Source organism: Odontesthes bonariensis, chromosome 21, assembly GCF_027942865.1.
Source record: "Odontesthes bonariensis isolate fOdoBon6 chromosome 21, fOdoBon6.hap1, whole genome shotgun sequence".
Classification (NCBI taxonomy): Eukaryota; Metazoa; Chordata; class Actinopteri; order Atheriniformes; family Atherinopsidae; genus Odontesthes; species Odontesthes bonariensis.
In genome coordinates, this window is record NC_134526.1 from 13,765,784 (window position 1) to 13,826,731 (window position 60,948).

The following is a 60,948-nucleotide window of genomic DNA, read 5'->3' on the forward strand; positions in this document are numbered from 1 at the left end:
AGCTTGTTACATCTACAAGCCTACGGCAACTTTGTGACTCCTTGCACAGCCAGAGAGGTTGTCCCATTCTATCTCTGCCAGGTTGAATCACCTATGTACTCTTCACATAGATTGTTTTAATCTTTTCTAAGTGACAAGTTTGGTTCGTGGTAGGTTTTTGGGTCCTTTGAGGCTTCAAGAAAAGCCTGCAGTGCTGTACGTGTCCGAGAGACGCAGAAGATAATTGCAGGGGGGTTCTAATAGAGTTGTTTGTATTCCTTGTATCTATTACCTTGATTAGGTCTGGGATGTTACCACCACATATGATGGTTGCCAAGGTTGTCATGGAGAAAAAAGTGCAATAAATCTGTAAAACCATGGCTCACATAGAATGACCTGAAAGACGAGGTGACCTTAGAGGTGATGAAAGTGTATGAGAAAGAGAACCTCATTGTGTGTTATGTGTGACACTAAGGAATGAATGAGCTATGCTCACACAATTACTTAGCTTTTCACCTTTGTTAGTTCTCTGCACAGGAAAATCTTGCAGGCAATTCTCTGCTTGTTTGTGCCACAAAAACTTTCAACATAAAACTCTGAGTGTGTATACTTACAGATGGTTGGAAATGATGGTAATCATGTTAATGACATGGCTCCTCTGTTTTCCCGTTGTTTGATTTAGATCAGCCACTCTCTATCAAAACCTTAGAATATTGCCATGTACTTGAATAATTGAGGATGTACGTTTTGACAGCTGTAAACCTACAGGAGGTATGTTGGGAGCTGATGGTTGTCAACACAACACGGCTTACATTCTTTATCATATTGAGGAAGAAAAGAAACATTTCCATACTGCTGTCAATTCGAGACATTCGTCAAACCTGCGTGAGATCTCATACTCTAATGATGCCAAAATGTTAGTTTAATGTACTTAGTAAATAAACTTGAGAGTGGATGTATTCTTTTCCCTTTGATTTAATGTCAAAAGGCATCAAGTGAAGTGTTCACAGTTAATGAAGAGTTAACTGTGAACACGCATTCAACAATTCAACAATTCAACAATTCAACAATAATCGCATTCAACTGGATATTTGCTGTAAATAATACACAAGTTTTTCTAGGATTGAGAGCTAAAACATAAACCGAGTGAAAGAATTACACTGTTGTGATGTTAGAAATCTTTAATTTTGCCCCCATGTTGAGTCAACTCTTGCATTCTATTTGCCTTGTAGTTTGTGGTATTTTTTTTTGAAGTTGGATTCAACTGTAAACTGCTGCTTTGTTGGGATGGATTGAAAACTGAAATAACATCCTTGTGACACTGTCTTTGCATAAAATGAATTATTATTTGCCTTTACCCAGCTGTTCTGGAAGTGTGCTATCGTGTACACACCTTCTGCAACTGATTTTCTTCTTTTATTAAATACCTAACATACCTATTTTGGCCTGCATCCCTATTCCCCACTCTCCAGAGATGAGCCAGTAACCCAGTTCACTAGTGAGGTAGCCAACCAGGCTTTAATGCTTTAGCTTGTTTGGCTTAGTCTTAATACCCCTTGGCTCAATTTAGCCCTTATCCAGTGAGGGTTGCAGTTAACAGGCTACAGTGTGATCAACCAGAGGCAAGGGGTTAAGAAAGAACAAGCAGTTATGGGAATAGAAAGCTCTCAAGCATTTTATGCAATCCCCCAAAGGAACACAAAGATGCAAATATTCATATTTCACATAAAATTATCCAAAAATGTGAGGAAAAAGAATGACAGAAAGCATGCTGCCTATTCTTAGCTAAACTCTCATTTACAAAAGCTACTGAATGTGAGAAGTACTTCAATGTAATGATTGTGGGGGTTTTTGTAGAAGATTTAGGACTTAATTGATTAAATGAAGCAGTAAGATATGAGTGTCATCCTGTAGGTAGAACAAATTAAGAACCTTTGACTGATAGCACCGTTGCTCTACTTCTGTCACTTTAGGTACATTCACAGAATAATGCAGCTCATGATGTCTACTATTGTTCTCTCGATGATGTTTGAATAGCTCCTGCCTGGCAGTGTCTTTTAAACTGCAAAGAAGTGACTGTTAGTATTAATATCGTCTTTCCTAATTTGCACTTTTGCAAGAAGTCTTGCAAGTTTTGCTTTTGTGTACAGAGATTGTGCAGAAATTGTTATCTGAGCAATATGTCATCTGCAGTGAAAATTTAAATCCGAATGTTTTGTTCTTTACAGGGAATTAATGCCCAAGTCATCAGAGGGCCAGTTGACAATGGAAAAGACTCCCAGCTACTATGTCACAAGGGAGGTCCCAGCTCGGATCTACACCATGTCCAAAGACACCAGGCTGATTGTAGTCGTCCGGGATCCTGTCACACGAGCCATCTCAGACTACACTCAGACCCGCTCCAAGAAACCGGACATCCCCTCTTTTGAGAGCCTGACTTTCAAGAACATGTCAGCAGGTCTGATTGACACCACATGGAGTGCTGTTCAAATTGGCATGTATGCCAAGCACCTGGAGCGTTGGCTCCAGTTTTTCCCCATGGAGCAGCTGCTGTTTGTTAGTGGAGAGCGTCTCATTACTGACCCTGCAGGTGAGATGGCACATGTCCAGGACTTTCTTGGACTCAGGAGGATAGTCACTGATAAGTATTTCCACTTTAACCCAGCAAAAGGCTTCCCCTGCCTTAAGAGACCTGAGGGAAACAGCAAGCCACACTGCTTGGGTAAAACCAAAGGCAGGACCCATCCTAATATTGACCCGGAGGTGGTGCAGAGGCTAAGGGACTTTTATAAACCCTTTAATAGCAAGTTTTACAAGATGACTGGCCATGACTTTGGCTGGGATTAAGAGAAAAATGAGGACAGACTCAAGCTGATCTATTATCTGGATGATTTTTTTAAATTGTATCATTCAGAATATATTGTTATACAGTGTTTGTACAGTATTTGATGGTGTAAAAACTCAGAAGTCTATTTTATGATAATTTATTGTTATGATATTAACTCACTAAGCTGCTTGACCAGGTTGTTTCATGGTTTTGGTTCCCTCTAAAAGCACAGTCTGTTTTTTATGAGCATGGTCAGTGTCATTTGAATTTAAAATATATATATATATATACTGTATGTATATACATATATATATATATATATATATATATATATATATATATATATATATATATATATATATATATATATATATATATATTACCCTTTTGTTTCACATAAATCTGATTGAGATCCGGCTACACCACAAACTGGTAATATCTCCTTAACATTTGCCTGACCCTCAGAGGACTGTGCACCCACTCAATCAGGTCAATAGAGGCCTCAGCTGATCCTGTGTACTTGCCAGGTGGATCGATATAGTAATAGCTCCTCATCATGTCAGTTAGGTCTGAGTGATGGCATTGCTGTGATCTCTTCAGAATCTCAATAAAACATTGATCTGTCAATGGCAGTAAGTTCATGGTTGACCCATGAGCCAAATTCAAATGAATACGAGGACCTGAATTTCCCCTGCAATTTGCTTACTTAACCACTATTTATACTGTCGACCCAGGAGGGAGACCAGCCATCATGCCGTTGGGGATGTTATTATCAGTTTTCCACAGAGCTGCTGCGCAGGCTTCGTAATGCCAAAACAGTAAATGATTTTATCAAAGTCATATGAGTCACATTTATTGATCTGTACTGAAATAGCTTCCATTGATCACTCTGTACAGATCTTTTACTACAGTTGATACTCAATGTGTTAATTATGCCTGTTCCCAAGAAATATTTCTTTTCTACCATTGGTGACACCTGAGGAGAATTACAATCAGTTTACCTTCCCCAAATTTCTCCTTTAAGTTTCATTTTATGGTTGAGTTTTATTCAGCCTTGATAAACATGAATCGCTCAGCATTTTCAGCATCTCTCAGTAATGATTCACTCCAGCAAGATTGTTGTGGAAGCACTATTTTAGCTGCGTTCATTGATTTATAGTACCAATATTGAAACGAAGCAGGCTTTAAGTTAGATACAGATAAAATGTGGGGTCATGTGTTTTTTTTTTAAAGTAAGAAATAAATCTGTTTTACAAAAATAAAACGATGTACTCTCTTGTTTGCAATATCAGTTGAAAAATTGTGGAAAAAAAACAACAAACTTTTCATTTAGCGAAATGTGTCTTGCTTATGTTTCTAATTCACTACCCTCACATCACCTGCATCTCTGGATCCCTGCAGACAGAAGCAAAAGCTGTGTCTAATTTATTATCTTGCACATTATTGAGCTAATTAGCACAGCATTATTTAGAACTTTTAGCTGTCTCAGCCTCCCACTGCCAACACTAAAGGGGTGTTGTTGCCATGACCTCAATGAATACATATTCAGGTTCCTCATCTGGGGAGAAGTGACATAGTTTGAAATATCCTGACTCTCCTTTATGTCACTGGGTGAGCCCTAATGATCACAAAGCAGCTGACTCGGTCACAGGAGTACAGTTTGTTGCACGTATTTGTACAAATATCTAAAATGTTATGTAAATGTAATCTGTGTACGATCGACCATATTGAGTTGCTCTGTGTTGTATATGAACTTGCTGCAAGCAACCTGTCCCATCCATCATGTAGCACAGCCAAAGGTGTCGTTTTAAGAGAGATATGAATCACCTTGCACTATTAACAACAACCTTTTTTTTTTTTTTAACTCTCTGGCAAAACACTCTCATTTACCTGAGGCTGCCAGAGGTGATGAAACTAGTCTCCCTGGTGGCAGGCAGGCTGTCTGATCACCCAGGAAGCAGCTCCCTTTGCAATTAAAGGGATAGAGGAGGAGTGCTGTAATTGCTAGGCTCCCAGCTGGGGAATTGTTGTTAGCATTCATCCCTCCAGGCTGTTGTAAGGGAGGCTGCTGTTGTTTGAAGGTTGGGAAGACAAGGAAAATAGACACCTGACAGCCTCGCGAATTGAGAGACTTTAAACATCCACTTGACAGCTACCACTGGAGAATAGAATCTGAGCTGCTGAATGAAAGTGGAAGACAATAAAATGTCTCAGTGCAGCAGAGTGTTTGGTTGAGAGAACTGATGCACAGAAATTTGTTGTTTGGGTGGAGGCAGTAGAATGAACTGCAGCCTTCTTAAGATTTAAAAAAAAAAGGCTTTGTGTGCTAAGATGCCAGCCATGCAAGAAATGAGAAATGCGTTTGGCCTGTGCCTGCAGAAATAATGGAAATTCATTCATTCTTTCCACATTCGACTTGATTTTGGGTGGGCCTTTCGAATCAGTGATTTAGGATCAAGTTCTTCAAAATCCCCTTGCAAACTCCACATTTGAGCCTTTATTGGACGTTAGCATCAGAACGCAACAGCTGACAGATTGACAAGGCAGGGAAAGACAGGAACAAAGGTGCCAGACTGGCTCTGAGCCAAAGATAAATCAGCTCCGATGTGTATGCCACAGCTTGCACCAATTGCAGATTAACTGTACCTGCTTTATCTTTAAAAGGCCATGAGAGGACAGAGTTGATCCCAGCTGACATTCGCCAAGAGGTAAGATAGATCCTGTGCAGTACAAGTCACCAATCAGATAATTACTCACACTCACATTTACTCCTGTGAACAATTTAGACATTCCAATGAGCCTAACCTGCATAACCTCACCAACATGTCCCTACAATAGAGCATCATGGTTTTATACACCCCACACAAGCCCAAAATTTATAACAGGTCTCATACTGTTTTGTCTGCCACTACTTTTGGAAGTGATGATAATTACATAGTTTTGGAGTCCATTGCAGATGTTAAGTTCCTAATCCACAGTCAAATTGTCCAACTGTGCCAGCTCAGAAAGTTCAACAGCATGCACTAAATTTATTAATATATCTATTCATTTTCTATACACGCTTAATCCAACTCATGGCTTATTACAGGGCCAACACAGTGGCAAACCGCCATGCATGCTAATACTCACTCCTAGGGTCAATTTAGAATCGCCAGTTAACCTAACACGAATGCTTCTGGATGGGAGGAAGCCAGAATACCTGGAGAGAACCCCCACATGTCCAGGGAAGTTTATGTGTAATTCATTCCATTCAAAATGATTTCATAACCATTTAAAAAATAGAGCATCCAAATTATTTTAGAAAGTATCCCTGAAACATCAAAACCTAAAATTGACCTTCATGAGATAAAACACAGCATTGCATAAATTATGATATTAATAATATTAACAATAATAAAGGCAAAAACATAACATTTTAGAAAACTCAGTGACAAAATAAAAAAAACATAGTTTGTTACGACATCATTTCTATTGTGTGATTTAAAAACAAACACTAAACACATGATCTTTGGAACACAATAAAGATGCCTGAAATCAAAACCTGAGAGACAATAACAAAAAGATGATTATTCTCAGGTACATTTTGTTTTAGAGGTCTGACAATTTGAAAAATAAAACAATTGCCTTCCGCTCTGGCCCTTAATCTTTTATTCTCCATTGTCCAAACTTTAATCCTAATCCAAGAGGAAGGGCAAGCGTTAATCTGAGATAGTCGACTTGCAGTTGACATACATGTGCTGACAAAGCTAATCCAAATCTAATCCCTCTTCAAAAGGTACCTGTAAATTTTGTTTGGAACCAATTTGAATCATTTAAAAAAAAAAAAATAAATATATATATATATATATATATATACTTAAAGTTAAGACAGAGGTATTTCTAAACTACTGCTTTTCACAGAGCACATACACACACAAAAGCACCCTGGGCTTGTCAGGTCAGATCTAATTTCTGTATTAACTGCTGTCAGATTCTGACATGTTGCTACTGTACATCAGCACCTCAGCGGCAGGATATAGACTTGTGAATGCTCTGCTGCATCTGAATAGGCCTTTATAAGTGTTTGTCAAAACACACAGCATGACTAAATATTTCTTCACATGTTGTTCCCAAAAGAACTAGGCATATTTCAGACATTATTTGCTCAAATGCATAAAGGACAAACACAATCAAATTTGGTTGACAACATAAAAAACGTTTTCGGGTTAAGCTTGAAACTTTTTAACATTTGTTAAAAGGAACAGCGCACAGGGAACGACACTTAATGATGCCATAGAGTAGATGTTATCAGGTTTCTCGCATATTTCCATGTTGCTCATGTTAACACTGTCCTTCAACTGTGTCTAATTTTTTTAGCTCGCTAAGGGCTGAAACAGATGTCCTAAGACATCTTCTTAATCACATTTTCCCTTAAGTAATTGCTTTGACTCTTTCAAGCCCTTAAATACTAGTATAGTTATGCTTCGTGGGCTTCTTGATGTTTTGCACCATTGGTTTAATGCCACTTAACTATATTCTCATGGTGTCCATGGAGGAATTTTGTTCACTCAGGATGCTTGTGGTGCAAAAAGCTAAACCTTTTGTTCTTTCATTTGAATCTTGTGTGGATGATTTTGCTTGTTCTCTCAAAAAGTCTGGGTCTTCAGGCTTTGTGCAATGAGATTATGAGGCTTAACATATGGCACCCCACTTAAGCTAAGCTTTGAAGTTGCTCAGATTTTTTACCATAAACCAGTCACGCTGTTTTCTCATAGTCCTAATTTTGATCAGATATTGTTATGCGGATGTGAAAAGCTTGTCTGGTCATGTTTTTGAGATGAGAAACATACGCTGTGATGCTGTGAAGACTGGAAGTTGCATCACTACAGTGAGACCCGCTTGTTGTAACCAGAGAGTCCCTGGAGGAGAGGCATGAAGGGAGAAGTGCCCTCTAACCAATACAGCCTGTTCTGCCGTTAATGCTCATTCTGTGGTCTCCCAGTAATATTTATTGCAGTCGCCCGTCTGCCTGGTACCACTTTTGACTCTCCATTAGGCCAGACCTCTCCAAATCCCATTGGAATGTCACTGTAATGACTTTATCTCTTTACCTCAACATAGCCACTCCCTGATCACAAAACCATTTTTACTCCTGAAACACTGTGTACTGCTAAAGAACATTCAAAAGCCTATGTATAATTTATGACTCGTCCATTTCAGTGTCCTATAAGCATTACAAAAATGCTTTCTTCCTTTGAATTACATCTTGTGCATAAGAAAATCAGCATTGGTTGCCCATGTTCTACCACCAATGACACCACTAAGATCAGACATGCCATTGCTTTTTTGGTCTTATCTTGCTTTCTCTGCAATGAAGTGTGTATAACCCTTTACTCTCCATGAATGTCACCAATGTCACCCTCATAATCCAAGATCCAGACTCTGAGGTGTGATGGATGTGCAGGCCAACAGTGGGATTATTAACTGGGCTGTCTGTTGCATGGTCTGTCGTCTGTCTGTAACCACCAGATGAGCTGTAGGATCCTTTAACTGCAGCTAATCTGGAATAAAATTCACCATTCTGTCTGATCTGGTCCCAGAAACAGCCAGTCGTATTTTCTAGTATGTATTTACCAGATTAGCACATTCCTAAAACCATGCTATTGAAAACGGCAAAGCTCCTTCCTATAGCAGAATTGAGCCCATGAAACAGTTAATTTAAGGAAGTTAGGTTGTGGAACATAATGTGGACGATGATGAATATGGTAGGTAGTGTGAGTTTATGATTCAAGAACTTGTTGGTTTCTGAGAGAGATCTAGCAAAAAAAATTAAGGAAGGATGATGACGATGTACATTAAGCACCAGAGACTCGTTTCACACAGAGATAATTTCAAGGCATTCAGGGATTTAATCTGATTTTGCAATTAACTGGTTAGTTAAATGAGTGCTCCTGGGATTAAACGGAATTTAAAGCAATGCCGCAATGAAGCAGGAAATTTCCCAAGACGGTCTCTCCACTGTTCTCAGTTTATATTCAATTCATACAAATGCAATCACTTAACTGCCTGAGTATTCATGCTTATTTATGCTTATTTTCAACGAACCACATGTTTGTTTTTGGTTTGTCTCTGATGTAGACTAGGCACCCCAAATTAATAAATTTGTAAAACACCCTTTCCTTCCTTTGATGTAGCTTTTACACTTTCATGAACTGTAATTTAAAAAAAAAGAAGCTTCAGACTGATTCCCAATACGTTTGAAATGCACGCTCGGTATCACATTACATTCATTTTTTAAGCTTGTGAGCTGTCACCGATCTGAATGAGTTCTGTCCTAAATCTCCCTCCCCCTGCTGTCCTTAGTTGGAAAGCAGTGAACATCAAGGTCCTGATTCGTCACAGGCTCTTTTGAATAAAATTCTTTGTGTTGCCATGGTATCAGAGGAGTTCTGTCACTCAATCTGAGGGAATTGATAAACTCTTATTTTTTCTGTGGTTTAATTTGCTCTTTTGAAACATGTTCTACCTTTAAACAGACAAAAATGCCAAACACATCAGATCATATGAGAATGAGATACAGTTAAAGTTTATTTACAGCCAAATTCCCCCAATACAATGATTCGCCATACCACCAACAATCCACCCTGGAATCCTCCCACTCTTCTTCCTGTTTCCCTCCATCTGCAATCCTGCACTGCGTAACACCACACCTAAAAGCCTCAGCAATTATCCTGTAATTCATTCAAAACCTTACACTCTGATGGTTTTCCCTTTGATGACTTTCATTAAGTGACTAAGTGAACCAGCTTTCGGTACCCTAAAGTCAAGTTTTTTCCGTTCTGTGGGTGTGCACCATGCAGTCGAAGTTATGTGGAGGAACTATTACAGAACCTCTTCTGATCCCCTTTCTCTCCAGCCTTGCAGCACAATGAAGCTGCTCTGTGATAGCTTTACAGCCACTGAGATATTAACACAAAAACATTGTGTATAAAGTCGAACACTTGTGCTGCTGGCTGTTGCTCCCAGTATCATAAATGTGTAAGTTTGTTATTTATTGAGTTACGAGGTACACAATCAAGATGCTCCCATTCTCTGTGTCTGTATCAGCTTGTTCCTGTTGACTGAGAGAGGGAGACTGCAGAGGTATGGAATTAATTTTACCACAAGAGAGAACTTCATCTAGGTCATCCATCCCATCTGTACGGCAGAAACTGACTTTGTTCTTTTGTTTTCCCTCAAGTGTCACTTTCCATTTAACTTTCAGTTAGTGAGTGTTACATTTACATCAGCAGCAGTGTTAAGGGTGCTGAGTGCTGCTGTACAAGTTTGAGGAGGTGAGGCTTTAGACCCACCAAGGTTGGTTTCACTCAAATACCTCCAGTTAAGTATAACATCTTATATACACAAACTCTACAGTCTTTCTCACCTGACAAAGTGAGTTATAAACAGCTAAAGGGCAAGCAAATTGACAAGGAGGAGGATGTTGTGTTATTTATGGTGGCCCTGGAGCGCAAAACACAGTAAGAAAAGGGAAATACAACATTTTGTTTGAAAAAATGACAACATAGCATGAATTTAATGTCTACATAAAAAACATACAGACATTTTTGCTTGTGATTGGACAAAACCAAAAATTCATGGCAACAGGTTATGTTCTGTTTCTGGTGTGTACCCATGTTTTAAAACTAAGAAAACTTGCAGCTTTCCTTAATCTTTAGATAAATCTTCAGTTAAAGGAAAAAGCAGAAAAGGTCCATTTGCAATCTAGATTACTTTGGACCAGGTCCAGATGAAAAACTGGTCGAATCTGGACTACATTTTTCAACAGACAGTATGGAATCCTTTAAACTCAGTTTGTGATTTGCAAAATCTTTATTTCTTATGTAAAAGTTCAACAAAGGAACAATGCCACTGTTTTTTTTATATATAATATATATATATATAAACCTGGGACAGGTTTACTTGCATAAATGTTTGATAAGACACAGTTTAGAAGTAGAGTAGAAAAATATAGTAACATATAATAATCCTATTATTATTCCATCTGCTGGGAAATTTTGTGTTCTACCAAATGGTAAACCAAAGAACATTAAAGGGTTAAGGGAACTGTTGAGAGTGGTACCAGAAAGTATGGTATCAGAAATAATATCAACCTGTTGCAACAGCGAGAACTGTTGTTACAAATGAAATGTTGTGCTTTGTGAAATGTTGCATTCTCTCTTTTGTTGTTGGTTTTCACATTTCAAAGCCAGTGTGTTTCTGCCACTGACAACGACATTGAAACAGTTTTGTGATCCTGCTTCAAACGTTTGACTTTGCATTACAAGAAGCAACAAAACATTGATTACGTTTCACTGTCATCATTTGGTAGCCTAATTGCAATTGATACTATTCTTTAAATGTATTTCTACAAGAATATAATTAGTGAAACAGCTCACCAGCACAAATCAATGAAAATAAACTGTTTATTAATGTTACTAGTTTGTGAAATGCATGATTAAAGTGGATGCATTAAAGCCTTACAGAACATCACCTCCAGGGTGCAAAAACAACCAGAGAAATTAGATGCGATGGAGATATATCACATTTATTGTGAAGCTGTTTAGTACACAGCCAAGGACATTTCCTAACCTTGAGTACAGGTTGTTGTTTTTTCTATAGGCTTGCAGGCAAAACTCTGGCTTTCTTGGTGTTCCCACTGCTATAGCTTTCACAGCACACAGAGACAAAAGAGTGGAAGGGTTGGTGGGTGGATGGTTCAGTTTTGTAACCCATGTCCTCATTGCTTAAACACACACTCATGCACACACACTTTCTAGTTACTGTCATCCCACATTTACAGTACAGGGGCATTATCCTTGCTACACCCACTTATTAAGTTCACTCGGTTAAACAGTTTGGTTCCTCTCTGGTGAAGCGTTTTCATCAACTAGTGAACCGTAGCTCAGACAAGTTGGAGATGCTCTGTATTAGGAGAGACAAGGCTGACTAATTCAATTAGCCTAGCTTTGCTACGATGCAAGTGGCATTGTTTTTACAAATCACAGAAAATGCTCATGGCTATACTGACTACTGATTTATATATTTTAAATTATCTTGAAAATTTTTGAGACAATATTTCAGTTGCACATTAACTGTGGACTCCCTGTGTTCTGCCTTCCCTCCTCACCAATTAGACATCAACAGCGACCAACGAGCCAGCATTGTGGGTCAGACAGTGATAGGGAAGGGAGGTTTGAGCTACTTGCTTGGTTGCTCAGCTAGCTTTTAGTTATCACCTTTACTCTAACTAGGACAGTCAATTGTGAGTGGATGGACATTCTACAGTCAAGATTACAAAGGCTGTTATGCAAAAAGTTTCTTCCTTGACTAAGGAGAGGATTTATGTAAATATTCAGCAGGAATATCTTCTCAAAGGTGTTGACATTTCTATGGTATTTTGTTCCTGTAAGCCATATATCATATGAAACTGGAAGGTAATGTTCTAAAACCTGGAAAATTCTTTGTTGATTCTAGCCTGACTTGAAGTGTAGACTCTGCTGTAAATTTTCGGCAAAACTTTCTAGTAGTACGATAACAACTGACCTGTTATATAGAGAATTCTTTCCAGATGACTTTTAATCTGTGACATGAGCCTTTAGGGTGAAATTTTTCTTTCCTTGTTCCCCAAGCGAGTTTTTCCCTATGACACTTGGATGCAGCTTTTTGGATATGTGTGTGGGCGAGTCTCTCATTGAGTCTGTCAGCGCTCTGCTGAAGCAGAGCTGGGGCTGAGGAAGAGTGTATGGTTATGTGTGTTAAAGTGAGAGATGTATCCACATGAATGAAGGATCAAATTCCACATTAATCATAGACAAATCATGGCAAACCACTGGATCAAAGACCTGTCAGCTTTAAATATGGCTCTGTGCCCTGAAACCTTTGAAAAAACTTTTTTAGCTCATTGAGAATTGAGCTTCCAACCAGAGAGAGGATGACTATGATGCTGAAGTCATGGACCATCTTCTCCTTCCCACCCTCTCTGCTCTTTTCCTTTGCTCCCTCCTAAATAGCCTCTGGCAAATGATTATCAAACTGAAATAAAAGCTTGATTTCTGGCCTACAACAGTCTTATATAAAACCAGTTATCTTCCAAGGTTTCTTAATCTAGATTGAAGTATAACAGTATAAGAGGTCACATGGCTACACAGCCATCATACCAGTCATTGCAACAAACTTGTTACAAAAGCACTTAAAGAAATCCATGTCAAGGTTGACCAACAACAGTCTAGGGTTGACAAAATTGGATTTTGCATTGTTGATTTAAATAAATTCATTAAAGTCCCATGAAAACAAAGAATGACATCTCAAAGTCAGCATGTGCTATTCTAAAATCTTTAACTTTTTACATCATTCTTGTCGTCACAGAAATGTAAATGATCTCTGCCATGGTCACTGATACAATCCCACACCATCACAGAGCCTGGCCTGCTGCAGATAACACGGCATTTCCTTTTTGTCTTTGGTCTGGAGCATACAGTGTCATTTTTTTCCAAAGAAGATGCAGAATGCGTATTTGTCTCATAACGATACATGTTTCCACTGTGTCATTGTCCATCCCAGATGCATCCAAACTCAGAGAAGTTGATGCCGCATCTGGACAAGGATAACATAAGGCTTCTTTTTTTGCCAAGTTAAGTAACTCCTTATTGTAATGCTTTTCAAAAGTCATTAAAAGTAATCCCTTTACCATATGATTACATCACTAATGGATGAATGACTGATGTTGACGCAGTATCATCTGAGGAAATGGATTTCACAGCTTAGGCTTGCTCCCTTTACTCACTGATGTTGCTTTTATATAAATATCTTGAAGGATTCAATTATACTATGCATTTTAGAGGGAGAAATATGCAAACCCATTTCAATATTTCTATGAAAAACTAACTCTCTCAATTTTTTATTTTTTGACAAACTGGAGATTCTCCAGTACTCTCTTTGCTCCTCAAAGACTTTGGTGGATACTGCTTTTGAACCAAAATCTTGGTCATAATAACCTGTTGACATCACCTGCTACAACATTATTCATTGTCAGTGTATTCAATATTTCCTCAGTACGAGCTCTAAATTCCCCTTATTGCATTTTTTTCAAAGGTCTTTCATGTCTGATATGTAAAAAAATTGATGTAGATAATCAAATTAAATGAAGCTGACAAGACAACACAAAGTATCTGTCAGACACACAGTCGGTCATGAAACAGAAGTAAAAATTAACATAAAAAACTCCACACCATCCCACCTTTTTCTGATTTGGGGTTGTAGTGTTGGCAGTGTAATTCATCATTAACATTGACGGTACTCTGTGGGCCTTTATACATCAACTGACAAACCTTTTCCAGAATCCCAAAAGACAAACTCAAAAGACAACAAGCAACAATTTACCTTCCAGGTGTACCAACTGGAAAGTAACTTGTTAAACCATTTGCATTCACTGTGTGACCGTGTCATTTAGTGTTAACACTTATTTCAATAACTCACTTTGTTTACTACTACATGCCTTACAGTGTTTTTAGCAGCTGAACCTAGAACTAACAGAATACAGTGAGCAACAGCCGTCAGATCCACTCTCCTCTCATGTTTAACAATGGCTGGATAGGACCTGTGAACAGAGGATGCTGTAATCTGGCTGTCTGGCCAGGCAGCAGATGCAAATACTGGATGTGAAATTAAGCAAATGGGTTATAGTATTTCTGTTCATATAAGGATTTGTGTTTAGTTAATGTTTTTTATAGGGCTAGGCAACGATTAAAATTTTTAATCTAATTAATCACATGATTTCCCTGATTAATCACGATTAATCGCATTTGTGCGCAAAATCCAAAAATGAATCCAAAAGTAGTGTATAGTTTTTAGCATTTAGTTTCATTTTAAATGTACTGCCATATGAATGAAAGTGCCATAGCATTTGTTGTGCAAACACTATTTTAACATCAGCATTTTTATGTGGTTTTTAAGTAGAAGCCTCGCTCAACTGTCTGTTTCCTTGAATGACTTGCTGCTATCAGTTGTGTGTTTTGCCTTTCAGTGATATTTTAGACTGAAACTACTACGGTGATAAGACAATTCAACTTGGCAGTGTTTACAGATGACTTTGGTTCTGTCGACTCCGCCGTCTGGAAGAACTTTAAAATGAAAATGGCCGAGTAAAAGTTCCGTACTCTTCTCCATGTTTGGTGGATCCGCCGATTACTTTCTTTTCCGGCTCTGCAGCAGACAGAAACAGACTTTTACAAAATAAAAGCCTGTGAGCAACAGACTTTTACAATAATAAAATAAATAAAAAAATGAAATGTGTTAATGCACGATAAAATATTTATCGGCGTTAAATAATTAACGCGATAATAACGAGTTAACTCGCCCAGCCCTAATTTTTTATAATATGTCACTGGGACTACTTATAATCAGAAAAAAGACGAACAAGTCTGCAGAGGAAAGTAGTAGTTTTGACTGTTTACTTCAAAATGTTTGTCTTAAGGCTGGTCCAAGTTTTACGAGCCATCAGATTTACGATGCTTGTTGTCCTATGGGAAATAGGAACCAGAGGTATAAATGTGTCACACACGGTTCTGTCCTTGCACAGCACCCCATCACACATTGGGAATCAGTGGACCTTTCTGAGAAAGATTGGGAGGGAAAATGACTGCTCACATCAATATGTTTTAGTGCTTTGTGTTGCCATCAAAATGTAAAGTGTGTTATTCAAGATGTGTAGAATGTGACCAGTTTTCAAGTCACATTGTATTTTCAAATGTACTTTTTCTAATAAGTGTAGCTGGCACATTTTCAGCAAAGTGAACTGTTCGTAAGATCCATGATGACATGAATTACTTGAAATGCCTCACTGAGATGATGTACAGCTTTGAGGCCATATCAAGCTAGGACTTGACCACTGTGCTCCACCACAGGCTTTATAACAAGCAAATCTTCATCTTACTCTCTGCAAAGTCAGAACTTCCTCCCATGAATCTTGTTTTTTATGACCCTGAGGTTTAGTGTTGACGTTATTTCTGCCTCTGGACATATGAGAGGTGAATGGTGGTGGGGGTGAGGAATGAGCTTGACAAAATGAACATGGTGTGAACTTTGGAGCTGTCAGGCCTCTTGACATCTTGACGGCTACAGATAGTTTCCTTAGGGTGGTTGAGCACACTCAAGGTGCCAATGGAGCTGTTAAAAGACTTGTTACTTTTGTCAAAGATGTCAAAGACATGGTATAACTACTAATGCTGACAGACAGTATGTTAAACTTTTTTTCTCTTTGCTTCCGCATTATTCTTTGTTCAGCGATTGAAGAAAATCTTCAGTGGAAGATACAGACGCAGTAAACTGAGTCACACGCTGTGTCTGCACTCCACAAAGTGTATTTAATCATAGACTTACAGCACAGCTCCTGGATGAATGAATAAAAGATTTGCAATGTATTGTTTTGTACAAATGCAGGTAGCAAAAGGGTCAAGGCTCTGGCAGTAATTCATTTCTGCTGATTTGAGTTTAGCAATAGTCAAATCTGCATACATTTCTGGAGAAATATCAGGAAGTGTAGGGTAGTAATGAATGTAAGAGTGGGATTTCAAAAGGTTGAGGTCTGTCCAGGTTAAGCTGTAATACAGTCCAGTCTCTATATCATGCCACTCACTAATGGGGGATTTTGACAATTGCAGTTTTCCTTGGAGGTAACATGGAGTTTTATGCCGAGCACTATAAAGCTCTGTGAAACCACCTCCCCAGCTATGCCCTAAATTTAGACTCAGCAATGCCAAGAGAGGAACACATCCTCCACAGAGCTTTGTGTCCCCTGGCCAATCAGAAACCTTCTGTGTCCAGGTTGAAAGGTTGAGAGGTTAACAGGCTCATTAGTAGATGCTCTTTATGATTTGGCTAATGATTACCGTTGTTTGCAATGGATTGATGATTTGTAAGATACCCAAAGAATCCAAATTCCTTTTGAAATCCAGGATTTGAGATTAAATTTAAATCATATGTAGCATGATTTTCTTTGAAGGATCATTTGTAAGATTATATGCATTTTATCTTTATAATTTTAATAGTTCCCATATGGGCATTTTGATACATTTATCATAAAAAGGTCATTGTAGAAGCTGTAAGTTACATTGTAGATATATTTCAATCGACAGTGGTTCACAGGGGAGTTATGAGTTAAATGCCAGCTGCACAAAGGCTGAGACATCTTAAATGTTTTCTGGCTTAACCACAATTCTATCACCAGTTCTGACTTTTCCAAAACACTTTTAGAGGATTCACAGCCTTGTGAGGGCCTGGGGCACTTTTTTCTGCCCGACGCCGTCAGTGAGGAATTGAACAGGAGGCACTTATAGATGTTTGAACTAACCCGTCTTGTCTTCGTTAATGTGTACTTTTACACAATTTAAAAAAGCAGAAATGAACAACATAAAAAGACTTTTTATGAACAAATTATTTCTCAGAAGAACTTCGTTAAAGGGTGGATTATAAACTTAACCTTTAGTAACAGTAACATATTGATTTCTAGTATGAAAACATACACAATGAAAAATAATTAGCCAGACATAGAGAGTTTAAAGTCAAAGTTTGCAGATCTGATTTTAAAGAAACATCCACCTACCACAAAGCATCTTAAAGACATTTGGAATGAAGATTGAGGAGTGCCGATCTTGACAGATAAATCAAATAAATCTCTTAAGTGTTCCATCTTGCACTGTTACTTCAAGGCATCTGTGAATCCTGAATGAAGGGATTGATCAATAAAGTTATTACTTCATAAAATCATATTCTTTATTTGTCCTATATATGAAAGGTCCACATCTTTAGACTATCCAACAACACAAATATCGTGGCTTCCCATCAATAGTCTATGATATAAACTTTACTCCAGATTTAGAAAATCCAACTGCAGTGTCAGGATTGAAACTAAATCAACATATGTGTAATCTGTCAGATTGTAAAAACCAAGTACAAAATAGAGATAGCAGAGACAATACTTATATAATAAGTAGTGCTTAAATACTGGTTGACTAAACAAGTACTATACTAGGAAAAATTAGGTAAGATCAAGCTGATAAAGCTACCACTTTTTATTTTTCAGTACAAGAAATCCATTAAATTGGACTGTGTATAAAATTGGTTGGATGCACATTGGTCTCTGCATCTATCAGTCAGGTATTCTCAAAGAAAGAGCAGATTTGTTTTTTAAATATGCGGTATGAGGTGCTCTGTTCGTACTCTGTAACTGTGTGAGATATATTATTTAAACTGTTAAAAGCAATACCCAGCAACAGTTAATTAATTAATCAGACCTTTGCGAGTCTTAATGAACTAATTTGAATTGTTACACAGAATGTGAGACTGATTGAGAGACAATAGCATTTCGTATCTTTGTTTGGATTCCATGTTTCATATCAACTTCTTCTTTAAATGTTTCAAAGTTTGACCTGTAACCAAATTTTGTAGTGGTAAAAACTGAGATAACATAATTCCTATAATTAGTTAATGTTCTTCTCCAGATTTGATTTCAAGAGAAAAAATATGTATAGCAGACAAATTCACACATTCCTCATTAATATCAAATTGTTCACAAATGATTCTTCAGTAGTTAATAGGATTTGCATCCTTTTCCTCTGATTTTCCTTTCTTTTTTTATTTTCATGTAAAACTGCAAAGCAGACATGAGACAGGAAAACTTTCAAAACTCCTATTTCTGCCATCAACAGCCTGAAAAATCATTAAAAAATATGGGTGTCAGTGCATTCAAACTACTCTGGATTGTCTCAATGTCCAAGTAAGTAATCACAGAGCAGCTGTTTGAGCTCTTTTTCACTGCAAGCAACATGAGAGAGGAGAGATCCGACATGGACCAGGTCATTAGGCAAGAGGATGGAGTAACTGTCAATATTTGCACTAGGCAGACATGTAGGAGAGCCTATTAACCCCATCTGAACCAGGGGTCTCTGTGCAGAGATTTCTCTCTGGTGAACCTCTCTTTCTGTCTCTTTGTTAAGGTGTCTAAACAACCTCACTGACAGAAATAACTATGGGATAACAATATTTAGACTAACTTCTTACAACCAGTGTTTATAGGCTTATGCCAGCAGCTTTAACAGCATTTCCAGGCCTTCGTGATGCTTACATTTTCTAGTCTCTATCACAGCAACACTTTTTATCACCTAATTGGTGTTTCTTACTCATACATTTTCAGACCTGAATTTGCAGATGTGGATTAATCCATTCTGACTTTCTATCTTCTGACATGAAATATATCATATCAAATAAAATAGCCATAGAGCTACTGTCAGTCCTCTTGAAAATTCTTACTCTTGCAGAGAAGAGATTGACTCAGACAGTAACACAGGTTGTAATTCATAGGATGGAAGAGGTGGACCTGTCCATTAAAATGTTTTCAGCTGCTGCATAGCAACAATTCAATTCAATTCAATTCAATTCAATTAAGTTGAAATCTCTACTCATGCATGACAAAAGAGAAATTAAATTCTTACGGTATGATTAATAGATAATTAATGATAATCAGAACAAAACATTGAATGCCGACACTGGTGCAAAACACATACAATTTTGAGTTTCACAAAAAAATCTAAAGAATTGTACAATCACTAGATTTTCCTGACTCAATTCCTTACAGCGACATAGATTACATCAAACTACTGATCAAGTGTGAACTTGGGATGAAGCTGACCTTGTAACATGACAATATCAAAAGACTGCAAATCAAATGACACTTTCCAGACTTATAAAAAAACATGTAACATATTGCTGCAAAAGAGAAGCTTGCTCAAAAAGTGGTGTTTGCTCTGTCCATTCTCGTACACAGTCTCTGTGTTACACATCTTAATGCATCTGATGCATCATTCCGCATAAGTTTGAGTACTGGCAACCCCTGGGCCTACCTGTGTGTATATGTCAGTATCACACTTATAGCTGGTGTAAGCAACAACCCATCCACCTTTTTTGTGAACTTTGGGCTGTGGACTGTTTGCTAAAGGTGTAATTTGAGCTTTCCTTACTCCATACTTCAGCAGCCACCAGGACTCTAATTATCAGTCACTGGTGAGAAGGGCGTTCAGTCTGGGAAGACAAACAAAGACACCCACTCCAAACACCTCAAACTGGGTCTGATCAAATCCCCATCTACTCTGAAGTCCACTATGGAGAATGAGGCCGCTGGACAGGGTCACTGAGGTTGAAATAACACAGCTACTTCAGTTTGACCCACCCGATTAGGCCACGACCACCATCCTTCACTTGATCTGCCAGCAGATATCACGTCCGGAGGCTTATTTAGTCCATTGACTGATGAACTGATGCAATTGGATCCACGACTTCCAGTCACCATGTGTATTATTTCAGTGTTTTTCTGGTGCTCTCCCAAAAAGTGCAAAAAAGACTGCATAAATACTTTATATATCTAGATTTTGGACTAGGTTATATTCTAAACAGAATGTGAGAACTTATAGTTTATTTCAGGGCTGAACACCAGATGCTCTCAACTGTACTATGGCTTCAAATAACTTTTGTGCCACTTTGTGTCTAATCATCCTCATATGTGCGAGTTCTTACAAGCGCTCTAAAATTATCCGCATATATTCATCTCCAACTCAAATGTGGGAAGCCCATGTGAAGCACATAAATGGTTCAGCAGTGGTGTAACCGCTGCTTCATGTATTCCTACAGTGATGTATCTCAGCACTGTCACTGCTCTCTAATTTGGAGGAGCTTTGCTCGGGCTTGAGAGCTACAAGGATCCTTCCAAGTTGCTGTTGTATAATTAAATGAGAAATGTTTGCCTGAGTAGCCTCGTCACACCAATATAGATACTTGTTTGCTACCAGCGATAAATTAGAATGTCTTTGTTGCTAGCTAGCAGCCACACAGCTCTTCAGTTTTATGGATTACAGAAAGACAAAGCTGAAAAGATAAAGATGAATAATAGAAACAAAAACAGGAAGCTGATATTGATATCACTTTTTAGCATATTCACATGTTTTATTGTGAATAAGAATAATTTTTTTTCCATAAAACTATCTTAATTCTTCCTCAGCAACTGGTATATAATGGTAACAATGATATTATGACTGAAATCTCACTAAAATGTAAAGCACATATAAAATTTACTAAAGTTTTGCTTTCAATCCCTCTTGTTTTGCTGCCTTCAACTGCTTTTGCTATCTCCGACAGCTGACCGCTGCAGGAAAGGAGGCTGTAAAGAGAGCGAGTGATGAGTTATTGAGATGAAATGCATTTATGTTATGTAGAAGTGTGCTTGCGGGTAAGCTGTTTCCATTTGTGTGGGTGGGTGTATGAGTAGACCCGTGCAGCCATTTGTGGCAATAAGCTTTTATCTGTGTGGGAATCAGGAACCTCTTCATGTAAAGAGGTAAATCACATTTAAAATAAATTTTTCTGTCCTTGTCTGGTTTCTAAGGCAGAAAGTGGCGCTGGGGGATTCCTGTGCATGGTGAGGGTCTGTAGGCAGGATGTAACGGCAGGGGTCATGGGTCAAAGGTGCTCCCAGGTTCCACATCTGCAGCTTTGCCCAGACAGTGCGGGCTGCCGTCAAAGTGGGCAGCCAGCCGCACTCTAATGTGTATTAGCAAGACAAAGAGTGAGAAGAGGGGAGGGCATCAGATGGGCTTTGATTTCTCTAAGATTTATGGGCGTGATGAAATCAGCTTTGAATAAACTGGGTCTGCCCATTTGCTCTATCGTTTAGCTACATCTGAAGGCTCCAGGGTTTGTTCCGGGAGACAAACACCCCAAATAAAAAACGGCAACAAATCCAAAGAGAAAGAAAAAAGGAGGGGTGCAGCTACTTCTGAAGTCCTCCATGTCCCATTCAGGGACTCATCAGCTGGCTCAGCCCATTGTAAGTTCTGCTTCACGACCATTACTGCCCTTCCAGAAAAATTCCCAACCGTAGACTTATGGAAATGATTCTGGTGTGTTCCTGGGATACCAAGAAAACACTTGGCTGCCAGCACATAAATGTCCGTGACTGCTGTTTAACAATTTAACTCTAAGGGCAGCCAGGCATGTGGGTGAAATATGCTGGTCTTTATCAAGCAGCAACAGTGCTGATGTATGTATACAGCTACCACAGCACCCAGTGGATGGTGATAAGGGTAGCTTCCTCCCTATCCCCTCTTCTCTATCCTGCATGTCCTGCAGTAAATACTAAGTGCCCCTTTGTGACCCTCACAGTGATAAATAACCCTTAAGGTTAACTACATTTCAAATGGAGCAGTGAGGCCATTATGGGCCTCCAGAGTTTTCTTGACATCCTCAATATGTTATCTATATGCCCAGGGACTTTTAACAGACCGGCATTAACTGGCCTCTCTTTTGTGTTGGTACTGACAAAGTTATGAAGAACTCTTTGATCCATCATATCTTAGAAAAATATGTTAATCCCCCATCTGCATGTTCAGCAGCCATAACTACTTGTTTTTATAAACTGTACACTTGTTGCCTTGGCTGTGGAATGTGTGTGTGTGAAGAATTATATTTACTAGCATATCCTTAGACAGGTATACAGACAATTACATAGAAATGTTTGCACAGATTGCGGTGAGTTATAAGATCTATCAAAAACTTTCACTTTGGTGTCCACTGGTACGCAGCAAAATAAATAAATAAAATTAGAAAAGACATGGACAGACATTTCAGTCAGAAAGTGGCAAGAAGGGAGTTGTATAAAAAGTCGGTGCATTTCTCAAAAGGTTTGCATTCACTCGTCCGTAGCTTTCCTTGAATTCTTACAAAAATCTTTCCATTTTTGGTGTCACCAGCATGTTAATCAGTAATGATTAACAGGTCTCAGTACAAGGATGGTGCATCTTTAACCGTGTAGATTTTACAGTTTTGTTTCCCAGAGGCATTACATGTAAGAAAAAGTGTTTGCCACTATGTCAGTCGGATGTCAAAGCATAAATTAAGGGAGAAAGAGCTGTGTCTGTGGGCCACTGGCAGATACACTAAACCACTTCGACAACAGGGGGAGGATCCAAATTCTCCAAAACTATGAAGGCTTTGTCTTCTACTGAAATAAGCTTAGATATTTTCATTGGATGTCATATCATTAACTGTAAAATAAACATGTTAAAAATTTTGGATCAAGGGCCAGTTCAATACAGCTGTAAGCCTCCATCTTGAAATGTATTTTCCTAGACCTGTTGTTGTATTGACATATTTGGTAACACCTTAGCACGCATAAAATCAAATAATGAATAATGTTTTTTTGGATCTAACCTAATGATCAGATTGAAAAGGTAAACTTTATCAGATTTTGTCTAAAACTGCAATCTCACTATGATCAGGACAACAGAAATGAGAAGAAAGCTAGTTGACAAGAGGAAATAAATTGTGTAACAGATGGATCAGACACAGGTGAAACGGTAAAAAGAAAGAAAAAATATAGGAAAAAAACAGAATAAATATTGTTTGTAAAATTTTGAAAGCAATCCTTGTCACATACCAGGAGCAGTAATTCTAAAACATTAGTAGGTAAATTCAAAGTGCACCACTCATGAGAATTCAGTTTTAACCTTCCTAACATGTTCACAAGATATTTTTACGTCATATGTGAATTTGCAGAGCAACCCCTACAGTTTCGGAAGGGTAGACCGCCAGAATTTTTTACATAAAAGACCAAAGGAGCCATTCTTGACTAATTGTGGGTTGGAAGCTTTACAGCTGATTTGCGTGTGCTTTGAGGAAACAGAGAGAAGATAGCGTAAGCTATGTGAAGACACTTGAAGACCTGCTCAGAAATAGATACAGTTTATTTGGTGACATCACACCTCAAAAATACCAGAGAGAATCTCAAGCCATTATTTAAGAGCATGAGAGGTTTCTTTCCCAACAAAAAGTTGGAAAATGTCAATTTTGAAGGACACGGATGGACAAAGATGTCAAGTCGACATTTCTTTTAGTGTTTTACTCATGTTGTTAAAAATGATAAAGATGAATGCTTTATTAAATGCTGTAACAGCAAGCTAGTGGAAATGACTTGCAAAGCTCAGAAAATGACTGAACTAACCTATGAAAATCCAATGATTTCTGTGCTGATCCAAGCCCTGAATGTTTCACGATCTTAACAATGGCGCTAGTGTTGTTTATGAACCAACAGTGCATTTTCAAGTGACCATCAAGGTACAAAAGAACTGCTGAAGGGTCGATGTACCTTGGGCCTTGACTAATTATTACTGAAAATGTGGGACCTCCTGAAACACCTCTCATTTGAAATAATATGTTCTAAACTCTTTTTCCAGATGATTTCAATCTGAGTTACAGACCTCCTGAAAGCAATCTTTGATCTCTGCAGGCTTTGCTTTTCGTGTCTGCTATTGATCAAATAACCACACGATAACAATCTACCATATTGGATCAGAACAAGATGAATATCTGAAAGCTCAGGAATTATTTTACAGTTGATTAGGCTTTGAACATTTTGGCAGAGTATGATGTTAAGTGTAAGAGTTCTAAACTTCTTTAGAACCGAGCCAGTAACCCATTTCAGTGCACTTGTGAGAAATCTTGAGATAAGATTAGTGTCATGTTACACCAGTATTTAATATGTTTTAAACAGCCATCTTCCCCATAATTCGAGGAACAGAAATATATGATACACCAAACTGCAACGATAAGGTTTGTTTGTGTTTTTAGAAACTCCTCAAAGAGTAGCCAAAACAGCAGCAAAAGTGTGCTGCAGTCACCACCTAGTGGAAATACAGGCAATCCACTAAATATCTCCCTCCCCCATAACCATTAATCTGTTGACAGCTTAACTGCTTCATGCTGTAAAAGATGTGGTGTAGACTTGAAGGAGACCATGCAGCATGTTGACAAGGTCCTTCTTGAGATGTGTACAATCAAGCAAATACAACAATTCATGAATGGATTCCTGAATGAATGAAATAAACATTCAATAGAATTCTACTCATTGGTACATCAACATCAGTGATGCAGAATCACGCTTGGATTGACACATCATAATTGGGAACCTGGAACTTAAAGCATGCGATAAATATGATTTGGTAAGAAGAATCTGCTGGAGAAGATTAAGCAGCAAACTACAAAATCTGTGTTTCACGAGAAGCAGCGAATAGAGATGCTGTTGAGAATATTTTTTTTTCACCCACATTTAACTGTATTATTCTGTCTATGCTGAAATACTGTCTGAAGATAAGGTGCCAAGTTTCCAGCTGTTGATATGCTTGTCCTCAAAATGTTGCCAGGTGGTGCTGTTTGGTTTTTAAAAGTTGTTCAAAATGCTGCAGAGTCCATAAAGAACAAAGGTACAAGATGCTTATTTATTGGCAGCAATGCGGAAAAGTAATCTAAATAGAGGTTAATGTGTTCATGAGCATGATTTTAACTAGATATTTTTAATCATGCTATTATTTAGCATGATTACATAATAAAGATCCAAATCTGAAGCTTGAGTTTAAAAACTTAATCACATTTTAACTACTGATTTTATCTATTGTTCTTATTTCTTTCTTTTTTGTTTAAAATTTAAATCATGCTTTTTATTTCCACTGTTTTAATGTCTCTGTAAAGCACTTTGAATCGCCTTGTAGTTGAATTGTGCTATACAAATAAACTTGCCTTGCATTGCCTATAGTTTTCAGAATTGATACAGTATGTAATCAAATACTGATATGTATATCAATACAAACACATACATATTTATATATAAGAACAAGTTTTCTAGTGGTGGTTTATCACTATGACACTGAATCTTTACTTTTTGTCAAAGCTCCACCAAGTGGTGAAAACGTATACAACAACAAACATTGTGGCGTTCTCTGTTTTCTATGATCTAAATAGGGCAAGTCGAGAGCAAGACAACAAAGCAAGAAAAAAGGAATCAGTATATCAGCTGCAACAAAAAAAATGGGCGTTCAGTATAAGACTTTGTCAGTGAAAGTGGTGTGGAAGAATATAAGTATAAGTGTAATATAAGTGAGCAGACTTATTTTCAAAAAGTTTATTCATAATACTGACAAAAAAGTTGAGTTTGTACAAAGCAAATTAATTACAGGACATGACACACTTGCAACACACAGGGTACACATTTCAAGAATAGCAGGTTTTAGGGGGGAAAAAAAGCACCATTTTTAATATTACAAAATGCAAAACATTTTTATTTGGATTATCAAATACAGTGATAATTCAGAAAACTTCATTGGTTTATCAACACCATTTTTTTTCTGAGACCTTATCACTTCCTTCAATACAAACACACATAAGTAAGGCACATCATTTATAAGCATTTTGACACAGAAAAAAGGAATAGAAAAATGAAAAAAGGTTGATACTACGGAAATTGAAGCGACATCTCTTTGGTACAGCTGCATGATTTGTGAGAGACACACTCTATCACGTGAATGAGCATGACAATGTTAACTTGACAACACTATGTACACAATGTATGTAAAAAATGTTATAAATATGTCTAAAAACCACAGACACTATGTACATCTTTGTACTGAGTAGAGGCAGGAATGCTATCTTATCAAACACAATGGATTTGTTTGATGTTGGGAAGTAAATCTGTTACCGAAATGTTTCTAAATACATTGAAAAACACTCTGGCACCACTGGAAAGAGGTGTAGTGAAAATTAGCCATTGCTAAATTTCACGGAATAAAAAGTTGTGATTGTTTCAGGATGTGGTGGGAAGTTATTGGATACTGAAGTACAGTATTGTTGGGATGTCAGTCTATGGTCTGTGGGCAGTAGGCACAGTGCGATGTTGTGGTTAGGGGTCTCCTAACTACCCCCCCTCTTCTCCCGCTCTCATTCTTTCTTCCTCAAGACGATATAAATGAGCCCGCTGATGAGACAGAGAGGGAAAGCCACCCAGGCCAGCACGTAGGCGTAGCCAAATTGTGTGTCGGGACCATTATCCGGGCTCATCACAGTGTAGATGATTGCACCACACATCACAAACACACCTAAGAAACACAAGAAGACAGATGGAGATGACGCTACAGCTTAGCCTGCTTCCTATCAGGGTGTGACCCTTCAGTGATGAAGTCAATCATACTCACTGGCCAAGATCTGGAAAATGGCGGTGAAGAAGAAGCGTCCGCCCTTCACCAGTTTGAATAGCTGATACACAAACGCAATGAGGGAGCAGAAGCAAAAGAGCAGGGACAGGATCATGAGGGCTTGCACTGCTTGGATCCAGTCTAGAAGATAGGCCCGAAGAATGGAATTTAAACTCCATCATTTCCCACACAAAAGGAAAGCACATATATTTTGTTTTTCTTGAATGCAGACTAACCTTCATTGCTGGCTGGCTTGCAGTGGTACCCTCCATTAGTTGTCAAGCAACTGTACCACAGATCTGTACTCTTACCTCCACCCACAGACCAGGTCTGAAAAACACAACAACACACACAGCCATTGAAATACACAAAGTTCATGTTTGAACATGAGCACTATAGAAAACCAAAACAAATGACACAATAAAGTAAATGCAGTCTGTGCCAACTTATCCACACCACACCCCACTCTACATTCTGAATTTTTCTGTGTTTTGAAATTGAACTGAAAGAAAAAAGTTACTTACACTGGCTGCTGTTGACACAATGAGAAGAATGAGAATGATAAGGTGCAAGACTAGCACTCCAAGCAGGATGAGCAGCATTTTCAAGTAGATCTAGACGGGTACATAATGGAAGAATAAAGTCAATATACAGGGATTTACCATCACGACCATCCTCATATGATAGTGCAGCACGGAATCGGATCATCTCGACACCAGATGGCGCTATTTTCTAACTTCTGCACCAACCGCAATGTTTACTTCAATTGGAAAGTGTCCTCTTACATTCAAACATGCAAAAAAAAAAAAAAAAAAAAGAGAAAAGAAAAGAAAAAAAGAAAAAGGAACTATCATTTGTTCCTGGTGGTGCACGAATGCTCAATGTTGAGTTTCAAGTCAGGCTGCAATAATGCACCTATGTGCATTTTCAAGTTAAAGCACGACACTGAACCTTTGAGATATTCTAATATCCAAACTATCTAAATACTCGTTAATATATAGGCGCTGTTTGCAAGGTAGCCTAAGTTAGACAAATCTTTCAAAGCTTCGCAGTGAAAATTGTCGACGTAAAAAAACACATATGTTTTTGATTCACGACCGCCCAATACACGCTGCCGGAAAACAAACTCAACCCATCTGCGTGGAAAAACATTCCAGCAAAGTGCCGCCATGCGTAATTCTCAACCGTCATGTCTCAACCGTTTTGTTTTCTCAAGTAGAAGGATACAAAAGTGGGATACACAAACGGAACAAATAGGAAATCAGTTTTCTGATACATAATCTAACTTTTGCGTCATCAGAGTAAATCCAAAGTTGACTTTAAGTCCAGGAAAGAAGTCCTGTTGTTCGTGTGAAAAAAAAAGTGAATAAAATCAATTCGCCGACTAAAACAAAATAAGAATTATAAAAAATCCACTTAAGTCCAACTTACAGAAAGGCAAAGCCAAGGGTTTCTGTGAAAAAGGGCGTGCTGAAGTAAAAGTGAAACGTTGGGAAAGAACCTTGGTGCCTCTATTCCTCTCTACTCCTTCTCTGTAGCTGCTTCTCTGTAGCTACTATTCCAGATGTGGCTTACACACCCAGTCAGTCTCTTTCTCCGCCTGTGAACACCGCCCTGCAGGCCTTGCACGTCACCAGAAGCCTGCTCCCCCCCCCCCCCCTCCCTTTCTGGTTGCCTCTGGTCTGGATTGTACTTGAAATTGTCCCATGAAATTATTGTGTAAAAAAGAAAATCCTTATAAATGTAAGATGCATCGCCCATTTCCGCGTTTTGAGTACTGCAACACACATTTAACATCTATCAAAAAACAAACAAACAACGAAAAAACATTATGACATTGTAAATACAGGAAAAATAGATGCTGCATCTTGATAGTCTGCACAGAGATTTTAGGATTTTAGTGCATTTTATGCCTTTGTATTGCCTGTAGAAAAGGTCAGATCCTGCATCCCATAGTGTTCGCCATTGAGATATTATCACACATCTTATTATGCAGTCTTCTTCACACCTGTAATTCTGTTTTTTTTTTAAAGAAGAAAGAACAGTACTTCAAGAACATTCAGGGTGACTCTTTCCATTCCTGCACATGACTAAAGAAGGCTCCACAGACCTACTGACCCCAAAAAGCTGGCTGAACTCCAGTGTAGTGAATCTGTATGTGTGTGTGTGCCTGTGAACGGGCCAGCCCTCTAGAGGCCTTGCGGTATGCCCAGAATGCCTGTATGTGTGAGGCAGGCCCCCTGTATACTCCTGTGTCTGTCGAGAGAAGGGAGAGCTTGTCCAGCACCAAAGGGAGTTAACACGGTGCAATGTTTTGGTCATGCTAAATCGATGGAACGGCTTGGATCTCCACGCAAACAAGATTTAAGGATGAGTGACAAAGATTGCCAGCCGCAGCCAGCCACAGCTCTGCATCCCTCATTACAATGTGGTCTCAGGCCATTTACTCGCAAGTGACAAAGCTATAAACCAAACCAGAACGAAAATGACGACAGTGACAAAAAGGACAAGCACACATTGCTTTGTTTTGAAACCAAGCCAGTCCAAACGTGATTGGGATCAGCTGCTGCAGACAGAGAAGCCAGTGCCTTTCCCTCCTCTCCCTCGCTGTTTTTTGGCTCATCAGGTAGATTCCTGTGGTCCGTGTTTGTAAACACACAAAGGATTAGAGTGTGGGCTGTTGCCCAGGCTCACTGTGGGCTGCCAGGTGAGGCGGTGCTTTGTGACCCAGCAGAGCCGGAGGGGGCAAAGAGGAAAAGCTCTCTGACAAGCAGTCGACCCCTCAGCTGGATGTGCTGCTGTTTATGAAGATGTAATTGGTGCAGGAAGGAAGCAGTGCAGGCAGCAGCCAGGTGAGAGGATGAACCTGGCTGCTTAACTGGAGCAGGTTGGGTGCCAACACAGTAAATGTCAAAGTGGTCAAACACTCCTTTGGGGTGAAAAATAATTTACGCACTTCTGCGTACAAAGAGGGAACATGTGCAGCAGAAGAGCAAAAGGGGAGGTTTGTTTACCTCTGTCAACGTATACAAAAGATTTACAACTCACTATGAATTATGTTACACCATTGCTGGTGATGTTGTAAACTCTGTGATACATTCTTAATCAAATGAAGCTCCATTTCAGTGAGCTACAGTGCCCCACCCTCTCTTTATTACTTTATGTCATTTAATAATCTGTGTGACTGCAGTAAACACATCAATGTGCAATGCTTGGATTTGAAAGAACATCTACAGAAAAAAGCACATATTGTCTTTATAATGAATGATTATGAGGATGATCTCAATGAGATACTGCCATTCTTTTGGACTGATTACCGCATTCTCTCAGTGTAGCCTGAACACTGGACGTTATCCAGAACGCACGGCTCTTCTTTTCAAAATGAAAGATTACAAAAGCAAACAGGGAAGCAGTTAAATACTAGTATATACAGTCTGAGCTCCTGTGGCGAAGCTGCAGCTGAAATTTAACTCCGGCACACCCTCCTTTATTAGAGATTCGCCAAGCCGGATGTTGGCTGTTTTATTCATGTTTTTTGTTTGTAAGTGTTGCTATTTCCACTTTAAACGATCAAATTTGCATAGCTTCTTCTTTGTTTACCAAAATTTGCCAAAGAGTTACAGTGTTGTTTAAGTAGTACTGCTAGCAAAACAGCTGACCTAAAACCAAACCAAATAGGCGTCATAGTGATACTGTTATGTGCTTGTGACTCACGTTAGAATTTTTTTTAATTAGAAATCAAAGCAAGTCCAATACTGCTGTGTGACTCGTGTGACAGTATTTTTAGATCTTAATCTTTTAATGTACTTACAGTTATATTGTAATATGTTGTTTTTAGCTTAATTTGCACCAAAAACTGTAAATTCATCTGAATTCCTGGGGTCGAGCTGAGTGCCAAGTTTCTGTTTCCAATTTTGACCTCAAATTATGTAAAGTTTGTGTTTGTGGCTCATACCAAAAGTCAAGTTTAGACTCGGGATGAGGATTGTGACAGAATGAGTCAGCCTCAGTTCAAGCTCAGTGGTGTATGCTGCACTGGGCTCCACCTGCAGGAGTGACCTAATGACACTTTTGGACTACTTCATCTCCAGCAATAAGCATAGGAGTAACTTTTGAGTGAGAAAATTAGGGATTAGGTTTTGGTTTTGGACGCAGCCCTGGCTTGGCTGCCTGGGTGATATCTTAGCAGGACAGCATGACAGGCTCTTTTACATGTGGGAATATAAAGGAATGAAGGTACACCCCTTAACCTATAGAAGTTCTATATCAAAACAAGATGAAAAAGTAAAGCTCTGACATCTTGCTGGCCAGATGTTATGAGGAGTAGCAAACCCAAAAAAAAAAAGACATCTTTGGGCCACAGATGAAAAAATGTCTGTGAATACTATGTAGCCCAGTAGCCCACAGAATCTCAACCTTTTGTCATAGAGCTGGTTAATTCAGTCTGTTTACACTGTGGCCTGGTTTATTCAGGATTCAGCGTCAGATGCATGATGCAGTGAGTGTAACAGTGAAACCATAGACAGGGGCATTCCTCTTGCAAATGCATTCTCTTATTTCCACTGTGTGTGACGCTCTCCTTGTGCTGCTCCATCCTCAGGGATGAGCTGGCCCCATGGTGCTGGACTGGTGTTTGTGTTTCGCCACTTTGTGACTATCAGATAACATCGCTTAGACCATGCAGGAGGAGCATGAGAGGAGCCCTCAAGACCCAGAGCTATGGTGAAAGACTGCACACACTGCAAGACCAAGCTAAACTGTGTGCACATGGGGACACTGGTTGAAACATCCCATAAGTATGCACAAAGAAGATTCATTGACTGGACTCACATGTTTCAAATATCAGACCCAAAATATGCAATGCTGTATCTTTTATTTGAGAGGGTTTATGACTAAAATGTTTTGTAGTCGTGCAAGTGTAAAGCAGGATCGCATTAGATCATCCCTGCCATACATGCCCCGTCTCCCCTCTCCCATTTTAAACTATGAAACTCTGGAATGAACCGTGGCAAGGCTGAAGAGCTTCATTGGCTGGGAGCAAAATCTGATAAATTGGGCCAAGATGTTGAAGAAGGGTGAAGGCTTTGTTTCTTTCCATGTAGAAACGGGTCTGTCCCTCTCTGTGAAAAAACAACAAGCAAATAAATCAGAGACATACGGCGTGACGCACTACAGATTGTGGCACCCCAGTGATCCTAAACATGTGCTAATCATTAGTCTCTGGCATCCTGTTAGAGCCGATGTCATCAGCACACATATCCCAACAGGCAAGATCAGTATACAAACTATTGCTTGGAATCAGTGTGAAAATGGCTTAAAGTGAAGCAATAAAAACTAAGAAAGGTTCAAATGAAATTGTTCATTTCTCATTTCTACACAGGTCTCACATCTTTGATATCTAAATATCTAAGATGCATCAGACACACGCTGTGCAAGTAGATTGAATTTCAAAGACTGATGGTCATGAGATTCAGTTCCTTTGAAATCCGCAGCTAAGATTCTCTTCAATTCCCTGAAAAGAAATCATTCCTATCTACTCTTTTTTTCCTTTTTTTTTTTAAATCAGTAGTGTTCTCATCCCTGCTGCGCTGCTATCTTTTCCAGGGAGTGTGTATGTGATTCTTTTGACAGCTTACATTGCAGCACTTCCTTTACAGGCTCCCTGTTCAGATTTTAAAGGTGTGTACCAGCAAATTTTTTCTCTCTTAAAATGTTAGCAGCCTTACGTAATGTAAGGAGGTGACTCTAACCGGCTCCCAGCACTCTATCTCAGGCATGTATTTGTTGTAAGAAGAGCAGCTTTTGATTTCAAATGTCACGATGAGCCAATATAACACCTATTATTGAGCTCATTTACTTTCTGTTTTAAGACCATGGTTAGTGGTTCAGCACATCTTTGATAACTAGAAGGTGCCACAGAGAGTTTTACATTGATAGATGGTTACACTAACACTGAATTCTAGTAGCTCTTTGTGAAAAACAGCTGTGCTGATTAAACGCCTCAAGATGGCTTGCAAAGTGTTGGCTAAAGCGAAAGCAAAAAAGAAATTACAGTCGTGCTCTTCCTTCAGTATGCTGTCAAACAAGCTTTAATTTTATCTCTGTCCAGATCAGATTCAAGTTATGCGTCACCTGACTGTTGGTATCTGAAAACGAATCTTGATAATGAAATCCATAGTACCTCTGGTGTTTTGGTTTCCTTACAGTTTTTCAAGAAGGGTGTCTCTGATCATATGCTGGGAAATGTGGTGATACGCATACATATGTAATGACTGGCCCAGTGACTGTACAGTGGCCCAGCCAAAAGAAACTGTGGCCTTCCTGTAAAGCCTGGTTTGGAGTGGAGATGTTTCACATGTTCATCAGTCGGCATCAGTCTCGGGACTGCAGCCCAGAGCAGCCACTGACACAAGATCTGCACCAAACCCACCGACAGCTCCTCTCAGTGGTGGAGTGAAGAAGGAAGTGAGGACAGACTGAAACTCTGGCAGAGACAGCAAAGCGCCACCAGTGCCACATATCCACTTAAAAGCATCCACAGATTCGAGGTCAAATGACTGTTTTTGTCTTTGACAACCCTGCGCTCATAACAAGAGTAACCCTAATGCTTAGCTTTGAACTCAAAGAAATTATTTGTGAGAAAATGATTATGTTGGTATTTTTAGTGGCCATGAAGCTAGAAACTGCTTCATTTTTGCATGCTAGTGCGTCATCTAAGACCAGCACAGTCTAACAGAAGAACACGTAATGGATGGGATGGTCCACATGTCCAAAAATGTTGCAGTGCCACAATAAAGAAGTATAATTTGTGATATTCTAATGTTCTGCTTTGGCTGTCATTTTATAGGCAGCATTTATGTGACATAATGCCAACTTGTAACCATGTATGTATAAATCTTTGAGCCAAACCATGCGTTTTAAATGTTTCTTCTCCCAAATTCCCAATCACATCTTTAATAGTATGTAACCATGACTGTGTTCTTTTATGTCCAACCTTAACCAACAACAGCTGACAATAAAGTTGTTAAAAAATTAAAAGTCCTTGGATAATAGGTTGAATGGGGCTCTTTCTAAATTCTGTGGCTCGATTCTGCAGTACAACACCACAGTCCACTGCCTTCTACTTATTTACAAGCATTTTTTTTTAACTTGTTATGATTGTGCAATATCACATTTGTGACTGTTGATGCATTGTAAGCAATTTGCAAAATAAAACACGGGCATGAAATGCTTTTGGAACCTTAGAAATGTCGTTTTTTATCCGTGTGAGACGGTTTCATGTCATGCGAAAAAAAGGTGTTGCTATGATTCCAAAAGGCAGGCGTAGGCATGCAAAGACTTTCCCAGGAAACGGTAGTACTCCAAAGATTCATGTGAACATTGTGAGCATGTAGAAATATTGACATAAAATTTCAGCTCAAAGTACTGCTTTGCCTGACCATTACTGCAAAAAGCTGTTACTTGCTGCTTTTCTGCCATTTGTGTTGTTCAGGCAACTTCACCCTAGGCAAGGAGTAAACAATAATATTTTTTTTAAACAAAACTGAGGAATGTATAAATGTAGGCAAACTGCGTAGCATGAAAACTTTACTTTGATGAGATAGAATAGTTTGTTGATGGTGATGAAATCATTCCCAAAGCTCACAAAGTGTTAAACAAAATGTTGTTTTATTTTTGTCCACTTCTGTCAGACTCACTACCGAAGTTATGAGTCAAATCTATATGTATATGTATAGTTAAAGCCTTTGGTAATAAAAGCAGTGAACATAAATTATGTGGAACTGACTTTTGATCTATCACTTGCCAGGTATAGATGTCAACTACCCGGTCGCAGATAGGACTTTTTTCATCTTTATTTTGTATTTTCTAAAGCAGAGAGCAATTGCAGTCACCTGTCACCAAGGTGGATTATACCTCACAAACTTTGCCTGACTTGAAGAAGCTCTGAACATCATAGTTATAAAACAAAACTGCCGGTTAAATCACATTGCATGGATTTCTGCTCCTGCATGTGACAACTGATAATGAACAGTGATATTAAATAAGAGATACAGAGCTGAGTGTGAAGATCTATCTAAGAGCAACATTTTCTTTGCACAGAAAGCACTGATGTTGAAAGCACAACTGGACTGAAAATGATGGATACTTAACCCAAGAAGCACAGCTCAAAACTCAAACAGAAAAGGCGTTTTTTTCCTTCAGAAACTGCAACCTCCCCAAAGAAAAATCTGGGGAATGTCTAACAGCACCATCCACGCTGTTTGATTCTGGGATAATATATGTGAAATATAGAGCATACACAAACCAGCAGCCTCCTTTTATCATTAAAGATTTGTCTAGTATACCCATTAAACATAGACCTTGTAGATAAACAAGATAACCTAACCAAACAAAAGGCCTCATTGCTGCTTATTTTTCACATATATGAAGACAGGCACAGAAAGAACATCTTGATCTATATCGCCCCCAGCATTTTCTTTTATAGCTCTGGCACAATCCCACCCACTCCCATCCCAGCTGAACATCGCTCTTCATCCAGAGTGATGAGAAGCGTTGGGATGTGTTGTTATGCTTTACGCATTCCAGATGAGACTGTAGTCAGTTCCCCCACCCATATGAGAGTTTCAAAAACATGTGTTCTGTTAATCTTTTATGTAATGGATTTCATCCTTTCATGACAAGAAAGTAGGGTGTGGTCAAGAACAACAACCAAAAGCTGCAAAGAGGAAAAAAAACAAAAACATAAACTCACTGTATCAATCTCAACATTTTCTTCCATCTTTCACTTTTTAATCAAAATTAGATTCTAGAGTCTAAACATGGCCACGCCATTTCCCAAGTTTAACAACAGAGGTTTAGAAAGCACAGTCAGAAAAGTTACATTAAATCCCATAGTTGGCCATATGGCACAGGCAAGAAAATATAGCATAGGAGCTTGGACTGAACTCTTCACTTTTTTTAGAGTTTGGGGGGATGGGACGGAAAAACCTAATTGAAAACAGGGGTTGTTTTTATATTTTTTTCCATTATTAAGTTGTCCTTTCAAAACAATTGCCTGGACTCTTGTTACACCGAGTGTACAGTTTAGCTTTCGGGGTGTCTCTTTATAAAAGCTAAACTACTGCACAACATAATGTCACTCTTTCTGATGACAAACTAATGTATTTTGTAAATATGTCAAGTATGTTATGGCAACTCAACAGCCGAGAGATGCAGGTTTATGGAAATGTTTCAAACAAAGTTGCTTTCTCTCTCACTTTTCCTCTTTCTTACACACACACATACATATGGAAAACTACACATACAATCACAATGCAGCTGACAAGTTAAAATCCCACCTTGGGGATGTGGGTGTTTTCCAAGGAGAATATTTAATTCTCTGAGGTCACGGTTGGGTTTTTAGGGCTTCAGTCTGTAAAAACCACGCACATGGCTGTGGGAGGAGGGAGTGGGCTGTGAGAAGTCCTAAGAATCACCAGACTCCAGTGTTTTGTTGCGCAGTGGATGACTGGAAACTTCATGGAAAACTGGAAACTGTGGTGACGGTAATTCTGACTTGCCTATGTATTAAAAATATTGCTTTGATTAGAAATGCCTCTCAGTTTCTCCACTTTTGAATGTGTGAAAGGATTAGGAACAGACTGAAAGATGACCAATGCCCTGATTCAGAGCAAAACTACTCATGACCAGGAAATTCCATTTTCTATCTGCATGCGTTTCCATTACAGTCTTTCCTCTGCTTGTATGTGTGTGTGTGTGTGTGTGTGTGTGTCTGTGTGTGTGTGTCTTTGTGCGTGCGTGCGTGCGTGTTCTACTGAGAGTTTTGTGTCTGCTTGTGTCACTGTCTGGCTGGCTCTTCTCATTTAGCGAGAAGTGATGGGTGCAGACGACAAGCAGCTGGAGCAGCCCAAAAACACACACACACACACACACACACACACACACACTGCAAGCCACCCTGGTCACACCCAAGGCATCCCAAGCATGCAGGGCCAGGCACTCACAGTGGTCTCTAAATATGACTATGGCTCTGTTGGTGACTCACTTACACTATGTCTGTGTGTGCATGGGTACATACATGAAATAGAGGGTCTGTGTTTGATCATGTTTAAAATGGCAGCACTGTGTGGTGTGCTGGAAGGCTTTGCATACGCCACATGTTGCCAATGAAGAGCTCAGTTAACAGTAAGATTAAGAATGAATAGATAGAGCTGTAACAGTGAGCCAAGTGTCTCCTCTCTCTTCTCAGCTATCCTCCCATCCCAGGGGCCAACAGCACTGTGACCTCACCCTGCCTCCACCCCATACACTCCTCCTCCAACACTTCCTGGCCAAAAAGCTGCAGCACAGCTGGAGCATGCAGCAGGAGAATAGTGAAAAACAGGCATTGGAATGGTTACTTAGCCAGTCATTCTCTTTATCTTCCGCTTTGCACTGATTTTTTGCACATTTTATCCAGCTTCGCTATTGCTCACCAACTAGGTCAAACATCCATGTAAACACTCTTGCATTCCTAAATTCATGCTCACACACACAAACTCCACTCCCATGAAGTTTGAGGTTTTTGCTGTCAGCACGACTGTGGTGTGAATAAGCCAATGCTTCGCTTGAAATGAAATTCGAATAACTTTCTTTGAAAATTGCAGTGAGCTGTCCATCAAAGTAAACAGCTACAGATGGAGAGGGTGGAGAGGGGTTTACCATGCCATTACCATACTGTGCCAGAAGGCAGTTGCCTTAGACAGGAAATCCAGGAGATGGCCTCATGCTCAGCTGGATCTTCTGAGCTGAGAAGCCAGACACGCCTTTACATCACATGTAACTCATCACATTAAATGTTTTTCAAAGTATACTCTGCAAAGTTCATTTGAAAGCCCAAATCCATCCAATATTTGAGCCTCTTTTACCAACAAAAACCTATCTTGTCATAAAATCAACTCTAACTGATTTTGTTGATGGAGACGATGTAAATCTAGCTCAATTCAATCATCAAAGTACCAGAGAAAATGAAATAAACACAATACAAGTCAACCTAACAAAACAGAGCACAAACAAACACAAAGTACATCTATCTATGGTCGGTCAGCTCTGATTGTCTGCGTAAACTCAGATGGGGAGTGTGAAACCGTACCAGTAGGATGATGAAGGACTTTCCCCCTCTACTCTCCAGCTCAGCCCAGAGGGAGCCATGGCCAGAGGGAGTGGAGCATAAACTGGATGACGGAGTTGTTTAATGGAGGACCAACACCCAGTGCAGAGTGTTTTAAAGTCATCTCTCCACATAGAGCTCTGGGATTCTTCACACTAGTGTTGTTTTCTGTCTCTAAACACGCCCTGATTTATGATGCTATGGAGATTTGGAGAAAGTGCCAGAGCCTTTAAGCTGTTGTAGTGTCTCCTCCAGTAAATAGAGCTTGTGTATAAAGTCGCAGGCGATAGACTGTAATGGAGAGTCTGTCTGGCTGACTGTGCCAGGGCTGATATTAACTGAAATCACTGAGGTTAACCCATGCAAACAGTGGTCACTGTTTTATAAATGCAGAAACCTGAACATGGTATCATCTTACCCCACAAAGTGACAGTTAAGATACCTTTCAAAATAGCTGCTAAGTATTTTGTGGTGATATCATAGTTGACACAAATATCCAAAATCTGCTCATGCAGACTGATTTGTAAGTACAGATGGTAATGTGAAGAAGGGAATTCAGTTTGGAGAAACAAGAGATATTCAGAATTTTTAGTCAAAAGAAGGTGTTGAATTGAATAAAAGTGTTGTACAAATGCAGCAGGATTAGTCTCAGGCATCAGTCGTGGACACAGTCCCTCCCTTCTTTCTGCTCCTGCAGCGAATGAGAGGCACTGGTGTCACTCATTATGTCAGAAGAGAGGGTAGATTAAAATGAAGAAAGACTAGAAGGTCAAAGTTGAAAGGTGGTCTATGGGAAGTGACCCCTTGTGATCTCCCGCTTTCAGCTTCAGAGTATTTTTGCCCCACTGTGGGCATGCAGTGTCTGCCAAACAAGAAGCACATTGTATGGACATACAGCCTCTGTAAGGGTGGCGCCAAGTCTATGTTGGCAAGGATGTAGTTTCACTGAGTGATCAACATATGAAGGCTATTTTATCAATCAAGGGATCACTGAGAAATGGAGTGTTCCCACCAGTGAGCAAAATAAAGGAATTGATTTCTTGTTTTTTTCAGATGTAAGCAACAATGTTGCAAATGTACATCATTCTATCAACAATTGCTCAAACGTTTATACGTGGATGTCTACCTATGTGTGGGAGTATGATGCGTATAGAGCTCTCCCTCCTTCAGTGTCAGCCAGCTGTGGACGGGCCTTTTAAAGGGAAGCAGCATCTGGCAGGGATGAGGGGGTAGAGAGCAGCAGAGCCCCCAGCCCCATCCATTGTGGTCATGGCTGAGTGCAGGCCGTGCTGGACCTCCTGGGGACCCGCATGGCTGTAGGACCTTCAGCAGAGTAAGACAGTACCACACAGGCAGAAGGACAAAATGGAAAATGAGGGGATTAATCACCGTTTCAATTCTTGAGACAAAAATGCGTTTTTAATGTTCAGATGTTCATTTAAAGTTAATTTAAAACATTATGGTTAAGGTCTAAATTTTTACGTTATTACAGAGTGAGAAAATAACTCCAAAACCAATATACTTTGGTTCGGCTTATTTTAATTAACAGCAGAAAGAGCAATGCAGCTTTTTTTTCTTAATATATCCTTCAGTCTGCTGAGTTAAAAATGAATTTAGCGATTGCTGCTCACTAGATGGAAAAACACATTTTTACTGTGCAGATTTGACGGCAGTCCAATGAGGCTATGACACAATCTGCACATTTATGAAGGAAACTTCAACGACTGAGGGAGAACAAACTGGATGGAAGCCGTTTCCTTTGGAATAACTTTTCCATCTGAAAAAGCCATAACCACATTCTGACATACCTGCAAAAATCCCTGAGCGGGAAGACTGCAGTGATGTTTGGAGGCTGGTCTAATTTTTCATTGCCCTCATCTCAGGCATCTGAAGGTCTTTAGAGCAAAGACATCGGAGAGGTTTCGCATCCTCCCAGCTCCTCCCCCTAGCATGCGTGTATGTGTGTGTGGTCTCCTGCTGCTTGCTCTGCAGATCCAGGTTTTAGAGGTCAAGAGGTCAATGTTGGGTGCTGGAATGTTTATGTTCACTAGCTCCTGTTAACACCACTATCCATACTGCTATTTCTTTCTGTGGAATAAGTCAGCCTAAAAAAAGTGAAAGTTTTCTAAAGTTAACAGTTGTTAGTTTTACAGTCTTTCTCTTTGCATGGTTATGTGAAACTTGGCAGATTGGACCGACGGCAGATGTGGAGCATTTAAAAAGGGAAAGATGGACTACTCTGATAATATATTTGAGATTTAATCAATAAAAGACATCCAAAGAAAATGTTTTTACTGAATGACTAACACAGGATGATCATAATTGATGACAGCGTATTGAAATACAGTCAACCTCCACTTACGATGAAAAGATGTAAAAGGAAGAACTGTCACTAATAAATGAGGACAGATCATCCTCTGCTGTAGGATTTGTTTTTAATCATTTGAAAACCTTATCTTGGTGATGATTCTAAATGCCACGGCACCTTCCTTCCAGTTGTATGCCAGCAAACATCTTCACATACATACACCACTACACAACAACCACATATTGGCCCACCCTTCCCCCTCTTTGCACAGCGACATAAGAGAAACGGCTGTTTGTTTATGAACAATAAAAAAGGAGTTGCAAAACACAGCCGCTAAAATAAAAGAAAATGCTGTCATTGCTTGGTGAGTGCATATGTATATGGGATGGCTGTTTTTGGGGTGTGTGCGCTCATGCACCAATTTTTGCGTGGGAGGGGAAAGGGAGCAAAGGCAGTCAAAGGGCAGTTTATAGACAATTTTGTATTCTGCTCCTTTCCTCCCCCATCCCCCAATTTTTACTTCCCCTTTCTTTCTGCTCTAACCCCCCACCTTCTCTTCCATAGTCCCCTCCACCAGCAGGTTGTTTAATACTTTCCAGATTTCAGCATACTTTCAGCCTCCTGGAAGAGCTGCGAGTCTGCTGATGGAATTTGGCGGAAAAGGTTATGGGTCCAGACAGGGGCCCCCGATATTGTAAACCTACAGACACTCAGCGCCTCCCATCGGTGGCTTAAGCAAGGAAATAGTGTTTTCAAAGAAAATTGGAAACCAATAGGGAAATTACATTAGACAGCCTTAGAAGTAGATGAGAAACTACGTTGGCTGAAGGGTGCGGGAGAAACAGCTGCAAGGCAAGACTCAAATTACAATAGTTTTGTGTTGGGGGAGGGAAGTAGGCAGATCCCCCTGAACTAATCAGGAGTCTCCGGTTTCTGGTTGAAACATGCGAGACAACTCGAACAGTTGTGTTCACATCCTTCCTTTTACTACAAATCATCCAAATGATCTTCTTTGACAGTCCTGAAAGATGACTAAGACTTTCATTTTTTATTACCATTTCTATTAAAAGGAAATGTTTGTAACACTGACACATAAAAAAAAAAAAAAAAAAGTAATCAATCAATATTATGTGTTTTTTTTTTTTTTTGGAGGGCGGGTAGGATGGTATAGGTGTATTTAAAAAAAAAAAAAAAAAAAAAAAAATCCATGCATGCTTCAAGTTCAACTCAGCTTACATTTGGTGATGACATACCCATTAGATGCAAGCTTCACACAACCACTAGATGGCAGTAAGTGACAAGCTTTATATTAAAGGATGGGTTTCTGGAGGGGCACAGGGTTGGGTTATGCTACTCAACCTCACACTAGAATGATATATAATTCAATAAAAAGGAGTGATTAAAAAGAGGCTTTTCGGAATCAAATGCAAAAGCGGTGCCTAGTCAAGATTTAGTCTCTTTCTCTAAGAAAAAGTCCAACAATCTATCAAAAGAATAATGACCTCATACACAGAGAGAGAGAGAAAGTAGGATCAATGTCATCGCTGGTTTGTATTGACCGTAACAATCAATATAAATCGCCTGTTTTACCACAAGTGTAAGAATAATGACTTTTTCCAAGCCCTCTGGCAGATTGGACACTGAAATAATGTGACTATGACAAAGAGAAAGTGGGGAGAGATTAAAGATCCCCTAAAGTGGAGATGAAAGGCTCAATCCAAAGACAAACGGAGCAGTATTCTCAGCATGCAGCTTTAATGTGGAGCGATGCAGGGTGAGACCTTGAACTGTCTTCAGTAAGTGTTAACAAAATATAGTGCATTGAACTTTGCCCAAGCTGTAAGGGGCTCACTAGGGCGTGAAGAGCCGAATGATGGCCTAGATAATCGAAAGTGACGGAATAGTTTTGAGCCCATGATGATGAGTAGGATCATGATCTTAGAGAACTGTTAAACTCATCCATCTCCCAATCAGCAGGGTGACAATTACTACTTGTCATCAATGTTTTATCAATGTAGCTTTCCTCATCCATCCAATTCCCCTCTCACAATCTGTATTGATGAGAAAACATGGCTCTAAAATAAGACTTTAGGCATATATTTAGACAGTTCTAGTCCCTCACACACATTTACTTGTGAGTCATCACATCCAATTCAGCTTGTACACTTAAGAGACATATTCCACTAAGGCTACTAAGGCCTCAATTGCTTGCTTCCTTCCTTCCTCTTCAGGGAGAGCCAATGAATAGTGACAGGAAGCAGAGGCGGCACTCAAGGAATTTCTTTGTAAAGGATGTTGACAGGATTGTACTTCATGCATATATTGCATCATCTACCGATGTACTCAGACAAAAGAAACTATACAAGAGAGGACACTCATGGTTCTCTTTTAATGAAAAATATAGGTTACTTTCAATGATACAGAAAAGAAGCTGTAAATATACAGTAAAGAAGACAACAGTAAGGCATATTGTATTATTCAGAATACACAGCTTCTCATTCACACAATATGAATCTTTGAAATTACCAGAATACAGAGTGTAGTGTGAGTGTGACAAATATCCAGTTTTGCAAACTCATTCTTTATCTTTTTTTCTCCTGCAGGATATTACACCTTAGGATAACATTTACGCTTATTCTTTAAACCTGCTAGCCAAATTCTCAACTTGTATTCAACGGTGATTTTCTATACAGAGAAACAAGTGACAAACATATTCAACAAGTTCTCCCAAAAGCGAGTTTTACAACGGAATTTCTTTGCTAGAAAATTATAATTTGGCACATCTGTCAGTCTAAGTTAAGGCAGAGAAATCAATCAGCGCAAATAAGCCCCAGCCTTGTGGCTTTAATGATGCAAGAGGCAGAGACAAGCTGCAATGACTGTGCAACTTGCTGAAAAACAGGAATCTTTCCTAATGCTCCTGCATCTGCTGCTGACTTCTTTTTCATCCACGTTTCAAACAGACACAACACAAGACACGAAGATCTTTTTTTTTCAAGATTTAAAAAAAAGAAAAGATGCATGAAACAACAAATACAAGTAGTGTGTGGTTTACCTTTGCCTGCCAGTACACATTTTCTACCATACATACCTTAAAGCCCTATTCAAGTGTAGTGGTGGAAACTGTTTAAACATAAAGGCCGCCTCATTGGCAACTGAGAATAATCGTTTAATGGTTCAGTTACGCCACAAAAAAAAAAAAAAAAAAAAAAAAAAAAAAAAAAAAAAAAAAGGAAGGAAGTGGTTATCAAACTTTTTTCAGTTTCAACTTGAAATGACAGATAGGTTGCAGGCTGTTCGTGTTGATAGAAATCATAAAAAACTAATCTGTTCAATGATAAAGAGATAAAAAGACAACTAACAATGTGCCACACATTACCTTTTACACCTGTTTTCTTGATAGCCCGTCTTTATAGATAGCCTGATACATCTCGATTAGCGTTACAGGTTTTCTTTAATTCACAGAGTCTAAGCCTGTGTGGCAGCCAGAGAAATAATAACAGGAGAATTTAGGGTTGGGCTTTGTGGTCCCGTTGTAAACTGGGTGATGGCAGCATCAAAGGGACCCTGAGTTAAATATGTGAGAATAAAGGAGAAAAGTTTGATAGATCTGTGGTGCTGCGATAATATTTTCTGATGAAAGAGGCTCGAAGCTGGGCCTCACATTCAGTAACAAAAACAGCTCCCTTTATTGTGTCAAAATACCCACCACTGATGTGACAGAGGCCCTCTGTTCAGGCCAGGCTGAGTGATGTTCCACAGCCTGATAGAAAGCAAAGCTGGGAGGAGGTGAACCAAATGAAAAGAAGCACATGTGACATATCGAGTGAAAGGGAATAGAGAGTGAAAGTCTGGACTGGGTTTTAGCTGTAGAAACTGTTTTTCTGACTAGAGTTCCATTTCAACCAGGACTCCTTGCTTGTTTCAGGATTTTTTCCATATTCAGAGCAAATTCCCCATTCACAACAGCCACTGCAATGTTCAAAAGAGAGAAAAGAATCGACAGGCTGAGTGAAAGTGGAGGGCAAGAAGCTCAAGTGGATGGAGTTAGTATATCCTAAAGAGTAGTGGCACTTTCTTTGTAGCCGTGCCAAGTAAAAGTCCTTCATCTTCTCCACAATACCACTCATACTGTACCTGGCAACAGTGCATTCATCCCATTCAAGTGAAAATCCACTCTTTAAAAGGGACTTGCTAGATTCACAAATCACTTCCGGAGCTTGGTCATTTTTTTTCCTCCAAGATGACGCTGGATGCTCATAAGCGTATCTCATCATCTTCATCCTCCAAGAACGAAGAGAAGTTGCTCTCCTCTTCTGGTGGTGCACTGAAAGTGGCGCTATCTGTATCTCCTGCATATGCATAATTCAGGCTGCTCGCCTTATCATCCAGAGCAGCAGAGCCAGAACTCGACATGGAGCAGCTGTCAAGGTGCTGCAAGTGTTTGGGTCGTATCTCAGGAGTGTACTCTGGGGTGTACGGCCCTCCATCTTTCGGTCTCAGATCGATAGAGCTGGTCGGATAAATTGAGGCCTGCTGATGCAGCTCTGCTGCCTCTTCATCTGCATCCATCTGCTCGATCCTGTCCTCATCTTTTTCCCTTTCTCCGCCATCCTCTTCCTCACCGTGGTTGCTGACGGGTGGTGAGGCACGGCCCTCGCTGCTCTTGCCCTCCTCATAGCCAAGATCATCATCCTCCTTTTCCATCACATCCAGGATGTCATCCAGCATGGAGGGTCCCAGGTCAACGTGGAATGACATCACCGACTCTGCATGCTTCATTCCACCTCCGTAATGAACAGAGCTCTCTGGCAGCTCAGTCAGTTCACCAAAGTTTCGCTCTTCCAGCTCGAGGAAGTGTGTGGCTGCAGCTGCACCTCTCCCATCCAGCTCCTCATGCTGCTTAAATGGACTTGAAGACAAACTCTTTGCCACCATGCTGTCTTCTCTGTCTTCATCGTTGAGAAAAGGAAGAGACATGGCGTTTTTAACAAAGGCGGTAGAGCCTCCAGTGAGCAGCAGGCTGTCTTTCTGTTGGTCTACTCTGGTCACTGACTGGGAGCGCTTGCTGCTCCTAAAAGTGCGTGATAGAAGGCCAGGCCGAGGGGAGCGGGGGAAGGATGTGGTTTCGGGGGAAGGCTCCCCTGAGCGTGTACTGAGGAAGGACGTGTCTCCAAAAGCATCGCCACTGCGACCTACATGCATCGTATGGCGAAAGTCACCTAAAGGGGCACTGATCATCTCCGTCGTCAAATCCATATGAGAGCGACGTTTTGACTGGGAAGAGGATGACACTAGTTGTTTTAAGATAGGCATAGTGGCTGATGAGGTGTGTTGTTTGGCACGTAGATGTGGTCAGGCCACAAAAAGAGCACCAGACTCCTCAGAATATTTGTTAACCTTGGGGAGAAGATTGATCCTCAACTCCAGTCAGCCGTGGAACCTGAAAAATTGAAACAAAACACAATAAATTTCAGATCCTATATAGAGAGGAAAATAGCACTAACCAATTGCAATACAAACCTAACTCTTGCATAGCTCATACATTAGGATGCTAACAGTTTTCATATTTTGCTGTTAAATCTCAGAACATAAACCTAAAAAAAAAAAAAATAATAATAATTCTTAGAATTGTAAATGTTCCACAAAGCCAGATGAAGCCATCAATTAAACAATTAAACAGCAAGCAGTGCTCACCAATTATCTCTGTGAGATGACCTATTCAATGCTATATAAAAGATGGGATAACACTGCAGGATTTTACTTCAAAACCTCATTATATCCAAGAGCAAAAACACCAACCACAGACCAACACAAATGAATGGTATGATGCTCAACTTTAAGGGCACATCTGACACAAAATTGGCCAAAACCTTCATCCTCTAGTGATGAGAAGTCACTTTCTGTCCCAGACAGAAGTTCACATGCTCATCATGGATATTATACAACATACAGTATTTCTTTATTGAGCTTTTTTTAAAGAAAAAAAAAAAATATATATATATATATATTTGTGTACAAATTTAAAATGAGGTAATTAGATTCAGTAATTAAATCAAGATTCAAAATGTAATTCTATCGAATTATAGCTTATTGGTGTTAAAAGTCCCAAGATGCCATAATTCACCAAGGACAGCACTCAATACCCCGATCTATACAATACAAAAAGAAAAGTCAAAGACCTTAGTTCAGATCTTAGAAAGACTATGTAGATTTAGAAAAGAAATATTTTTTGGTGTAATTTCTAAATGACAGCAGATTCCCAGATCATCAAGCCAAGCATTGTCAAGCAGAAGTAATCCGTTTCCCCATTACGCCAAGGTCAAGAGGACTCAGGATATCAGTGTTACTGTCTGCAGTCAATCAAGATTTAAATCAGTGACTAAGGGGCCGGATGAACTCGGTGGTATTTGCCCCCCTGCAGAAACACATGTTGTCCTAATATGCCACCCGTTGTAGTCTGTGAGATGTGCTTTGTACATGTGCATTACATTTAGTTTACACACATACACCGTTTTTTCAGTCTTCAGGAGATATATTCTGTGCATGTACACAGGCATGTGATTTCCAGGCAAGAACGAGAAGACTCTTTTTAAATATTGTAAGACACAAATCTTCTCCCAACCTTGAATTTCGTGTTTCTGCATGGATGGTATTTTTATGCAGGTGTGTGTTGAAAATACGAAGTTCTTAAAAATAATTTAAAAAAGAGAAGTTAAAACACTGACAGCCCAATTTTGCCTCGACATGGATATTCATATAGAGTATATGTAATCCTGTGGCAGGAACTTCATACAAGTATTAAAAAACAAACAAACACACACAACAACACCTCAGTCAACTTTCTAGATGAATTATTATGTCAAAGAATGTGGAATTGTGATCAGAAAAATGTCAGACAATATTCCCCAAGTATCCTCTTGTTAAACCAAAGTGTTTAAAAAAAATTATGGTTTGATTGATGGCTTGTCGAAAAAATGCTTGTACATTATTCAAAGCCCTGATAGTCGGGAACCTCGCCACAAGCTGCCAGCCAGACACTGCTGCTTCCTCCTCCGGAGGTGGTACAATGGAGGACGGGGCGTCTCATTAACCGTCAACCCCACAAAATGTACACCAAAAAAAAAAAAAAAAAAAAAAAAAAAAAGAATGCTGCCATGGTGGTCTGAGCGATGAAATGCAGACGCATCAAAAACATGCGCATGCCTGACTTAAGCATGGAAACTCTTTATGGTAACATGTAAGCAAGCCAGAGGAAATGCTTACCTTGTCGTCTTTATCGTGCACCTCTCCTGCTTGCACATTGCCTCGGTCTTTTCAATCACTCGCGATTACACAAATAGGTAGTTAAAACACTCAGACACCGACTTTGGACTTCTTACAGGCAAGTTTTCAAAAGATATTCAAATCAAGAGTTGTTTTTGGTAGAGGCACCACTGAGAGATTTCGATGTTTAATGTGGCAGGCTTTTTAGTGCATTGACCTCATTTTTCTGTTTCCACCCCCTATCTTTACCAGCTGAGCCTCTATTCCGCTTCCTGTTAATGCTTACACCTGCTTTGGTTTCTATAGAAACAAACTCATGCAAGCAAGCAACAGTGTTTCCTGTAAGAGTCTGCAGAAAACTTCAAGCCTTACAGAAGCATGCAAAACAGTCATTTAGTTAACTCTCGCAGAGGAAGATTGTTGTCTCGATTAAGTTAGCAATCTGCCTCTACTTAGACGGAAGCCATCCTTTTGCAACTGTCCCCCGGACTTTCAGACAAACAGACCACAGACTATTAAAATCCAGCCATCTCAAAAGGTCCTTACATGGGCCAACAACATGGCCAGTATTACACAGGAAGTCTACCAAGGCCCTTATTTTCATAGAAGGCTGAGTTGTGGTGGCCTCAGCATCCCAGTCCTGACAACATTCTTACTTCCTGTAAGACAGCTGCAGAAGGTACAGGAAGGTACTGCAGAGGGTAAAAAAAAATAAATTACAGTAGTTTCATTTGGACCATTTACATAAACGATGCAAAAGCAGGGCGTCATGCATTAAAAAAAAAAAAAAAGAGCCCACCCACCTTGCACATTTTTTTTTTCCTCCTCCCCTCAAGCATGAGGCTGCAAAGCATCAAAGCCAGAACTTCAAGGCTCAAAGCCAGCTTCTTCCCCGAGGCTGTGGGACTCATCAGCTCACTACCTCATCGACTGACACAAACTGCCACATCTTTTTTCATTGTACCGCTTGGATTTAATCAGCCGTTTTTATTCAAACGTGTTATTTACCGATAGCCTTTTGGTAAATCTTAGTATTAACTTATAGTCCCAAATTGTCTTCTATTCACTTCAACTTTTTAAGAATGGCAATAGCATGAACCTTAAACCTTGTCTCATGTTTTCACTTATTCAGACCATCTATCTTGTTATTTTTTGATATGCCAGAATGAAAATGAATAAAAAAAAAAAAACTGAAAAGTCCCAACACCTTAGACAACACAAGGATGAAACATGTGAAAGATTGCAGCATTTTTTACTTAGCCTGGATCATGATATGAAAACATTCCCTGAACCTCAAATGGCTTCACCAAGACAAACAAACATGTTCATTTATTTAGCAAAAAACATGATTATTATTGAAGCAGCCCGTTTGGAATTGTTATGGAGAAATAGCCATGGAAAATGTTCACACCCAGCTCCACTCCCCCCCTTAAACAAAAGGCAAACGGAAAAGAAAAACTTTTCTTTCTTTTTGGGTGGCATAAAAGAGGGGAAAACAACCAGTGGTTCAAAACAGTGGGGATGGTAAAAGCTCACATCCCACTCCTCCATCTCACCCCGAAGCCAGGATCAAGTTGAAAAACTTGTTGGTGCACACTTCAGTGACATGCGTGCAGAAATTTGTTACAGACCACCAGACAGGCTGTTTCTTCGTCAGTTTAGTCTAAACCAGATCCAGAAGGTATGCCCAATCAGACCTGACTGACATGCCTATTACTAAGCTGTTAGAACTGGCAATCTCTGAAGAAGTGCGAGCATGCAGAAGTAAGTGGGTGTATTTGAATGAAAAAAAAAAAAAAAAAAAAAAAAAAAATGTAAAAGGGCCTGAGAAGACAGAGGCAAGCGTGGGAACCATTGGTCACAGCATTGGGAGTTGGGGAGGTGGGGGGTTGACTTTGTAAACAAACTCATGATCCCACTGCAGCAGAGCCCACTGGAGACACAGAAAGGGAGACAGGAACGTAGAGGAAGAGCAAATGAGGCACATCTGCATCCTTTCATTTTGACAGTAATGCTTCACAGAAACTATCACATTCTGCACTAACCTCCAGACCTCGAGCGCTTAAAATGATGTGTATGGATTACAGGGTTGACTGAACTGCATTGATGTGGATGTGGTATTTCTGAACTGCTAAGAGAAAAAGCAGCCACGCATTCATGCATGCATGAACACTGTGATAAACATGAACACACAATGAATGGTTCATAACTGCTGCTTCATTTCCCTTTCCAAATCTGCAATCTGAAAAAAATAATATTTTTGTCGATTTCCTAAGATTTATTTATGTTATGAGAATGCAACGTTAGCTCTGTTCAAGTTTCACACATCCCATTTACACCCAGGTTGGGTCTACATTTATTTGATTTGATTTTTTTTAGAGAACTTGGTCAACAAATGACTAATTTACAGATATTCTGTGATGAAATATTACCAAATAACCTCATTTCATCCGAGTAAAAAGTAAAGATTTTTTTCAACTAAAAGGGGTGAAAAGGGGATACTCAGGTTAAATAGTAACCTCAGCATTGCTGCAGTGATTCGTTAACACTGCAGCATGGGAGGAAGTGAACAAACAGCGTCAGTAAGTTATAGGCATGGGTCAAAAAATATATGCATGAATAAATAAAAACATCACCCCTATAAATAACAAGCATCCATTTAGTTTTTATAACTTAGCTAGCACAAAAATCCTCAGAAGATGTGGAATCTATGTACATGACAAAAACTTCCCAGAGAATTATTGACTGCCTGGATAATTTGTGTTTAGGGCGCTCATAACTTTTCACATCTCGTCAATATGGTCAAACTAGGCCGCTCAATACCAATACACAAAAGATCACTCCCAGACTCACTAACTCTCAAATGTGAGTTATGGTCCATTTCCAAAACGAGGTATTGATGCACTTTCTTTGTGCTCAGATTTGTCCTGCGTGTATTCCAGTGTCTGGGAGAGGGGGTTGCTGCTGTGGTGTCTGATTCTCTCTGTCGACATCGTTAGAAGTCATTGACCTGGATGGACAACCACATGACCTGGGAGATGGAGGAGGGGGGGTGGGGGGGGGCACATGTACTCAAAATCTGAGAGAGAAAAACAAGAACAAATCAGCTCTGTTCTCAATTTTTCAAACATCAAATTTGATAGTAAAACGTAATAGACTTCAGTGTGTTTAAGTACAAGAAAGATCTATACCCTTGCTCAGTAACAGACTAACATCAGACTGCCATACACATACCCCAGTAATTAAGCAAAAAAAATGGCCTCTAGTAGATGGTATCTATGCAACTCAGTTAGCAGACCTGAATGTCTCAATTAGGAAGGAGCAGCCACAGGACAAACAGTGGAAATCACATTATCTCCCAATCACACAAAAGCAGAGCAGATGACGCCCTTTGAGATAAATAAAGCAGTGAGAAAACATGCTGCTTTGATGACAATTTCCAAATGAAGCTCTCCTTCGTACACGAAAGCCAAATTTAGCCGTTACTTAAATGGTCCTTTTGGGGTGCTGGAAGAAGTGTGCTTGCGGATTCAGAGTAAGTTGTTGATCTACATATCCCTCCAGCACTAACTACTATGCAGAGCCACTCCAGCATGAAAGTGGAGAGCTTATCTTATTCGTCCTCACACCCCCTTCACCCCTTTAGCCACTAGCCCCTTTCACACTGCCGAATAACCCGCGTTTAATTCGCGAATTTAGCGTGTCCGCTGTTGCGTTCACACTGCCGACCCGGGCTGCCGCGTCAACTCGACTTTCGACCCGCGTCGGACCCTAGTCTTTTTGCCGAGCCGAGTTTGATGTGAACACAATCGACGCGGGTCGGACGTGGGCGTGACGTGAGGAGTTTAAAAGACAGAATGGACAGCTGATTCAGAACAACAGCGACAGGTGAGGACAAGTTTTACTCTGTTTTAGCCTACATCAAGTTCGAGACATTTTTTAATATGGCCAACTGGGGAGACAAGGAGGTCCGCGAGCTCCTCAGCCCCCGAACAGAGGACGTTATTTTCCGCCACATTTCGGGGACGGTGAAAGATGGACCTCTGCTGGAAGGGCTGGCGAGAAAGATGGGAGAGCGCGGTTTCCCACGCAGCAAGACGCACCGTAAAGTAACATCTCCATGAACTGCATTGCAAAAATGAGTTCTCAAGGTGTCCCGCCATCGTTTGTTTGAAAAATTTGATGCAGACAGGTGTATTTAACCCTACCTCCGACGCATGGCTTGTGCCTACGTCATTGTACACGCCCAGCATTTTCTGTGTTTCGTGTGACGCTCTGCCACTAGGCAACTCCCCCTGAACTCGGCTTCAGGCGACACGGGTCACCAACACGCCAAGCGTTCACATTGCTCGACGCGGGTCGAAGGTGCAATTTGGACCCGCTAAGGTAGCGGGTCGCAGTGTGAAAGGGGCTAATGAAACATTTCCTAGAGATTTTAGAGAGGGGATGCAGGTAAGACGGCATCATATGGACCAGTTGACTAATTCTGGAAAACCTCTGAGGAACCCAAAGTGAGAATACAGCAGGTAATTATCTGGAGAGTTTATACCAAGGAAGGGAGTGTGCATGCTGATTACAAGTGCATCTTAATATTCTTTTCTGCATGCCTGTGGGTATGTTTCTTTCCACTGGTAAGTCATTGTTGTAAAAGTACGTCAATATAAATAAAATTAACAGAAAAACATCTTTTCATTATTGATGTGCGATACCACTAATTTTATTCTGTTCCGATTCCAAGTAAAACCAAAGGTGATTTTGTTGATACTTTTTACTAAAGCTTAATGTGTCAAAAGAAGGGGATTTTAAAAATTCAGTGTTTCAAACGCTAGCCACCCAGTGACACCAAAACTCATATCATCTTTCTTATTTTTTTATTGATAGAAAAAATCTTGTCCTTTATGCCCACATAATCATTTCTACTTCTCTGTAACTGCTCAAGTTGAAAATATTGTACCTATGCATGAGACAAATAGCTGCACCACGGCCTGCTCTGAGAAAGGAATATCCCACAGCCTTTGGCGTTATCAGCACAACTGTCTGTTCCCAGAAGAGAATATTCCATGGCCTCGGCGTTATCGGCACCACTGTCTGCTCTCAGAAGGGCAGAAGGGAATGTCTCATGACTCGCATCAGCAAAAATGCAAGCCTCAGTCCACTCGACCCTATAAAGGTGTCCTGAAAACTCTGTATCTTTGAACATTTGCATCACAGCCTCTGTGTGTAAACTGCTCACTTGCTGCAAGATAATTAAATGTCCCATGCTTTTGAATTTCAGGCAGAATTCCTAAGTATTCTCATTCATTTCCCTAACATTTATTTATAGTGCATTTTTTAGAAATGATGATAGGATAAATTAAAACAAAATGATCTCCTGAGAAAATGCATTCATTTTAAATTATGGCAAAAGATCTGTGGAACGAGCAAGTCACTAAACCGCATGTAGCGTCGTTTTGATTTTCAGATGTAAAAAGTTCCACACATGACTACGCTCGCTTAGCTGTTCTCATCCCATTGAACGAATCCGCCGTTCGTCTGTGTGTCTGTAGAAGTGATACAGCCGTAATTCACTTCACAGGCAGAAGATGTAAGTTACTCCCTGCCAAGCAGTGGAGAATAAGACCTGTAAATAGTGAAATAACTATGTACAGCATTGAAAAAGGAGCCGTTAACACGAAATTTGTGTAGATTTGTGAAAATATCGATACTTTTAATAAAGTGTCAATCCTAAAATGAACACATTTGGGATTGCAAATATCGACACTTAAGGATCGATCCGCACAACACTACAAACGTACTGCCAGCCTCTGTGCAGTTAAAACTAAAGGTAGCATTTTCTGCAGTACAACAAAAGCCTGTCTCCTGTGTGCTCTACCCATATGCCATGCCAGAATACTTCCTGTAATAAAAATTTACCTTAAGCTAAGAACCTCCTGCAAAGTTCATGCATAAACATGTTCAAGTGATTAGATTTAAAAATGGCCTTTAAGTGTGCCTCTGGTCTAAATGAAACAATGTGAATATGTCAGATTTAAAATGGCTTAATGTAATTTTGATAGACTATTGTGAGGTGTTGGACTGTTGGAAAATGAATCATGGAAATGAAAATGCCATTTTTCCACTAAAGATACATTTAAATAACTCATTAATCACATCATTAATACTAGTTCTGTCATTATTCTCCACTTTGTCCTGCAACGCCTGTAGGGGCCTGGAGCCTCTCCCAGCTGACACTGGGGCAAAGGTAGGATGCAACCTGGAAAGGTTTCCAGTCCATCACATTGCAAATGGAGGGAGACAGACAACCATGTATGCTCTCAGTGACACCTACAGCCAACTTAGAACCACTGATTTAGCCAGGATGCCTGATGCCTGAAGAAAAACCCATGCAGGCACAGGGAGAACATGCAAGTTCGACACAGACAGAATGTACTTAAACAATACAGTTCTCCCAGAAACAGTGCCTAGTACAGCCGGTGAAGGCAAGATTTGTTTGGATTTCTCAGACGGAGACAAAAAAACAACACATTCACATGTGCCAGCATCTGTCTTTTTCTGTGCCCACAAGTACCTGACAAGCTGGTAAGAAGTGGTGTGTTATGATAATGTCACACCTCACCCTGTTCTGGCAGGGCACTCTGCTCTGTAAAGCTCAAAGAGCAACACATTTTGAGCTTTACTGCTAACAATGTTGCCAGTGAGTTTTGGAATAGGTGTCCATGCTGGTGAAATCTCATTCTGAATCTAACCCAAGGTCAGTGCGTAGCAAACAACTCCTGCAGCAACTCCAACTGGGGAAACACTTTCACAGAGAGCTCAGCAGTGTTTTGAAAATGGCTCTATACCAGTAAATCATAATGCAACTCAGCAGACTCATAGTTGCATTCAAGAAACAATCGTAGAAACTTAAAGGTGGGGTCTGTGATGTTTTCTGGAGCATTTTTTATCATACTGTCTGAAAACCTCCTCACGACCCAATTGCACCCACCAAAATAGAATGTTTGGAAAAAAATATATATATTTTAGTCCATTGTAGAGGGTGTAGCAAGAGGAAATGTCTGACCAATAGAAGTAATGATGAGAGTTACTTCTATTGGATTCTGACATGCCAATCAACCGTCAGCCCCCCTCACCCCTCCCCCCTGCGTGTTCACAGACTCGTGACTCGTTCATGTGTTTTTAAGGCGTGGTGGGCGAGGGGTGGGCTGAAGGGAGAGGCAAGGTTGTGTATTTTCAAAAATATAGCTTGCAGGAACCGTTTTTCCAAGATCTCATACCCCACCTTTAAGCGTTACCATGATCAATAGCAGACAATTAAAGTACCTGTTATATTACACGAGCAGATCAGACCAGCTGGATAGAAGAGGGAACAGGGCAGCACATTTTCAAAAGAGCTCCCACAGCAAATGAAAGCAGAGAACAGGCCTGAAGCCAGTCAGTTGGACATGTACCAGTTGACCTCTGATACCTGAGGAGAGAGGACTCGTCTCTGTTACATTTACAGCCAACACAGCCCTCAGACATGACACTCAATCGTTTTTTGTTCACACTCATTTGCTGTGATGAAAATGACAGCTTTCATACACAGACACAAACAGCAGATGGCAGACAAGAATTCTGTATTCCCATTCAACGTATTCATGAGCAAAAAGTATTCTGTACAAAAAAAATCCCCCAAAAAACAACTGGTAAACATCACTTTCAGTGCTCTACAGTGCACTTGTATACACAATCAATGCTATACATTCCAACTGTGCTATTATCTCTGTTTAGAATGCAAGTTACAGTCACGCTACTGTAATTGTGGCTTGCATGGATCAACATGTGTGTCACTTGTTGGCACCACTCAGGCATTTGGAGTGTCTCAATATAATGAGAGGGAATGAGCAGAAAACAGGTTCACAATGGTGATAATCAACAAGAGAACATGCCAGAAAGAACCACTTAAGATTCTTTCTGATGCTGTTAGTAATGAGAAACAGTTGAGATCCTTCCAGGCCTGAATGGTCAATGACTACATCATTTATAATTACTTCTCTGCACCAAATTGTCTTAGACCCTTAATAGGCTACTGCAGAGGCATCTGTAGAGTATCAAGAATATGACTAATTACAACTGGGATACAAATGCCAATGACCTCAAACTGTAAAGAGAACAACTTCCTAACAGCAGTTTGCACAAACATAAATGCCCAAGTTTCAACGGACAAATATGTTAGTTAGGCGGTACATCTACAGGAAGGGCAGGGACAAAATGAGGCTGCAAACCCTCGCATCTCTCCGGAAATCTTCTCAGCCTGCCCTTCCTGACCACTCATTGTAAACAAGGCTTTGCTCAATCATACAGTATTACAGAAGGGCTGTCCAAACAAACATAGCCCATATCTCCATCAGCGCTCAATTTTAATAAGCAACAGGGATGTGAACCGGTGCTGACATTGTGTTCAACAACTGCTTTTACTGCACAGTGGATCAATGCACAGAGCACCTCGTGTTTGGTTGACTGTTTTAGAAGATGAACACATCCGGAGGTTGTCCACAACAGGTGCTGACAGCCTCGACCTTAGGCCCAGGTGTTTAACAGTCGGCATCTGTGATGCACTGCTGAAGAAGAGCGAGGTTATATTCTGAAACACCCAGGAGGAAACATGTGCTCCTTGATGGAAAGAATTTAGGGTAATGATGGGAGTCGGAGAATCCTGCTTTTTAAGTGAGAGAGTCTTATAATTATATAGTCAGAGAGGCATGGACAGATGGGAAGCTAAAGAAGTAGCTTCAAAGAACAGAGAGATAAATAAAAAATAAAATAAATAAATAAAAACAATCTCTTTTTTTAAGATAAGAGAAATGTGAAATAATTGAAAAGGGATGTTTTTAATTGTGTGTGCAGTGCTTAGAAGTGCTGCACTTTTATTTTTTGCCAGCATAAAAAGACAACAAAAGGAAAAAGATCTAGTCTATATCCTTACTACTTCAAACAAAAATACAGCTTTCAGTTTCATACAGATGGCGTAAATTTGCTTCTTTTTTTTTGTTTTTATTTTTTTAATAAAACATAAAATAAAGCCCCCTTGATGGGCAATGACTGGAAAAGGGTAAGGTCCCTTTACACTCCATGTCTTTGTTTCTGATACTCCAACAGGTTTGCCTTGATGCTACTTTGTTCCAAACTTCATACACCAACTTGATCCATTCCACATTCCACATTGTATAACAAGACAATTTCCATGTCACTAAGATAAAATAACTGCTTTACTTCAGGCATTTGTTCATCTTCAGTAGCCATTATTCAAGCATGTTGTTGTTGGCAAAGCCTGCACATGCAAGTGATTTGCACTGAGAGGGCCAGGTTACTGGCCAACTCGAGAGTACTGCTGGTACTTAAAGGAGTGATACATGATCTTTGGAAACAATTGTGAGAAGCATCCGTTCAGACCAAAACACACACACTCAGTGGGGTTACATGGCACTGTAAAAATCGGATTAAGCGCTAAATTACAATAACACTGAGTTATTAAGTTCATGTATACACCTTGATCTGACGAAAAATTGGATCGGATTCCTCGCGATTGGATTAAGACCCCGGGATAACTCGGTTGAAAGTCACACTAAACGTGCTTGTAGACGGGTGAAGCACGTGGTGGATTGGACTTTGCATTCTGCGCATGCTCGAGATTTTTTCCCGGGGTCGTGACCCGGAAGTCAAAGGAGACGATATTACCATTGTTGTCGCCGCTGTCAGAAAGAAACAAACAACGCGATGGAGAATGCGCCGTTGTGCATCGCATTTGTGCAATAAGCATGTTCATCACAAACTAAATGTAGAGGGACGTAGCTTCATCTTGCTCTTTGTTCACCATTTTCTCAAATGCCTGAGTTTGTTGTTGTTGTTGGTGGTGGTGAAGCGGTCAACCGGAAGTGGCTCTATTAGCAATAGTTGAAACGGTTACGGCGCCATCCATCGTACCAGGGTATGACATGCTTTGCGTCAATGATTCGATTCATTCACCGCCATATATCCAAGGATAATTACCCTTGCTCAAATAAGGAGCATAACCTAACTATAGCTATAATCCAATTAATCTCACCATGTAGACCCACTGACAGCCAAAAAAAAAAAAAGCAAAACCTAAGATGCTGTCTTTCAGACGGCTCATAAATCTCTCCATCTCTGATAAAACCAGCCAAATTGGACTCTTTATTGGAGTCTATTTATTCAAAGGTGTATTAAAGAGCTTACGAACTTAGTTTATTTTTTTTAAATTTATTTTTATTATTTTTTATAGATTTTCACAAATCAAGTTGCTGTTTGCGGTTGTATTAAAATTTGAATCATTTCATACTACATCACCAAGCCCTACTGTTACAATATCTATCAGTTACTTCAGAACCAGAATTCAACTACGGAAAAAGAAGGGGAAAATCTGGGCTTTTCTAAGGGAAAAAATGTTTTCATTCAAATCTAAAGTAGCCTCAGCTGCAATTTTGCAATCACAAGCCAAGTATGTTTATTTCCAACCATCTGCCCTTTTCCAAACACTTTTCAAAAAATACTTTTCCACTGTTCCAAGGCATTTTGGGGAAATATGCTAGCAATCTGAAGTGCAGCTCATAAGGGAATAATAAGTCAACAATGTGTTTGTTCAGAATTTTTAAAAAACTTTTCAAACTAAAACTGTAACAAGGAAACGGTACAGCATAATAATCGGTGGGACCAGAAAACAAAGCAGACCAACAAAAGACACAGGAACAAACACAAGATTCAAACACAAAGCACACAAGACGCCCTCCGAAGCATTAGGACAACAATGACGTAAGTCACAAGTCAAAACACCAAACTATAATCCCTGCAACAGGGAACACCAAGAGAATTAAAGTTGAATAACTAGTATATCTCACCAATGTTTGTATCATAAGCAAGCCCCTGGTAGAAACTAAAGCACTGACATAAAGACGAGTCAAAAGCAAAGCGTAGTCTCTCTAATAACCTAGAAATTCTTAATCACCATCCTTAGACATTCCGGAAGAAACAAAAAAAAAAAAAAAAAAAGTTTATATTGGTATTTCCTGGAATGTGAAGGGGCTGGACAGGACACACACATTGCCTCAAATGAGCCCACAAACTGCAGACATGTTCAAACATGGGCGCATGACCATATACTTGTGGTTACAAATAACACTGTTTCACTGCACAACTACCGCAGTGGTATTCTGAAATGCTGTTATCTCCAAAATAAAAGTCAAGAGCACAAATTTGCTCACTTCTGTAAACACAATTATGCAGAAGTTGCGTTTCTTTCAAAATAAGCAGTACTGTGCTTTGCCCACAAACTGAGTGGCTGGCACAACGTCCGACACCACCAGAAGGAAAGAGAACTTTCACCTTTGAACGATAAACATGTCTCCTGCAGGCATTTAGAAGCTTTGAAATTTAAGAAACAGAGCAGTGGAGTGAACTGAACCTGAACAGGCTGGTTAAAAATGTGTCATTTATACCCAAAGGTATTACAGGGGCACTTCTGGGAAAAGGTAAACTGGTAAAGTCAATGAAACATTAATCTCAGTGATGACGTTTGCTTGTTTGCTGTGTCATCAACCTAAATCCATCACACTGCCCAAGCAAGCAGCACAATGTGGCGTCTCACAAAGACCTTGCGTGTTTTGGTTAAGACGGGTCAAATGTCACATTTTGAATTGCAAACGCAAAGAAAACCACCTGGTTTCTTACAAAGAGAAACAACAGATAACAACTATCACAATAACAATTGTCAATGACCGAGTGATGGTCTACAAACCTGAGCGTCATTTCTTTAGAAAAGTGCCCAATGAGCTCATCATATGCCACCTCAGCCAAGTCAACAGACTCGGGGTAAGAGGCCTCATGAATTGGGCAAACAGCACACATGCGTGCAGAGCATGAGAATGCAGAAATGTGTGGCTTTGTTCGTCTGATAATGTAACAAAAAAAAAAAAAAAAAAAAAAAAAAAAAAAACACCTCTCACATCAAGCAAATATTTGCCAATTCAAGTTTCCCAATTACCTAAAGTTTGCATAAGTGTTTTCAAAATATCACTACTAAAAGAACAAGGATATTGCCCTGAATAGAAATATGTCCCCAAACACGTTTTTGGCCTTGTTGTTTCCCCAAAGAGGACAAATGGGAGAGTCCGTTTAAAAAAAAAAAAAAGAACAAAAAAAAAAAAAATTATCAGAATCACATCAATGAAACAGTACACCTCACTTTTAGACATTCCCATAAAAGCAGTTTGAATGAACAAATGTGTTTCTGAGATGCTGAACATTAAAACAGCTCTTTTCTAACGACACAAACTTCCTCGACAAAATGGATTATTCAAAGGGAAAGAAAATAATAATATGATAAATCGTTTCTGCCCATCTAACAGCACTCAACTCATTCCCGTGTGAACCACTGAGTGGTTCGATCATATTACAATAAAGCGCTAATTCTGGGTGGGTCAGTGGCTGGAGGACAATAATAAAGGACCAGAGGGACGAGCCATGCGTATTGTGCACTCAGCTTAACCACTGAGCAAAGCTAGGTTAAATAAAAACCCACACAAAGAAAGAAAATACTCCTCTTTTATTGTGCTGGGATTTTAGTGCAAGTATAAAAACAAAAAACAAAAGCATACACTCTTACCGAGCATCCCATGCATAAAGCCGGCTGTCGCTCCACTTCTAGGCCCCCAGCAGGTAGCTCATGGAGGTGCGTTCAACAAAAGAAAGATGAGAGGCGCTGATGTCTGCTCTTTGTACTCCAAGCAACGTTTTTAGAAGGAGCAATTCTGACTTATTGTTAGATAAATACTACATTAGTTGTTACTGCATCCTCACAAACGGTGCTTCTGATTTGAGGCGCAGGAACTCACTACAATGCCTCCTGCAGTAGTGAGAGTGGACACGCCCTCTTTGACATGGCTCCTTAAAGACACAGGATGCCAGCGTGGGGCCACACCGACTGCCCGGAAACACTTTAATTTCGAGTGAAAAGACGCAATCTGCGTCACGTACGCCAATTACGCTTACAAAAATTGAAGAACGATAATATCTCATGATATTTACGTTGGACGCATCACGTGGGGATGTTTCAGAGGAAGCACAAAGCAACATACAATATATACATTTAAAAAAAAAAAACATTCTGTAGAACGTTTGCTGAATCAAAGTATTGTATAATATTGCTTCGTGACTTCTGAAGTTAATATAAGAGTTAACTTGGCTGATCATGCATCACCTTAAAGAGTAAAAAAAAATAGACGTCCTTTAAAAGGAAAGTTTTAAACGGAACAAAGAAGTTAAAAAGCCTTTCCTTCTAAAG

At 39.7% G+C, this 60,948-nt stretch overlaps 3 protein-coding genes across 4 annotated transcripts in view; 1 reads left to right on the forward strand and 2 right to left on the reverse strand.

Moving 5' to 3' along the window:
- hs3st3b1a (heparan sulfate (glucosamine) 3-O-sulfotransferase 3B1a) overlaps positions 1-3,060 on the forward strand; it is a 9,540-nt gene extending 6,480 nt beyond the window's left edge. The window contains exon 2 of the mRNA XM_075453930.1: positions 2,208-3,060. Coding sequence (XP_075310045.1) covers positions 2,208-2,826 — 619 coding nt within the window. The 3' untranslated portion in view covers positions 2,827-3,060. The remainder of the gene's footprint in view (positions 1-2,207) is intronic.
- Positions 3,061-25,808: 22,748 nt separating this feature from the next.
- Positions 25,809-28,464, reverse strand: LOC142371058 (peripheral myelin protein 22-like). The gene is made up of 5 exons (XM_075453650.1): positions 28,321-28,464; positions 27,414-27,503; positions 27,126-27,219; positions 26,890-27,030; positions 25,809-26,793 (listed from the first exon to the last, which is right to left on the reverse strand). The coding sequence occupies exons 2-5, from the start codon at positions 27,489-27,491 to the stop codon at positions 26,636-26,638; spliced, it is 471 nt and encodes a 156-aa protein (XP_075309765.1). The 5' UTR covers positions 27,492-27,503; positions 28,321-28,464; the 3' UTR covers positions 25,809-26,635.
- Positions 28,465-42,716: 14,252 nt separating this feature from the next.
- Positions 42,717-60,505, reverse strand: cdc42ep4a (CDC42 effector protein (Rho GTPase binding) 4a). 2 transcript variants are annotated; one of them, XM_075454498.1, is made up of 2 exons: positions 60,271-60,505; positions 42,717-45,789 (listed from the first exon to the last, which is right to left on the reverse strand). In XM_075454498.1, exon 2 carries the CDS (start codon positions 45,660-45,662, stop codon positions 44,604-44,606), a length of 1,059 nt encoding a protein of 352 aa, XP_075310613.1. In that variant the 5' UTR covers positions 45,663-45,789; positions 60,271-60,505; the 3' UTR covers positions 42,717-44,603. The 2 variants fall into 2 exon arrangements, with proteins under 2 accessions (XP_075310613.1, XP_075310614.1); XM_075454499.1 differs by lacking the exon at positions 60,271-60,505 and adding an exon at positions 47,613-47,814.
- Between the last annotated feature and the right edge of the window lie 443 nt (positions 60,506-60,948).

Bases quoted from the DNA above. Each gene is read 5' to 3' on its own strand.
- LOC142371058 (XM_075453650.1), bottom strand. From the start codon at position 27,491: ATGCTGCTCATCCTGCTTGGAGTGCTAGTCTTGCACCTTATCATTCTC. The intron at 27,220-27,413 runs GTAAGTAACTTT...TGTGTTTTTCAG, and splicing joins TTGTGTCAACAGCAGCCAGT to ACCTGGTCTGTGGGTGGAGG. The intron at 26,794-26,889 runs GTGAGTATGATT...TGTGTTTCTTAG, and splicing joins CATTTTCCAGATCTTGGCCA to GTGTGTTTGTGATGTGTGGT.
- cdc42ep4a (XM_075454498.1), bottom strand. From the start codon at position 45,662: ATGCCTATCTTAAAACAACTAGTGTCATCCTCTTCCCAGTCAAAACGT.